General features: G+C 33.1%; 3 protein-coding genes and 4 non-coding genes across 7 annotated transcripts; 5 read left to right on the top strand and 2 right to left on the bottom strand.

The window, feature by feature from the left end:
- Positions 1–18,278: 18,278 nt before the first annotated feature.
- Positions 18,279–18,421, top strand: LOC112421520 (U6atac minor spliceosomal RNA). Its single transcript, XR_003011846.1, has one exon. It is a non-coding gene; the product is annotated as a U6atac minor spliceosomal RNA (small nuclear RNA).
- Positions 18,422–21,293: 2,872 nt separating this feature from the next.
- On the top strand, positions 21,294–29,088 carry LOC25492761 (protein DETOXIFICATION 46, chloroplastic). Its single transcript, XM_013600982.3, has 14 exons — positions 21,294–21,809; positions 21,891–21,985; positions 22,652–22,760; positions 22,880–22,935; positions 23,218–23,273; positions 23,735–23,873; positions 24,144–24,281; positions 24,375–24,443; positions 24,549–24,659; positions 24,911–25,039; positions 25,138–25,215; positions 27,050–27,121; positions 27,207–27,266; positions 27,350–29,088. Exons 1-14 carry the CDS (start codon positions 21,392–21,394, stop codon positions 27,449–27,451), a joined length of 1,632 nt encoding a protein of 543 aa, XP_013456436.3. The 5' UTR covers positions 21,294–21,391; the 3' UTR covers positions 27,452–29,088.
- On the top strand, positions 28,940–29,143 carry LOC112421433 (U2 spliceosomal RNA). The gene has a single exon (XR_003011765.1). It is a non-coding gene; the product is annotated as a U2 spliceosomal RNA (small nuclear RNA).
- Positions 29,144–35,905: 6,762 nt separating this feature from the next.
- Positions 35,906–42,076, top strand: LOC25492759 (protein DETOXIFICATION 46, chloroplastic). Its single transcript, XM_039833414.1, has 14 exons — positions 35,906–36,428; positions 36,510–36,604; positions 37,366–37,474; positions 37,600–37,655; positions 37,948–38,003; positions 38,505–38,643; positions 39,099–39,236; positions 39,322–39,390; positions 39,499–39,609; positions 39,859–39,987; positions 40,079–40,156; positions 41,222–41,293; positions 41,379–41,438; positions 41,522–42,076. The coding sequence occupies exons 1-14, from the start codon at positions 35,996–35,998 to the stop codon at positions 41,621–41,623; spliced, it is 1,647 nt and encodes a 548-aa protein (XP_039689348.1). The 5' UTR covers positions 35,906–35,995; the 3' UTR covers positions 41,624–42,076.
- A 934-nt stretch (positions 42,077–43,010) lies between these two features.
- LOC112421429 (U2 spliceosomal RNA) lies at positions 43,011–43,204 on the top strand. The gene has a single exon (XR_003011761.1). It is a non-coding gene; the product is annotated as a U2 spliceosomal RNA (small nuclear RNA).
- Positions 43,205–45,044: 1,840 nt separating this feature from the next.
- Positions 45,045–45,238, bottom strand: LOC112421437 (U2 spliceosomal RNA). Its single transcript, XR_003011769.1, has one exon. It is a non-coding gene; the product is annotated as a U2 spliceosomal RNA (small nuclear RNA).
- Positions 45,239–46,406: 1,168 nt separating this feature from the next.
- Positions 46,407–52,264, bottom strand: LOC11441555 (protein DETOXIFICATION 46, chloroplastic). Its single transcript, XM_003606983.4, has 14 exons — positions 51,677–52,264; positions 51,502–51,596; positions 50,440–50,548; positions 50,260–50,315; positions 49,922–49,977; positions 49,274–49,412; positions 48,866–49,003; positions 48,712–48,780; positions 48,494–48,604; positions 48,129–48,257; positions 47,887–47,964; positions 47,055–47,126; positions 46,910–46,969; positions 46,407–46,826 (listed from the first exon to the last, which is right to left on the bottom strand). The coding sequence occupies exons 1-14, from the start codon at positions 52,116–52,118 to the stop codon at positions 46,725–46,727; spliced, it is 1,656 nt and encodes a 551-aa protein (XP_003607031.1). The 5' UTR covers positions 52,119–52,264; the 3' UTR covers positions 46,407–46,724.
- Positions 52,265–72,089: the final 19,825 nt, after the last annotated feature.

Here is a 72,089-nt window from a genome sequence, read left to right as displayed (position 1 = left end):
CATGCCCTGGAATGTTTATCATTCAAATTTTTGGGGGCTTATGCCCCGGAATGCTTAGTCATTCAACACGTTGAAAATGGTACCACATGCATATTGTAGTTGTCGTTGTTGTTGGGTGAGTTGTTGTAGTTGTCGTTGTTGTTGTTGGGTGAGTTGTTGTAGTTGTTGTTGAGAGAGTTGTTGTCGTTGTTGTTGATTAAGTAGTAGTTGTTGTTGATGTTGAGTGAGTTGGTGTCGTCGTTGTTGAGTCTTGTTATTGTCGTTATTGTTGGTTGAATTAATAAGTGTTATTAAAGTTGAAGAAGTATGAACATTATTGTTGGATATATGTTGTTAATTATGTTATTTAATTAAGTTGATGACTTATATATCTATTATTATTGTTTGTGAATCTCACCCCTTCTGCTTGGAATTGTTGCCCTTCGTATGGGTAACTTGCAGGTATTGAAGCATATTAGAAGTGGTGGCTCAAGTGTCTTAGGGCTCTGATACGTAACGGGATGGGAAATTGTTGTCATGTTTTCATTCCTTATGTATCATTATGAACCTGTTGATGTTGAATTTAATCTTTAAAGATATTTTTATTGGGGCCATGTGCCAAGGATTTATTGGAAGTTGTTTAACGTTGAAAAATATTTTCCGCTGCGATGACTGTTATGATTTGACAGAACTATTATGAATAAATAGTATTTTATTCTATTTAAGAAATTTTGAAAAGCAGTGTAACACTCCGTTGTTGATTTAACTCTGATTTTATTTATTAATATAACTGTTGGGAAGTCGGGGTGTTACAAGAGGTCTGCTATGTTACCACTTGTAACATCTCATATTACTTTCAAGTTTGCTAACTGGCCCCACAAACAAACACGAGTCTTTTCAGCGTGTTTTTTCCTCAGTCACACGCTTTTTGGTAAACTTCCTAGAAGGTCACCCTTCCCAAAATTGCTTCAAGTCAAGCACGCTTAACTACGTAGTTCTTATGGAATGGGCTACCAAAAAAAGATGCATCTTGTTGATATAGGTAGTATCAAACAATTCTTATAAGCCTTCCTTCAATCGTGTAGTCCCATACCTGCACCGTCCAATATCCCTCTCATTCTGATGTGATTCGGTTTGCCTAAAAGCTACCAGGAGTCGCTCATTGTCATGCCTTGTGCACCGACGACCACTCCCCGTTCTCGTCAGCCTCGGGCGTTACATATAGCGTTCTTTATTTTTGTCCCAATTTTATTATTATTTTGGGTCAGACCCGACTCATTGTATTTGGGACGAGACGAAATACAAAACCAAGATGAGTCTTGTACACCCCTTAATACTATTTTCTATTTCTCTTATAATAAAGATGAGAATATTCTTCATTGTTTTCTTCTTTACTTGCATTATGATGTGGTTTAGTAGGGTTGTGGTTTCCTGAATCCAATTTCTCTGTGCTCAGGTTTAGATATAGATAAGGATAACATAACTAAGATAATTTACATAGTAGTGAATGATATTGGGATTCTTGTGTCTTTGATTATGTGAAATATTTGGTGTACAAGAAACAAGTCAATTTTTTACATGTCCATCCAGCCATGCCTTTGACGGTAACAACTATCTTTACCCATTTCATCTTGCCCCCAATTATTTCACATCGATTCCTTTGCTCCTAATATTCACATTGCAAGGATGATGAGTTGGCAACAGGGGATGAGGACACTGTGATCCTCAAAGCATGTTATGGTGGACTAATTTGAAAGAATGATGGTCGTTCTAAACTTGGCTTTTTTGAAAATGTAGGGATCTCGAATATCTTACCTGCCGAGATTCATGTCATCTTAATTGGGGTAACTTAAGTGGCGGAGCAAGAAAATAAAATTTGAATGTGACACCAAAATAAACTATAACACACACTGTCTTAATGAACATTAATTAAACATAAATTTTTTTGTCAAAAATTAAATTATATACCTTGAAAATTCAAAATAATTATTTACACATTTTGAATGACTTGAAAATGTGATATTAAAACGTACTGAGATATAGAAGAAGGTGGTCCATAAGATAATTTCATTTAAAATTCAATATTTTTTTTAGTAATTTCCCACCCAAGCCCTATAGGGGCTCCGCCACTAGGTAAAGTAGTGTCGGGAGGCGGGTTATATGAATTTTTTTTTTTTTTTTGAAGAAAGGTTATATGAATCTTAATTTTACTTTAACTCTCTTCATATCGTAAGGTTGGTGATGATAAATACTCTAGATCCCATTATTATGCAAAAAGACATCCAAAAAAATATCTTAGAGATTAAACTATTCAAAAATGATAATATTCATTCGACCTTACGTGTCGTATTTGCCAATCAATGGTATGGCCCACGCCAGGATCATAGGTTTTTTAATGCATCAATCAATAAGTTAGGCATATGAGTTATATTTTGCTGTCGACCAGAATAATTAATGTTGCTGTTTTGTTTTTCACCAAAAATAAACAAGGTTGCTTCCTTAGAAAAAATATAAACAAGGTTGCTATTTTCACTGTTTATGCGATTTCAATACAACCAATTTGTTTATACCAACTACACTGACCACGCGAGGCACGAGGGGCACGCTGACAGCGTTATCTCAAAAATTAAATAAGCATGGGGTAACATGATGTATGCCTATTCTATGTTCATACTAGTTATTTCTACTAGTGTGGAAATTTATAAATTAGTTTATACCAGTTTGAAAATTCTTGCAATACACATGGGAGTTATTAAATGTATAAATTATTTTAAGATTGATTAAATAATTTTGTGTATCATAGCTATGTAACAGCTGTATGAATTACAAAAAAAAAAGAAAAGAAAAAAGAGTGAGGTTTATATAGGATTAATTAAATGAAAACTCCAACCATAATTTTGCATTGAAAGAAACTCTATCTTCTCTTTAACATCTATTCTTATTCATTTATTGGCGGGGTATCTTCATACTAACAATTTAGAGTTTTTAGAAATAGCCTATTCTAAAATCCTCTCCTTTAAATATGTCTACATCATCATAATCATACTTATCATTTGTTCCAAAAAATTCTCCAAATTTTCAATACAAGCTTAATAATTATAATTATTATTAAAACCGTTTTTTATTAGTCATTAAATTGTACATAAAATATACAGTTGGTTACAATCAAATAATTATTAATATAATAATTGTTTCGATTAAAATTTATATGTTACATTAAAAATTTGTACGTTACAATCAAATGATTATTAATATAATTATTATTCGATTAACATTTATATGGTACATTAAAAATTTAATAGGTTACAAAATTAAAATAAATAACTTGAATAAATTATATTTTGAATTTTGGTCCGTTATTATATGACAGTAACCTACTAATTAAAAATTTAATTGTAGTAATTAGTTTTTAAGGTTATATAATTAATTTTTATCCGTTACAAAATTATATTACTTAATATTAATAAGATATTATTGAATTTTAAATGTTATGAAGTTAATTTTTTGTAGGTTATATGAAATATAATCTAATCGTTTAATGCACATTTTATAATATTAAATACGTTGATAATATTAATTTTAAAATGGTCAAATTAATAATTAATAGATATTAACCGTTATGGTACTATTTTTCTATATAAATAGTAGCACTTTTGGGTACGAGTACACAACAATCACAAAATATAGTTCTTCTTTTTCTGTTCTCTGGTTCTCTGATGTCTATATTCTAAGTAATTTTTTTAATTTTTTTCTATTGCAAAGAAAAACGTCTACGAAACACGACTTCATCTATAATGTTTCGCCAAAAAAATAACCGTGGACATTGGTTGTGAGGGTTGTTCGTGCTTGGTTTGTTCAAGACTACAAAAATAAAAAACTACCATTTTCTATGGAGTTGGTTCTAATGGATCGAACATTGATCTACAAGTTCAAGGAGCAGCTCTAAGAGGAAATGATGTTCACGATTTCCTCATTTGATTTTGCTTGCAACAGTGGTTTGTATAGACCATCACACAACGAATACAAAATGAATTTTACAATTAACACAAAAATCAAAATATCTAAATCTTCTTTGGTCCCTACAAACATGTACTCGTTTACACTGCATATGATGTTTTCAATGATTCTTACGACATGAAATGTAATTTGAATCATATTTTTATCATCAAACTAATTTCAAACCCCCATCCCTTTCTAACAAAATGAAATAAATTATATATTGATGTAGTTGGTGTCTTGACTGGGGTGGATTTTGTTTGTATGAAGACCTCAAATTAATTATATTAAAAACCCTTCAAGCACAAGATGTGCCAAATAAAGGAAAATACAAAGTTCAAGATGCATAGATACAAAAGAACCAAATCATGAGGTAGAATAACCAAGACAAGTAGAAAGATTATTCCACCAACATTTCAACTCAAAATACATACATGATTGTTTAGCATTTTGTATCCAGTAAACGAGAAATATAATTTATCTAACAACACCATAAACTGGTTCTTGTGACAAAAATGTAAGAATTTTTGTCTTTTCAAATAATCCAAATGCAAGTCAGCAAAATCAACTGAAAACTAAAACGAATTTTTTTTGGAACAATTGAGAACCACTAAAAAGAGTACCCTCACAATAATTAATTGGAAGAACACAATAATTCCAACAACTTTAGAATATTATGTCATATGCTACCAAAGAATTCACACTAAAAATAAAAAAGATAATTCTCCTCTTTTTCACATCTGCCAAAACATAAAAATAAGTCCATATTTTAAATACTCCATCAAGCTAAGTTGTCATTTATTAGAATTCAGATATTCAAGAGCCTCCACGAAAAGAGAGAGACATTTAGAGGAGTTGCTTTGTTCCTAATGAGATTTTTTAGAGCCATAGGTTCATCATGCTCCACTTGCAACTAGATGGTATATCCCTTTTTCAAGGTACCTTTCACCATAATCAACTTTAAAGAAACTTATAAAAAACGGTAGCCTTAAAAATAATGTTGTCTAACAAATAAAAACAATATATCCCCTGCACCTCATTCCAGTAAAAATTCTACGACATCGTCTCCACCCCCATCCAACCCTAACCTACGTATCTCCTTAAATGGCATAGAGTTATTTTGATATAACTCAAAAGTTCTTCTAAATATATCACACAAAGGACCACTCTACAACCACGAATCATTGCAAAAAAAGGAGTATTTTTCTCATTACTCTCCACTATCATCAAGTTGTCATCAAACCAATTTCTAATATCCATCTCCGCCCCTATTTTAACACCATGGAAGTAATTTTACCACGCATTCTCCTAATTGTCCCCACTCTTCATATGAACTTATCCAACCTATTCTAAGAAGATAAAACTCTAAAATGCAAACTCATTGATCCATATCAGCCTCCAAAACTATTCACGTAACAAAGATAAGTTAACATTCTGCATTATACGAACCCTCAAGCAACAACTATATCGACCAAGACACACCTTATCTCACTTAAACCAATTGACTTTACTAGCTTCCACAATCTCTCCACACTAAAAATAATAAGGATTCAATAAAATAATTTTTACTTAAGTAAGTCTTGAAGAATGAAAGAAATTAAACCAATTGTGGTGGATATTAAAGGAGAATACAAAGATACATTACAAGAACATTGAATTGAATTCGAATGGGTGAAATCGATTTGTTTTCATTTTTAATATATAATACATTATGATATTTAATTATTATTTTAATTATTTGTCAATTAATTTTTAAGAGATATCAGGTTGAACGTACTCTTTTTTCTACCTTCCGGTAAATTTAAAAAGGCGAATCTGACAATTTTGTTGCAAAAGTTAAGTTGTTCCTAGGTAAGTATTTATAACTGTCAACTTGATTATTTAATACCATTAAAACGTACATATTTATTCATTTACTTGAACCATTTTATTTGTTTCTTTAGAGATTGGAAAACGATGTTACAAAATTCTTTTCAATCAACTAAGATCAAATTCAACCGTTAAATTATGGAGACAAAAAGAACTAAAGAAAATGTATGCTTATTTTGATGAACGAGATTTTTTTTCTACAATCCTTTTAGTAAATACATTTTCTAATAAATGGTAAAACAATTACCTTTATTTTTAGTTGCCTGATCTATCCCACATTAGTATACCAGAAGAATTTTTTAATCTTACTCTTAGGATCACCATTGGAGTTGAAGAACTTGCATGAAATTGAGTGGGTTGACATAGATCTCCTACCTTTTTCTTCCCCATGTTTGATGGAGGTTTTAGTTTGTGGATTTAGGTTAGGAACATTAAGAAGGAGGAAGTGTTTGCTTGAAAAAAAAAAAGGGGAAACGATGAATTGGAAATCATAACTACATTAAACATAACGAAATTAGGTTAGATTGTTTTAATTTGTGACCCTTGATATCTAATTAAAAAAATGAAGAGAGGAGATTAAATAAAATCGTTTTCTCAAATTTTTCTCACTAGAGATAATTTGCTTCCGAGAGAAATACTCTCTCCAATATTTTTTTAGGGACTCTCTCAAATCTTAGATATAACAAATAAACAACTACATTTTATTATCTTAAATTAAAAAAAAGTATATAACTTTGACTCTATTTAATGTTATTTATCCTAATATACATTTTAATTCATGTAAGTTTTATTTTTAATATTTTTTTTATTCTCATGAAACAAGTTCCAATAGATGGTACTTTTCATAATTTTATATTTTTTTAAAAATATTCGAGAAAACTAATTGCATATAAGTAAATTTTTGAACTTAGATATTTTTTTTATAATTAAAATCCGAGAGAGTGATTAAATAAAAAAAGTAATAGCTTTCTTCAAAGTGGTAGATTTTTTATTATATTTTTATAAGACAAGAGCAAAAAGAATAATCTCAATTAAGTTGGTACCCTACTTTAATCGATTGCCAGTTGCTCATATATATTGTTAAAAAAAGGAAAAAATTATATAAAACCTGGGAGGACAAAAAATATGATCCAGTCAATCTAAGTCGATCCACCCTAACGGGTAATACATAAAAAAAAAAGATCAACAAAGTGGATTCAACCCTAATTAATTCTAACAAACGAATACCATTAACGATAGACGTTTTTGTGGGAAAATCGGGTCTATAATTTGGCGAATTGATCGATCTTCAACACAAAATCGGATCACGTGCTATCAACTCCCTGCAACAACGGCAACAAACATTAACGACTCTTTCAAGTCCACACAGTCTCATGTCAATCAACGATTAATGGGATACGAAACACATACATATTCTTGAGAATGGGGAGTAGATTCAACCGCCAACACGGTAATTAACAAATTCACATGCACTAACTGTTTACTGCTATGATCAACATCAAATTAACAGTCATTTCTGGCCCAACATAGAACCGCAACCACCTCCAAAGAAAGGGAGGAGACGGAGGATTCGAATGACCCATCATAACCAATCCACACGGCGGCGAAAAAGGTCTAAAACGGTGGTAAAATAGAGGATAAAGAACGGACTTTTTCGGATTTCAACCAAACCAACGCGGGATTCTGCCATTGAGAAGCCAACACACAGAACCAAACAAGATCGCCGGTGACAACCAACAATTAACGAATACCAACAACTAAGCAACCACCACCCGTAGCAGATGCGGTATTGGTTGAATCGGAAAGCAACGACACGAATTGTTGTGGGAACCAAAAAAAGGGTGGTGCGGGGGACGACGCCACTCATCGCACCATCTTTGCATGTTGGTACATCGTAAGATGGCGGAAGATTTCTAAAGAGAGGGCAGAGCCATAATGGTAGATTATAACAGATGTAATCATACCTCTTATTAATTAGATATATTTTTAAGAATATAGTAATTATTTATAGTATTTTTATATTTTAAGCATAGTTGTACTTTTTCTCACTATTTTAAGCAGAGTTGGCATGTCCCTGCCAACTCTGTCTCAATTTTAAATATGAAGATAAAGTACTACATAATATCAAAATTCTGAATGAAATCAAACTAAAAAAGTCAAATAATATCTAATAAACTTATTTATGTGTAAACCCTGTTAAAAAAATTTAAATAAAATGTATCTCGTGCTTGGCACGGGGGTGTTACACTAGTTTTAAACAATTTAAAGACTCTGTTCTAATTTCAAAATTGCACCCATGATAAAAAGAAGCACTAAAACTTAAAAGGGTTTTTCTATCATGTGCAAATTTGCATATGTTAAAAAGTTTAAAATAGAAATTTTGTATTGAAACTTGTACATTTAATATTAAATATAAAACTTTTGAATAAATAATTGTTGTTTTCCAAGAAAAAGTTACTACTATTAGTTGTTTTAACATGTGCAATGTTGCACACGTTAGACAAACCCTACTTAAAAAGAGACGGCATTTATTTAAATTGTATTTTACGCGGTCTTTTTTTATTTCTTTTGCAACTAGAAAAACTTGTAAACTTTTCTTTAACCAAATAGATATGCAACTAAGGTACTACAACCCCCCAAGAAATATATTAAGAAAGAATGTAACAAATACAAAGGAGGAGGGAGATTTGGCCAAAACCTCCTTGAAAGGATATTAACCTATCGGAAGTCCTAGTCAATTCTTAACAGAGTTTTCGAAAGTCAATAGAGGCAATTCATTCCAATAAACAAAAGATGTGAGAGATAACCCAATATTAGCTAAGTTGTCAACACATTGATTTTCCTCCCTAAAAACACGAGTGACAATGAAATTCAGTTTTATGATAAGGAGCTTGCAATTGAACCATCTGTTTCTTAAGTTCCAAGGTACTAGAGACGATGACTTGAAAGCCAAGATAACCATGGTTGAGTCAATATCCAGCCATAGATTCCCCCAAATTCTTTTCTGTAAGCTATTTCAATAGCTTTCATTGCTCCAGAGAGTTTTGCATAAAAATCAGAATCAACACTTAAGTTTTCTGCAAGACCAACAAGAAACTAAACCTCATTGTTTATGAAAACTCCATCACATGAAGATGCTCCAGAAACAAAAGCACCATATGTATTGCATTTCACCTAGTCAACTATTGGAGGGTGCCACATTACTTCTATAAGTAACATAAAACTTGTAAACAACATAAAAAAGAAGGTTAAACTGCACTTCTCGCCCCCCTATGTTTCAAAATGTTGCGATTTTGACCCCCTATTAAAAAAAATGGCAATTTTGGCCCATTTCATCCCAAAATTGCTGAGAAGACGCCACGTGTCCCAAAAAAGGGGCCATAATTGCAACTTTTTGTAAGGATAAGGGGTCAAAAAACATATTTCCCTTTTGTTAGGGGGTCAAAAGAGCATATTTCCCTAAACATATGGGTCACTTTTGCCATTTTTTATTAGGGGGTCAAAATCGCAACATTTTAAAATTTAGGAGGCGAAAAGTTGAGTTTTGCCATAAAAAAATCATTCTTGTAAATAACATAAAAGAGCCTTATTTTAGTCGATAACTCAAAATGCTATCAACTTGGGGTTGTTGAGATGTCTATACTTGCATACGATGTCTTTGTACTCTATTTTTAGTTTCGAAAAAGTTTTTGTAAAAAGCTGAAAATGGACAAGGAAATGAAAAAAAATTGGTATATCAAATATTAAAAACACATGAAAATACTTGATTTTTTTTTATTATTCTATCTTTTTTAAAAATTCGCTTTGGATCTAAAAAATCTATTTTAAACCCATGGTTTATTGTTGTGTTTTTTTTTTTTTTTTTTTTATAAAAAAAAAAAGTGGAACTTAAGGAAGTAGTCCAATGTTATTCATCTTAAACCTTAAACAAAACGCATAAAAAATGTATGGAAGGACAAACGACACAACACATGAGTTAGCAAATTGCAGATCATATAGCTGTGACGTCGACAAAGGTTACTTGAATCAACAAGGAGGCGTCTAATGCAACCCAAATGCTTGCTACAATGACCATGGGGACGGGAGAACCACGAAAGTGGGGGATTGCCGGATGTTCCACCCACCACCGCAACACCCATGGAGGACTTACGAGTTTTAGGAGGCGAAGGGGTTGATCCGTGACGGTGCTACGAAGTGGAAGTTGTGAACCTTACTAAGTACCGATTTGAACAAACGACCACTCACTAATTCTGAGGCCCTCTGCAGTTGGTCTCTTTACACAACCTAACCATCGGACCTATCGATTTGAGAGAAGCGATATTGGGGTCATATTTTGGCCCAAAATCAACCGCATCCTTTTTCTATTCTTTAATCCAAATAAGTGTTATTCACATAAACCTGAGTTGTGTTATGGTTTCATCATTTGAGTGCATCGTAGTTTGATTTTTCTCTCTTGGTGTGATGCAGTTTGGTTTTTGTTTTTCCATTTTATTGTGGTGTTTGTTCCATTCAAATTGAAATATCAACTTCAACTCATTACAACTTCAATTAGTAAGGACTTGGGTATCAACATTCTAGATCTGGAGGCATAATATTTCAACCACTTTAATTTTGTAACTGTTATGCTGCTGTCAAAACACTTCATAAGCTTGTACACCACATCAAATGTAGTGAACTTGTTTGTTTTCCCAAGCTTTGCACAAATGTCTGAAAGTCCTTTCAAATTTGCAAAATTGGAGTCACCTCAAACATTTTTAACATAATTCTGAAGTTGATGGCGTACCACCGCTTTCGCCACGTCCTTAAACTCTTTTGGGTAAAGCTCAAATTTGCAAAATTGGAGTCTCCTCAAACATTTCCAACGTAATTTTAAAGTTAACGACACACCACCATTTTCGGCATGTCCTTAAATTCCTTTAGATAAAGTTCAACCATCCTCAATAATTTGTCCTCATCAAAAGTTGCAAATGATGATGATGATGGACTCGAGCATGCAACACATTGTAAAAGTTAAGTATTCTCTTCATCAAACCTAGCTTTGAGCTCCTGCAATTGAAATCTACGGTACTAAACAAATAATCGTGCTTATAATGATGCAAATTAGGAACACTTGAATCTTGTCACATAGGTTTTTTCCATTGCAGAATATGTAGAACCCAATGGCTAACTTCATTTAATCTCGAGTCAGTTAATACTTAAGAACTGTGATTCAACTAATCCTGGGTCAATTAATACTTGAGAACCCTGCCATAAATTAATACCTTGTTCCTATACATTTTTAGTTCACCAATTAAATATTTGCGTTTTAGGAAATGTTGAAATTAATCATTAAACTTTTAATTTAAAGCACAATTAGTTTAGTTTGTTAAATTGTTTAAAAAACATCAAATTTAAAAAAATAAAATTCATGTGTGGTTTTATGTTGAAGTAATTTTATTTTATTATATTGTATTTGGCTTTGTCACTATACTATCTTTTTATTTAGTTGTTGTCTTTTTTATGGGGTAAATTATGTCAATGAATATAAACTAAATAACCACAAAGATTAGTCTTACTTAATTAAATGAACAAAGCCAACACAATAAATCATAATCAATTTTTGTATAAACGATAATTAACATTATACAACTTGAACATTTTTTTTTTGTTACAAATTGAACATTGTTTACAATATTATAAGAGAAAGGCTTGCTGCCTTCCTTAAAACTTTTATTTGTACCCAAAAAAAAAAAAAGATAAAGGCTTGCTGCTAAAAAATATACATGATTTTATTTTTTACTAACTATTCATTAATGAATTTATTTTATGATACTGAAATTGGCACAAAATCATGCAAATAAGGATGTCCAAATTACACATAATGTTTGATAGTATCAAATAGTTCCTGAGTTAGCCATTGTACCTTAAAACTACATAGAAAAAACAAATATATACAAATCATTAAAACTGCAACATAACAAATGATATAATAAGCTCTGATTTAAGTGTATTGTGATCAGAGTGAGCTTTAGAGTTACGGTGCTTCTCCGATCACTCTCCTATTTCGTTTCCACCTGCATTGTTTACTTCTACTGTTCGATTTCCAGGTACAGAAGATGACAATTTCGATTTGAACATTATATTGTTTTCTCTCCTAGGGTTTCTTCTGCCCTCTGTGAGAGACTGGCTGTCGATTAGATTGATTTCATTTTCAATCTTGATCGTTTTTGTTCTCTATTCATGATGGATATCTCCATGTGGCATGGCTGGCTAGGTTGCTATATCTAAACTCACCTTTTCCCTGTAGTTGTTGGCTGCACAAGAATTATGATTACATCACCGATTGATTAATTGCATGCTTATTCCATATATTAGCATTACCAATTCAGCCTTTGTGTTCTTTTCTCCATAAAAGCCATCTGTCTTAGTGATTGTGTGATTCACATTTCCTTCTTCATATTGCTTGGCCGCACATCAAATAAATTCCCTTGCGTGTTTTAACAGCCGCCGTTTTGATCTTGTGTGGATTCTCCAATTTTGGAATAAGGGGTTTTTAGGGCTGATAGATGAGTGTTATTAGTTGGAACTGCCGGGGATTAGGCAGCCCGAGCGCAGTTCCTGATTTGAAATATCTCGTTCGACACTTCAATCCAGACATACTCTTTTTAAGTGAGACATTGGTTCGCCGAAATAAAATTGAAGTTTTTCGATATTTGCTCGGTTTTGATTCTTGTTTTTCTGTTGATTGCACCAATAGAAGCGGTGGTCTTGCTTTATTCCGGCGCACTTCTTCTAATTGTCAACTTGCAAATTATTCCAACAATCACATTACCGTTGAAATTACCGACTCTGTTCATGGTCCTTGGAGACTCACCGGATACTACGGGTACCCTGAAGGGGGACGTAGGCGTCTTGCGTGGGATTTCCTTCGACAGTTATGTAATCAGTTTACAGGCCCTTGGTGCATCCTTGGTGATTTCAATGATATAATGGATGCTAGTGAAAAAAGAGGTAGAAATCTTCGTTCTAACCGGTTAATAAATGGTTTTAGGCAAGCGGTGCTGGATTCAGGTTTGGTCGATGTTCCGGTGGAGGGTTATCCATTTACTTGGTTCAAGAGTTTAGGTACACCTCGTGCGGTGGAAGAACGACTTGATAATAGTGCGTGGTGATAGATTTTTTAGCAAGTGCACTAAATACCATCGAAGTAGTAAAAATATCGTTACCACGAGGACTGTGTTAATCTCAATTTAGAAATAAAGTAAATATTTAGGATGTATAAATTATTTTAGTGCCTGAGGCAGTAGTTTTGGTTTGCATAAAATTAAATAAACAAAATATAAAGATAGTTTTGGAAAAGAATAAGAGAGATGAGATCAGGTCTTTCGAATCATCTATGTTCCCCTAATTGGTATACTGCACCTATTCTTATGAATGATTTTCTAGTTTCACGATAGTTAACAAAATAGTCCTAATCAATCCTTTGAGTTAAGACCCTCTTCTCAAACTACAGCCCCTGATTCCTTAGGTGGTCTAATAATCTTTGAAAGTTTTAAGAACGTTAGCCTAATATCACTAATAAAGGATTATCCATTCCTAGACTAACCATGATTATTAGAACAATTCAATTCTGTCTAAGTAGAAAGCTATGGTCAGTAGTCATTCATTCTCACTAAATCATGTTTATATTTGATCAGAATATAAAAAACATTAAGAACAATTGAATTGAATAAAAACTAGATTGTCATTCACAATAAATAGATTTTCACAACAACATGGTTCAATAAGGGTTACACAAGATCATCTCAGACCTAATCAAAGGAAATTAGCTAGACATGATTAAAATAATAAACAACATAGTAAAGAAAATAAATCGATAGAGTTCCGTCGTTGCCGCCGGCCTTGCTCCCAGTTACTTTTCAATCGCTACTGTTCTTTCTTATTCTTTTTCCATATCATGTGCTCGTATTTCTTTTTCTCCCTGTAGCATGAATGAGCGGCTCCTTTTCTTTTTCCAAACTTGAATTTGTTGTGCCAAAGTGTGTTCCTCATGGTGTGTGCAGCTGCCACTTATATAGCATATGTAACCTAAGATTTTTCCAGCAAGTCACGTTCTTTTCAATCTTCAGGTCATTCAATATACTTTAGTCAAAAGCCCACTTGTTTTCTTAATGCTAGAGCCACCTCCATGTATTATGTGTGGTCTGCTTTCATCTTTTTATCCAATGTGTATCAACTCAAAAATATATATGCCACTGTGATATGCTTCTTGGACTCACTTTTCCTCTTTTGTTTAATTCACACCACAAAAAGTAAACCTTCTAAATTAGGGTTCCTAAAATCGTGTCACGAAATAGCCATCGTGACACGTTTTAACCAATGTCGAATGAATATTTCTTGAAAGCTCCAAATTGTGACACATTTTTCAGTAATTGTAACACGGTCCCCTTTTTAAGTTTCTTCGGTTTTTCTTGCTTTTCTTGTTGCTTAAGCTTGCCTGTGAACTCAAAAATATCATAAAAAAGACTCTAAAAATAGCGAATGACTGACTGTCATCACGTGGTTTCACCTTTTTCCCGCGGACACTTTAGAAAATCTTGCAGCTCCATCTTCCGATCATTATCCTATTCTTTTGAATAGAAGCCCGTTACAGTGCCCTCATGTCCATAAACGTAGTTTTCGTTACGAGAATGCGTGGTATTCGGAACCAGGTTTCAAGGAACTAGTGACTAATGCTTGGCAGGAACACAATGCACATTCTGTGATGCCTAAGTTGTCCCATTGTGCGGCTGATATGGTGAGTTGGAGCAGGGAACATTGTAATAAGATTAAGTCAGATATCGAAGAGTGTCGACGACAAATTCAAAATGTCCAAAACAATAGTATAGGGTACAACCAAGAAGAGGTGGTGCGGCTGAGAAAGAAAATGAGCAGATTGTTATCTCAAGAAGATGCTTATTGGCGGCAATGCGCTAAGACTCATTGGTATCGAGATGGCGACTGAAACACGAAATTATTTCATGCATCTGCCACTGCTAGAAAGAAGGTGAACCGGATTTTATCACTTGAGGACAATGCAGGTAACAATGTATCTAATAGTGCTGGTATGTGTGAAATTGCAAAAAAAATATTTTTTGGATTTATTTCAAAAGAATAATAACCATGCAGCCCCTGTCATAGAAGTTATCCGGCAGTCCGTGTCGGATGAGGATAATGTGACTCTTACAGCACCGTTCACCAAGGAAGAATTTCGCGAGACAATGTTTTCTATGCATCCGGATAAATGTTCCGGGCCGGATGGTTATAGTCCGGGATTTTATCAACAATTTTGGAACTTGTGTAGTGATGAGATTTTCAAAGAATGTTGTATTTGGCTAGACACAGGATCATTTCCACCAGACCTGAATATGACAAATATTGCTTTAATCCCAAAAGGTAATTCCCAGGCTTCTATGAAGGATTGGCGCCCCATTGCCCTTTGCAATGTATTATACAAACTCATTTCCAAGGTACTTGCTAACAGACTCAAAATAATTCTTCACAAGTGCATCTCTGACAACCAGTCAGCTTTCGTTCCTAATAATAGATCCATTTTGGATAATGCGATGGTTGCTATTGAAGTTATCCATTTTATGAAGACAAAAACCAGAGGTAATGATAAGTTTGTTGCTCTTAAACTTGATATTAGCAAGGCTTATGATAGAATGGATTGGGATTATCTGAAGGCGGTAATGGAAAAAATGGGATTTAGCCATAAATGGATTCAATGGATGGTAATGTGTGTCCAGTCTGTTGATTATAGTGTTCTTGTGAATGGGGAACATGTTGGACCTGTTATTCCGGGGCGTGGCTTGCGACAAGGGGACCCTCTTTCCCCATATTTTTATTATTTGTGAAGAAGGTCTTTCTTCTTTAATTCGAAATGCCGGGGAAAATGATACTATTTTTGGCACTAGTATTTGTCGTGGGGCTCCGACTGTGTCTCATTTGTTGTTTTCCGACGACTGTTTTTTGTTCTTTAAAGCGGAAGAAAATTAGATGCAAGTTATGAAAATCATCTTAAATAATTATAAAGCGGCGTCCGTTCAAGCAATTAGTTTGCCAAAATCAGAAATTTTCTACAGCAAGAATGTGTTTGATGCTCTCTAAAATAGTATTACCAATATTCTTGCGGTGCGGGCTGTTTTGGGTACAGGTAAGTACCTAGGGATGTCGTCCATGATAGGAAGAGATAAAACATCTACATTTTCTTTCATTAAAGACCGTGTGTGGCAAAGGATTAACTCTTGGAGTAGTAAGTGCCTTTCGAAGGCGGGACGGAAGGTTATTAAGTCTGTTCTTCAAGCTATACCATCTTATGTTATGAGTCTTTTCTAGACACCAGATACGCTCATTACATCTATCGAGAGGATGATAAACTCGTTTTGGTGGGGGCATGGCAGAACCGCACATAGAGGTATAAATTGGTTAAGTTGGGAGAAACTGTCCATGCATAAAACTCACAGGGGAATGGGTTTCAAGGATCTCTCAGCTTTCAATCTTGCGATGTTAGGTAAGCAAGCGTGGAAATTTCTTTCGGAGCCTCAATCCCTCGTTTCTCGTATTTTTAAAGCCCGATATTTTCCGACTAGATCCTTTCTCAATGCCAACATAGGTCACAATCCGAGCTATGTTTGGCGGAGTATTTTACGTGCCCGCTTTATTGTGCGTGGTGGAGCAAGATGGAGCATTGGTTTTGGTGCAAATATTCCTATTCTTGATGCACCGTGGCTGGCCAATGGCGAGTCTATAGATGGTAATATAGCTGAAGGCTTTTATGTTCGTGATTTCAATGTTCAAAGCTTATTATCGGATCATGGCAAGAGTTGGAACGTGCCTCTAGTCCAACAAATTTTTAGTGCTGACATAGCTGAAGCAGTTTTGCATACGCCTCTGTATGATCAAGTTATTCATGACTGTCTTATTTGGAAATCGGAAAGAAACGGTTGTTATCCGATGCGGAGTGCATATCGATTATGTGTCGAAGAGCTAATTGATGTTTCTCACCTGCGTTGTCTAGGTAATTGGCAGAATATTTGGTGTTTAAAGGTTCAGCCGAAGGTTAAAAATATGTTATGGCGTATGTGTCGGGGATGCTTACCGACTAGAGTACGTTTGCAAGATAAAGGGGTCTCGTGTATGACAAATTGTGAGAGTTGCGGTGCTGATCATGAGGACTTGTATCATTTACTGTTTGAATGTCCTTTTGCTATTCAAGTTTGGAATTCAGCTGGAATGTGGTATGATGTTGAACATGCTGCTATGCAATCAAATTCAGCTGCTAATACCATTTTCTATTTGTTATAGAATCTACCTACGAATATTAAACAACTACTTGCTGCTATTTTCTAGAGTTTATGGAAGCATAGGAACCTAAAAATTTGGGATAGTGTTGATGAAAATAGTGCCCAGGTTGTTGACAGGGCTCGAAACATGATTGAAGATTGGCAAGAGGTCAATCTGCCGTGTACTGGTCCAGTTCAGCAAGCACGTGCGTAGCTGCAGGAGCCTACTACATCACTACAGACCCACAGACAGCACCATAATAGACCAACAGGTGCTATTCAGCCGTCGTGGATACCACCGAGCAGTGGGAGGTTCAAATGCAATGTAGATGCAACCTTTTCGGAACAGGTCAAGAGGACAGGTATCGGCGTGTGTATTCGGGATAATTCCGGAACCTTTGTGCTAGCTAAAGTGTTGCAATTTGATCAAGTTTACCCCATAGCAGCAGGCGAAGCGTTGGGTTTGTATCATGCTCTTCAATGGATGCAAGATATGCACATTGATAACATATATTTTGAGCTTGATTCAAAAATCACTCGAGATGTTTTCCATTCTTGCGCGGTAGATGTTACATAATTTGGCCATATAATTGATGCGTGCCGAGACATTTTTTCCACCTCCTTTACAAACTTCCGGGTCGAGTTCATTAGGCGACAAGCGAATGCGGTGGTTCATGCTTTGGCTAGAGAAACCACATCCTTAGCTAATCCCATTATTTATTATGATATCCCGCAATATATTGAAACTAAACCAACTTTCTCTCTTAAAGGATAAAATTGTAAAAACAATAGTAAATTACAAACATATTTTAATATAAATATCCACTATCTTAATTCTTATTATTTTTTCAAAAGGGCCCTATAATTAAGGAGAAAAGTAGTATATCTTTTAATGTAAAATTGACCAAACCCACTTTTCTAGAAGAAGAAAAAAAACACGCAAAGAATATTTAGTACACCCAAATATATATAAGTATGGAAGACACCACAATGTGTTGGACTTGTATCCAACTATAAATATAAACTATTAGAATATAATAACAGCAGTGTTCGAACCCCGATATCTCCACTTATGTATGTGAGTTTATAATGACTTTGTCATTTCATTTATCTAAAAAAAAAAAAATAGCAGTCTTCGTGAAAAGGAGAGATAGTTGGCATCTCCCGTGAGAGGGGAACAGCCTTCGGGCTTTCCTGTTACACACCTCGGGGAGAATATAATAATAGCAAACCGTTCGCCTCCTTCAAACTGGTCTAAGATGGACCGATCTTTTCACACATCCAAGTTATATGAAACCAGACATGTATGTTTGTGTAATAATCTAAGAAATATTTCATAAAATCGATGTGGCGTGATGGAGAATTTTTGAGTAATTAGGAAAATAATGACCAATACACAATAATTTACTTTACTGTCTTAGAGATGACCGTCTGCAAGAGGGAGACAAATTGTATTTTTGTTTTATTAAAAATAAACAATGTTCATCCAGTCAAATTGGTGGATAAATTGTGATAGGGGGATAAATTGTATTATGTTATGCATTACTTTTTTTTTATTTTTTATACCTGTGATTGTTTTTTCATTGAGTTTTATTTGTAAGGCCTTTAACGAGATTATATTCATTCAATTTTTCCCCCTTCGATGTGATTTTTTCATCTAATTTTTTTCAGTAAGATGTTAATGAGACATTGTTTAGTCAAAACCTTATGTTTGATGTTTTCATGATAATTGATTGAGGCTTAGGGACGAAATTTCCCTTTGTTGTTAATTAGGCCATAATATGGATAATACTATTCACGTAGATGTCAGGGTTGTAAAAACAATAGTGAGAATTCTAGTTATAGACATGAACATATCAAATTTACTATCTGATAAAACTTTTTTAGTTAGCGATAGTAATAGTTATTTCATATATGATTGGAATAATATCATTAATAGTTGTATTGAAGGTTATATGCTTTCTGAAATCAGTATTGATAGTTCCATTATACATAATATCATTGAGAATAATAACGAGAATAATCCGTAGGAGGAGGATAAAAATGAAAAATTCCACAAGTAAATATGGTTTTAGTCTCTGCAAATATGCCTCGTTTTGGTTTTAGTCCCTGTAAAAAAAAAATTGTTTCTGGTCCTTGCAAAATTTTTTGTTTTTGAAAATAGTCTCTGACCCCACTTTTGTGATGATTTGCATACGTGACACATTATAACTAAACCAATTTTGTAGTTTTTGGTCCCTTCAAAATATTTTGTTTTTAAAAAAGGAGGGACTATTTTCAAAAACAAAAAATTTTGCAGGGACCAAAAACTTTTTTTTTTTAACAGGGACTAAAACCAAAACGAGGCATATTTGCAGGGACTAAAACTATATTTTAGCCATTATTTTTTTAGGAGTGGGTCAAACTTTTGTTAGGGCCACCACTCTGAACTTTCTTTAAAACTACTACTTCATTGTTCGTCATTCCCCCTCCAAATTTCCGATGTAGGCTCTGGGGATGGTGGCGTGACGAGGCCACTCCTCCTCGCTACCTTTTCACCCCTTTGGGGTTGTCTCGCTCCAATCCATCGGTAAGCTCTCATCATCTAACACTGTTTGTCGATGGTCGTTGTTCGTTTGGGTGGTGCTAGTTGGGTTGGTTTTGGATTGTTTTTTGGGCGGTGGTTGGTGGACTTTTGGGTGGTGGGTTGTTTTCTTCATTGTTCATGGTCTCAGGTCTCTGGTTTCTTCACGGATCTATTGATATATGTAGATTTCTTGGCTTTTAGTCTGCAGCCACCGCGTCGGTGGTCATGCGGTTGGTTGCGAAGGCTAAGCTGCCATAACCTTATTGTTATGGGTGGTTATGGTTCATGGGTTTGCTCTATACCCAAGTTCAAATTTTTGGTTATGGTTTTCTGTTTCGGAGAAGGTCACCAGTTAAAACACCGTGTTCGACGGTGTGTGGTTCCTCAAATATTGGTTGCTATTACAAAGGTCCATGTTCCAGGGTTTGTTGACTCAGTTTGGGGTCGTGACGTTGCGTTCAAATGGATGGTTTTGCCCTGAAAAGGCATTGATTTTTTTTGCATGGAGCAGATGGATCTTGGATCGCTTCAGTGTTGGCAGACGATTCATGCGCCAAGAGAAACCCTTGACTGTCTACCTGTTTGATGTTGTGATGTTTGGCTCGAAAGAGACGTAATGCTTATTGTTATTGCAAGAAGTTGTTGGTTCTTGGATTCGTCCCGTGTTGACGGTTGGTCCATACACCGCACTTTAGACATTCACTAGTGTTGTTTTTATTTTTTTCGTATCACCTGGTTGAACTGACTTACACTTTGTGTGGATTTATTGGGTTAGGTTTTTGTCCCCAATTTTTATTTGTATTCATTGTTTCATTCTTTTAAAAATATACATGAACACCTGACAATATGTCATTGTGCTCTTGATTTATAAAAAGAAATGTTTTTATGATAACAACTTATATTGTTTTTTCTTAGCGTTTTAACCAATATGATAAGAAAAATGATAACGAGTGCAATAAGTACACAATTTAAGAAAATGAATATTGTATTATTCTTTTGAAAAATGTGTATGCAACTTTTTTTAAATTTTTAAAAAATGTTATTTTAAATAAAAGTTTCTAATTTTTGCATGAGCCTTTCGATGAAATCAAGAAATTAAAAGCATAAAATTAATAATTAAATATGAAATGTATATTACTAATTTGAAAATCCACTTCAATGAAGTTGGATTACTTGTGTAGTGATCTTGGCTTCTGCAAAGACTATCAAACCTAATATCTTTATATTCAATATTTTTACTCCCTCCATTTTAAAGGTTAAAATAGCGATCTTCTTTGATCAGATGCTCTATTCATATAATACCCTTTCCGGTCAAGAATCTAAATCAAATACATAAATTATTTAATGTATCTAAAAAGTAAATTGTCTCTTGTAAATAGGACTGGAGGGAGTAGTATATAATATATTATTAGATTTGTCTCGATGAATATTTTTAAAATATTTAATTTTTATAATTTTTGTCAATTATAATTAAAGATATTAAATATAATCAGTTAAATAATATCAGAGAAGGAGTATGAATTTTTTTTAATTAAAAAAAGAAACTCCCCACATTTAGTTATCATTCCCGCGGATTTCAATGTTACAGACCACTCGTTTTCTTTCTCTTTCCTTTTCTGTCATCTTCCCATTTTTTTTTCTTTCTGTTTTCTTTTCTTTCACTTCGAAGAAAACAAAAATGGCACAAAAACTTTCACTGCATTTCAATCATAATCTTCACACTTCACTACACTTGAATCGCCACTTACATCTTCATCTCCTCCCACCTTCCCTTCTAAGGAAGAACACTACTATCCATTTAACAAACCAATGCATTATTACATCCTCGAGCCAGAACCGTCGCTTCGAGTTTCTAACAGCTTGCTCAGTTCAAAATTACGATGCTATAGATGAATCTGAAGAAAAAGTTCAAATCAGCGAGGTTTCTTCTAAAGAAGAAGTGAAGGAACTGGTTGAGCAGAGTATATGGATTCAGATGAAGGAAATTGTATTGTTTACTGGACCTGCTATTGGTCTTTGGTTATGTGGACCGTTGATGAGTCTCATTGATACAGCTGTTGTTGGTCAAGGAAGTTCAATTGAACTTGCTGCTTTAGGTATTTATATGATTTTATCACATTGACTGTTTAATTCTTGAAATTCCGCAATAATGTGAATTTCGTTTTCTACATGAGCAGGTCCTGCTACTGTTTTTTGTGATTATTTGGGTTACTCTTTTATGTTTCTGTCGATTGCCACTTCGAATATGGTTGCTACTGCCCTTGCTAAGCAGGTTTGTTTTTTTAGGCCCCTTTTTAATTGGAAAGAAAATATTGATGAATATGCATTTGTGAACGGGTAGCTTGTATTCAAATGTGAGTGGTTAGTCTCACACTAGTTGAGAATGGGCTAAACTAATGATATAGAAGAGAGATGATTCATATGGGTAATGCTCTAAGGTTTTTGGTGGAAATGTGGTGTTTCAGTCTTTTGTTGTTCCTGATTATTAACTTGTTGTTGCTCCCTGTGTTTCGGGGGCTCTCCAACAAGTGGTACCAGAGCCAAGTTAACTTGATGGGAGAGTAGATCTTTATATTAAGTTTTTCTTATAGTGGAGTCATTGGTTAGTAATGGAAGTGAAAGTAGACATTGGATATACCAATCATCTCACTTATATTTTGTTCAGCATCTACTTTTTCATTCAATATGAGACTTTGAATTCACACTTAACACACGAACAGACCTATATACACCCAACAATGACAGAAGCGGAGGATAATATCTGAAGCAATGTATGAGTAGGAGGGTGCACGTACTCTTACTATGAAATTGTGTATACACACAGAAGACCAGTAAACTATTTTGGTGTTATTTGTTATGTATCACATCCATGACTTTATGCGCACAGAACTTTTAGGATTTATTGCACTGCCTTTGATTAGTTTATTTGTTTGTGTAGGATAGGGAGGAAGTGCAGCATCACATATCTGTCTTGCTTTTTATTGGGTTAGCATGTGGCTTGGCGATGCTTTTTTTCACAAGGTTATTTGGTGCAACAACGCTCGCAGGTATTGAAACCAGTTGTGGCCCTTTTTTGGGACAAGACAATAGTAATTCACTAATGCATAAATGGTAATAGAGCCTACCCCATGACAGATGAATTGTTCTATTTTTTTACCTTTTTCAGCTTTTACTGGACCAAAGAATGTACATCTAGTACCTGCAGCTAATAGTTATGTCCAGGTTTTTTTTCTGATTACTATCCTTCAATTTTAAGATTGTAATTAATGTTTTTCAAAATTCAAGAAATCATACAACAATTTATGGCGAGAAATGAGTAACTTCAACTTTCATTTCTTGTAATTGTAAATAAAGGTTTGTATGGCAATGCCTCTTTAAATAAAGTATACAACCTTTCAAATAGGATTCTGCTTTTGTTTCTTCATTATTTACATACCGAGATTGATCAAAGGAAGGTATCATCCTCTGCTTAATTTAGTAACACTGGATTTCTTTTGGTATTAGATTCGAGGGTTGGCATGGCCTTGTTTACTTGTTGGGTCGATCGCCCAAAGTGCAAGGTGCAAACATACTATTTATTTCTCTCGTGTTTCTTTCTAAAACAAGTTGTTGCAATTTACGAAACTTTGTTAAATCTGAGCGTCTGTTCTCCATATTCTATTTTAGTGATAAAGTTTGTCTTAATAGTTGCTTAGAAACTTTTGGCTAAAATTCTGCTTACTATGAATGACTATTTCAGATAGCAAGGCTCCTTTTGTCCCTCAATTGTAATACCATTTTCTCTATGTTGATGATTTCTCATTTGCTTCTTATATTTAAATGAAAATGTGAATTATCCTCTCTCTGTTCTTAATGCCTAAATCATTCTTTGAACTGTTTGAGCAAAGTGTTTTTTACCCTGAGAATAGTTTAAGTATTTAGTAAACTGTTACTTTTTATGATTTTCAAATTAATAAATATTAGTATAATTATTGGGTTATCATTTAATTCATATTATTGGTATCCACATTTTTTCATGCAGTCTTGGTATGAAAGATTCTTGGGGACCCTTGAAGGCTTTGGCCGCTGCCAGTATTATAAATGGAATTGGTGATATAATTCTGTGCAGATACTTAGGCTATGGGATTGCTGGGGCTGCATGGGCTACATTGGCATCCCAAGTATGCCGAACAAACTCATATGCATTATGTTGTCGATAATGAATTAGGGTTGTAGGCACATAACTATGTAAATATTATATTTTGTATTAAGCTTATTAATTAGGCCGTTGAATTAAAGTTTCTATATATTCAGATTAGTGTTTGTACTTTTCACATAAATTTAATAATACTTCAGAATATTTTTCCACACATCATAATTAATTAATGGTATCGTATATGGGTTTGCCTATTTTCAATGCACTAAAATAATCAACGTGCACTGATTTTCAGGTCGTTGCTGCGTATATGATGAGCCAAGCTCTAAATGAGAAGGGATACAATGCATTTGCCTTCACCATTCCTTCAGGGAAGGAATTTCTGTCAATATTAAGTCTTGCTGCTCCTGTATTTGTGACATTGATGTTAAAGGTTGAATCAAGTATTTTGCTATGTTTGTAGCTCTTTATCTCGAGTAGTGTAACCTTTAAATATTACTGAAAATTCTGATGTTTGATGGTTTAGGTGGCTTTCTACTCTCTACTTATATATTTTGCTACATCAATGGGTACAAATAAAATGGCTGCTCATCAAGTTAGTTTTACTCCTGTCTTGTATTTTGTAACTCTATTCCTTCGCTGTCTATCACATTTTCTGAACACCAAACTCAAACATATTTTAATTCAACTCTTATTTTAGGTCATGCTTCAGATCTACATGTTATGCACAATATGTGGTGAACCTCTCTCCCAAACTGCTCAATCATTTATGCCTGAGTTGATGTATGGAGTAAATCGGAGTTTGGTAAAGGTTAGCCTTACTCATTCACTGATTTCAAAAGATCTCTCCCCCAACCTTATACACAGGAGGATCATTTTAGAGCTCGTTTTTGTGCTCAGTTGAATTTCATTTTATATAGGAAGATCATCTTTCTTTTTGGTTTGAAGGGTAGTTATAAGCAATGATACTATGTTCTCCTTACTAATTCATATTGTAGTAGATTCTCTCTATGCATTGTTATATATATTCAAAAGCTCCCTGAGTTTATAGTATCTTGACAGGCTCGGTCGCTTCTAAGGTCTCTTCTAACTATTGGAGCTGTACTTGGCTTGCTTTTTGGGATTGTTGGAACATCTGTTCCTTGGTTATTCCCCTACATTTTTACACCTGATCAGATGGTCATCCAGGAAGTCAGTTCTTGAATTTTTAAACTTTCGCTCAGAAATTTTCAGTCTCCTTTGGAATTAAGGCTTCTGTTAGTGGTTAATTTGTTTTTGTGATTATGCAGATGCATAAGATACTGATTCCATACTTTTTAGCGCTAGTGGTCACACCTGCAACTGTTGGCCTGGAGGGAACATTGCTGGTATGGTCATGTTAGATTGAAATATTAGAAATTTTAGTATTTTATTGTTCTTATGTTGCTAGTCTTATTTAGTTGGATCTACTCATTCTACTAGACCATTACTTGGCCTAAGATTTTTAGCATAAAAATGAGTATCAAAGACCAAGCCTCTTGAAAAGCCTAATATGTTTCACATAGGTTCCATAGTAATTTTATATCTTTAAACAAGTTTCATTATGAAATAGCCTTTGCACTTGAGGCGCTAAAAAAGGTATAAACCTACTTATTTAGGTAGAATGGGGTACGATAAGCACCTAACTCTTAACTATTTGGTAGCTCTGCATCATGTCCAAGATCCAGTTCTCCTAAAAGATCAAGTTGTTATCAAGAGAGGTTTTACATTGATAACTCCCAGGGGAGTATTAGCTTTCTGTCTTACAAATATAGATCTCACATTATACAATGTCATTAATATTATTCGACTTCCATTCCCTTTAAATTCAATAGGTCGGTTCACTCGTGCGCTATTTTTAAGATTGTATTAAACTTGCTCTATATAATGTACTTAATAACTAAACTCATGATCCCGTACTCCCCCAACAAGTGGGTATCAGATCTTGTTTCAGCTTGGCGGGGGAGCGTGAGGGGGATCATGATATTGAACCATTGTATCAAAAGTCTTTCTAGCGGTGTCAGGGGTGGACCTAGCCTCACAAAATTAGCGAGGCACAATTTTTTTCAGGTCTGCATCAATGGCGGAGCCATGAGTAATTTTTTGAGGGGGCAATTTCTTAGTGTATATATATTATTTATCACAATAATTATTCATGAAAAAATTGTAGATATAGTGGTACATACTATTAGATTTTACGTCAGGTACTCCAGTTCAACACTTGCGTGCATTTTTTATTGTATTTTTAGTTAAAATAATATAGAGAAATGATATTTGTACAACCAATTTGTGACAACTTCTGTACAACTTTCTCTCTCATACTCACATGATGGTCTTATCCTCTCTCTTCCTTTTTCTCTCTCCATTGTTTTTGACCAATAAGAAGAGAGAAAAACAAGGTTGTCACTAAAGTTGTCATGGAATGGATGTACAAATATCATTGCTCAATAATATAGTTGAAAAGTTAAAATGGCTGAAAACAAGAATTCAAACCAAGTTCCCCACCTGAATAGGGCGCACCTTTACCAATGGAATACTCCATACACATATGATTAATTTACAAGATTGATTTATATAATATAACATTTAGGTAAAAATTAAAAACAATATATAATTGGGCCTGGACTGGTGTGGCACTTGCCACACCGGGCCTAGTCCAGGTCCGCCCCTGAGCGGTGTAGTTAGGAGGCGTATTTCGTTAGGGTTAACTAACAACGGTGCAAGTATAGGATGTGAAACTCACACTTGAGGGTCATATTGTTGGGTTCAAGTGTGAGTGGTTAGTCTCATATCGACTATGAACGGGATAAATGTTGGATATATAAGAAAGATGACCCATATAACTAATTAATGCCTTAAAATTTTGGGTGGAGATGTGGTGTCCCAATCTCATGTTAATCCTAGATCATTGGCCTGTTATTTTTCGTCACTCAACGGTCATGACAATTTATTTATTTATTTATCCAGGTTGCATGTTGCTTCTTGTTAATTGTCTATATAAGAAAGATGACCCATATAACTAATTAATGCCTTAAAATTTTGGGTGGAGATGTGGTGTCCCAATCTCATGTTAATCCTAGATCATTGGCCTGTTATTTGTCGTCACTCAACAGTCATGACAATTTATTTATTTATCCAGGTTGCATGTTGCTTCTTGTTAATTGTCTATATTTGCTTATGCAGGCTGGACGGGATCTTAGATTTATAAGCTTGTCAATGACTGGATGCTTTTGTTTGAATGGTCTAGTATTATTGGTAACAACTTTTCGTTGGTTTGCTGTTGTACATAGTAATATTGCTAGACTAATTTTTCTGTAACATCCAATTTACCTCGATGCAGATCCTATCTAGCAGATATGGTCTGCAAGGCTGTTGGTTTTCCCTTGCTGGATTTCAATGGGTAAGACTCGGACCTAGAATTCATAGAAAGTGCTAGTACTTTTTCGTGAACATATTCTGACAGGGACATATTGTGTTTATTAGGTTCGGTTTTCATCGGCCCTTCTGCGCCTTCTATCTCCCAATGGCATTTTATACTCGGAAGATATAAGCCAGTATGAGCTGCAAAAGTTGAAGACTGCATAGTTTAGGAGTTCCATTTTTAGTTCATGGTACATTATACAAATAGAAGCATGTTGTCTGTTGCTTGCAATTCTTGTTAAGTATGTTACATAATAGATATCCATCTTAATGTCGATACAATTCAGTGCTCGGAAACTACAGGTGCTGAGTTGTATCGGAAACTAAGCGGGGAAATGGGGGATGTGGGAAAATTGAATCCACCGCCTTGAACATATATCTTCTTTGTGATCAAGTGTGGTGCCACTAGGGTATAGTTATTTGGTAAACCTTTCTACTTTTATGGTGGCTTTGCCATTTAGAAATACTTTTATGGTGGCTTTGCCATTTAGAAATAGAGGAGAGTAAATATGTTCTCGTTCTTGGAATTTGGGTTCAAAAATGACTTGTATGGTAGGAATGTGGTGCATGTACAAACTAATTTTCAGATCATATCTAATATAATATAAACTCATTCCATAAAAATATAATTAATGTCATTCCATTCTATTCCCATCTACAATCGAAGATTTTCAGAGGGTCGCATCTCACTGATCAAGTTTCCTATCAAGCATCATGATTAGTTTATTTAAAGATTTTAACTACCCAAGTTGAGAGAGGGGATCTTCCACTTTTCAGCAGAATCCATTGTGAAACTGAAAGCCAAGGACAATCAAGAGCCTAACACATCCGCAATCTCTTCATTCCAGTTGTTAATGACTGTAGTTTAGAAATCTATAACTCATGCACGTCAGCTACCATGTGAATAGAGAATGAGTTGCAAGATGACCATAGACAACTGATCAAGAATGGTACCTCTTCTGCCTAAGGAATGATTTGGGAACTTAATTCACGTATTGAGTGGAGAAAAGATGGCAGGGGACTTGTGCAAGAGAAGGAATACGGGAATGGCAGAGGAGGAGCATCACCTGGTTGTTGCAAGCCATTATAACAAAGTGATACTATGGTCCTGATTTTTCTGATACGCTCCGCTATAGCGGCAGGCACGGCCGCTTTTGACAACAGAAATTTCAGTATCAGTACATCCACCAAATGGATCAATTCTGTGACCTGTATGCTGTGATGATGGATAGTTTGCTGAGGCTGAGTTCCATTGTGTTAAAGCCTGGCTAATTTTTGAGTAGCTTGTAAATGTTACTATTCCATTTATTTTCTTTTGCTGCTTCCTCTTTCTCTTCCCAGCTCCCAAAGTGAAGCTTCTTCACACAATCTTTGCAATACAATCACTGGCACCTCCTTATGACTGCTATGCTTGTCCTATCACCTTGGACTAATTCAAGATATTCAATCTTCGACTTTTCTTTTTGATGTGTCAGATTAATAGGAGAGGTGGCAGTGACACACAGGGAGAGAAATTGTTTCATTTTGTGTTTTTGTTTGTACTTTGTTGCCAACTGAGTATTGTTTGTGCACTGACAAGTCCCACATCGGTCAGAAGTATGACAAGCAGGCAAGGCTTTGTTATAAATTTGGAATTTGTTCATTGTTAGAAGCATACCTTTCTCGGCCTTTTGGCTAAGATCAAGTGTAGTATCTGTTCTTATCAGTTTAATATCTGATATGTGGACCAATGGTCCACACGATATTAAATTACTTTTTTTAGGGAGAGAGTCTGCCTAGTAGCTTGCTGCTTGGGCTCTCAAGTGTCGCCTTTGCGTTGCACTATTTTTGAAATTTTCAAAGGTTGAGCTGCCACTTTAAAAAGTTACACTCTAAATTGACAAAAATTCCCCTATATTCTACTCTTTTTTAAATTTCCAACCATTACCTTTTTTAATTTCTCTTAATATTCAACCCCCTTTCTTCATTTCATTTGTCTCCATCCCCATTTCATTTTTTCTCTTCCTCTAATTTTTTTTAATTTGATATCATTTTCCCTCATCTAATTTTTGTGATCTATCGTTTTTTCAAATTTCATACGTATCATTTTTTGATGTGGCAGGAACATAAACACCTATTTAAAATAATTTTTTTTTACAAAAAAGGTTGGAAATTATTATAATTACAGCAAACACAAATTCTACTTACCTACCTCAATCTAAAAGAAAATTAAGCAACTGATTTGATCCTCTTGATGCGTTTAAAATTATTTTATTTTATTTTATGAATGCTCGTTTTAGGCGTTTGGTTGATGGATTTAATGAACTTTGTAGTAGATGTATTATATGTATATGGATTTGGTAGATTGAATTGCCACCCCTAAATATTTTATTGAAATCAACACTATTAATCGTTTCCTTAATAACTAGTATGAAATGGAGGGAGTAAGATTAGTGAAAACCTCGTGTTTGATGATCTCAAGATAACAACCTATTATCATAAGAAAAATGCTAACGAGTGCAATAGAAATCTGATGCAAGAAAATAAGTATTGTATTATTCTTTTAAAAAAGGATAATGTTAGATTTCACGACAACCGATCTCGCAAGAAAATCACGATACACTAAAGTCTATTTGTAGAGGGGTCCTCTTTTTACCATACCACCCATGCTTTCAATCAAATGTAGAATTCAAGGGCTATAACGCGTTCGTGAATGGCTCGCCAATTTGTTGTCGCTACAAATAGCATTGCCTTTTGAAAAATGTGTATTCATCTTTTTAAAAAAATTTAAAAATGTTATTTTCAACAGAATGTTTTTAATTTTAGCATCACCCTTTCCATTAAATCAAGAAATTAGAAGCGTACGATTAATAATTAAAGGATCTTGTTAACGAGTATTCCGGAACATTTTTAAACATTCTAAACAATAATTTTTTTAAAAAGATTTCAATTTCGATTTTCAATGTATTGATTACACACTTTTTTTTTCTTCATAAATATTTACTATTTATGGTTCTTAAAGAGTGTCTAGGGCACTAGGTAACATTTCTATAATTAAATATGAGATGTATATGACTAATTAAATTACTAATATTCTGTTAAGAAATAAAGTAAATGCACAAGATCAAAGAAGAAGAGAAAGGAGAAGATGAAAGCACTTTGTATTATTCTCTTCACAAGTATGTCTTTGCAATATAATATGAGTCCTATTTATAGTACACAAGATGAGTAAGTTAGTGTTCAAAGCTATTAAGGTTCACTGACTATTCACTTACTAATGAGAGTTATAGGAAGGTGGAAAGTGGGAGTTATAGCAAGGTGGAAGACTTAAGGATGAACATCCACTAAGTCATTATTTCATAACACTCCCCCTTGGATGTCCATCAGGATATGTCTCGTTAAAACCTTACAAGAGAAAAATCCAATGGAAAAAAAATTCTAGCGAAGGAAAAAGAGTACAACATCCTTTTGTGTCATAATTTGCCTCGTTAAAAACCTTACCAGGAAAACCCAATGGAATAAAACCATGGTTAGAGGAAAAAGAGTTCAGAACACATATTTGTCTCCCCCTCATAAAGACAACGAAGAAGTCCAAATAATCTTTTATACTGCTCAAAATCTTTACTTGGCGGTGATTCTGTAGAAAGATATTATCTATCTCCATACTCTTCTCCAAATTTGCGGCTCTTGAGATATCTTCATATTGAGTTGTTGAAAGAATATCCTTTTAAAATTAGAAAACTATAAGTTTCTTGTATGTATAAAATCATAATCCTTAATAAAGAGCATTCTCCACTTCCTTGATGTGGTGTTGGCATTTTCAAACAATTGGGTGATATTTTTCTTTCTCTAAGGTACAAATTGTATGCTTGACTTTGCTGCAATATATGACAAAACTAAAACACCACAATATATATAATAAGCAAAATATATTGGTGTCCTCACTTGACCAATTCAAGTTGTTCATAATTTTCTTGAGGACATGATCCTTACTCACATCAAGCGACATCACAATCATTCTAGTACATAATCAATTAGATTTGTCCATATAACCATTTATATAACAACAAATTTTAGAATCTCTTCATGATTTCTAATAATATTTTATATCATTATCATAAAATCGATTATAACGAATTCATTTCCAAATCCTAAAAATAGATAAATGATGTCATATTTTCAATAATTTTGATAGTGTGTATTATGCAAATGAAATCCTTCAGGGAGTTTCATATATCACTATCAAGTGAGTCATATAAATAAATTGTAACACATCTTTCATATAATTTGAGTCTTTCATGTGCTACTGAACTTAATCAAGCATGAAAAAGTTCTTGAATTCACTTCAGGTAAATTTATCTTTAAAGAAAATATGCATCTTAAAAATAAATGGTAGATATTTACCTATTCACTTCAGGTGAACATATCAAACTCTACGCATATGTATTTTACCATTCAAATTCTCTTTTCGCGGTAAAAATCATACATATCTAATTAACTTCACATCTTCGAGTGTGCGGACTACAGGTCCAAAAGATTCAGCTTTACAAAGTGAGTTTGATTTTACTGGAATTGTCTCTTTCCATCTGCAGATATTTTATCTTTAATAGACTTGAATTCATGATCCTCATTATCACTTGTCACATATAGCGCTATATTATTTCCAAAAATATGTCGATGTTGACTTTATTTCGGTTCCATCTCATTCCATTGAGATTTTCATTCATGACATAATATTTCATAAGTTTCACGTACCTGATTAGTTCTTATGGAACTGAAAAAACAATTATGTTAGAAAACTCTTTTAGAGTTTCTATATCCTTGTTTGGGTTATCTTTCCTTTAAGCTCCTTTTCTTATTCAAGGATTTTTATATTTGAAACCGATTGATCTATCATGCTTCATGCACGATTGAGACTCATTTGCATATTAGATTATCCGACAAGGACATCTATTTCATTTGAAGCATTAACAGCTGGTATTTGATTTATTTAACTTTGCAAATGAGTTATATCTTGAGGATCAACATGAGACAATAATATTCTTTCAAATAATTTATTTGAACTTCAAGTTCACATCTCAGCTACTTTATTATCTCCCCCTAATATTGGGAAAACTAATCCATTAATTGATAATCAATCTACTGGACTGTAAATAAGTTGGCTCAGCATAAATTTTCCCAATATTCTTTCAATATTTATCTTTAGTGCATTATATTGGAGCAATTGTGATATACACAACACATCCAAAATCCACTTGGATGAGAAATATTAGGTTGTTAACCTAAAACCAACGATAGATTAAGGGGGGACTTATATATAGTAATTTGCTGGCTTGATGCAGATCAATATCTCAACAAGATTATTGATTTCTAAAATAGAGTTTATAAGACATGATCTCATAACCAAACTAGAGCTTATAAGGTATGATATGATAAGTATCAATTATACAATTAACTTTAGACGTCTAAAGAATGGATCTTCAAGTCCATTTTTATGAGCATATGCTATTGTTCAATATCAATTGACAAATGATACTTATCAAATACAAGTTCAGAAAATAAACTCTTGGTCAAATTTGTTGACATAGTAATCTCACAAACTTCTGGTTGTGGATGTATATTTAAATTGTCAACTTTAAATGGGAACTAGTAATACACAATAGTTACTAGATTGAAAAATCTTCTGGCTCTTCAATATGTATCCATTTTTTTCCAACTAGTTTTTGCATCATAATAGATCCGGGATAACCCAACCGGTCTTGCCAACGATTTGTAAACTTCTGGTTTACAATAATATATGATTAATTTGTTCTAAATTCATTTGAAATTTGAAACATGATTTGTAAACTTCTGGTTTACAATAGTATGTGTTTCATTTGTTCTTGTCTATTTGAAGCAATAATGAACAAAATATATTATTGAAAATTGAAGCTATATAATAAATAAGGAAATGCACCAGTTAACCAGGTTAGCAGTGCACCGGTTAGCAGGACCCATATTTCAGTGCACCGGTTAGCAGGACCCATATTATAAACCTTTATTTATCTTTTGCATTACCAACAAATAAGACTTTATAAATCATACACATTTCTCCTGTGAGTAGTTAGGTAACACAAACTATCAATAGAATATATTTTTAAATCAAAGTTTGACATCTCCAAAGTTTATATTATATGTAAGATCAAAATCAAATAAATTTATTTCAAAAGAAAATGTACATATCTAACATATATTAATCTTGAAGGATTTAGAAGTAAATAAGAGAATGTAACTCATATAAGATGTTTTCAAGAATTATGTAGAAAAGAGTTTGTGTTTACTTACCTTGTAATTCAGACCTTCTAGAAGTCTTATGCAATAAGAAAGAAGAAAATCATAACCAAACTTTGATCATAGAATAACGAAACAATATTGCACTTTTCAATCCATATAATAGGGACATGATCGTATCAAAAAAATCTTTGATCAAACACTAATTTCCCAAACTATATAAGTCCATACTAATGGTATTTTATGATCTTGACATGTATTGTATCAATAGTAGACTCTACTAAATCAATTACCATAACCAGTTACAAAATTGGTTATATGAAACAAATAGTATGGACCATTCACTTCTGGGAATGACGTTCAATGTGAGCTTTCACCATTTTGATCAAGAGCCACTCTTTGTTCAATTACAAATGTGACTAATCTTTCAAAAATATTCTTGAAGATACTCACTTATTTTGCTATTTCAGGAGCACTTCGAATGTCATAGAAATATACATATTGTCTCATATTTTCTCTTTTATTTTTATAGATCAAATAGATCTTATAAATATCAAATTTTAAATGTGTTGTTCTTCAGAAACTCAAACACAAGCCTCTATCAACAATGACAAAGGAAATCACAATAGTTTTATTATGCAATCTTTCACGAATGCTTGATATTAAGTTATTAGTTCTTCTAAAACTATATCTCAAATCTTCATAAACAACGGGAAAAAAATATCATTCTTTGAGCAATCCTTCACGAATGATTTAATATTAAATTTTAGTTCTTCAAGAACTATATCTCAAGTCTTCGGACACATCAAGAAAATTCCTTCTATGAACGATCCTTCAGGGATCCTTAAAAAAAAAAAATTAATCCTTCAAGAACTATACACAGATAAATAGATCTTATTTTGAACCATAAATCTATCTACACCTAGGAAGATGATAATTTTTTTTTTTTTGCTATCCTTTGAGGATGCTTGATATTAAATATTTAGCTCTTCAAGAATTATATATATCTAAAACCTTCATAAACAATGATAAAAATTTGATTGTTTGCGATCCTTCAGGGACAAATCATTTGATCTTCATATATATTTAGTTCTTCAGAAATTATATTACATATGATCTTCCTAATAATAAAGAAAAAAGTAGTTCTTCGAGAACTATATCATTAAATAAATAAAAATATGATAATTATAGTTAAATCAAAACCATCAATCAATAAGTAGCTATACAACAAACAATATTATAGTACAAAATTTCCACATACTAAACCAATATTATAGAGGTTTGAAGGATTCAATCAAACTGTTTAGCATGAGAATAGTATGAACGAAGAATGAAAATTTTCTTACATTGTATCAATATGGATCAAGAAAAATATCATCCACTAAAACCAAATATCATTTGATGAGCAACCTCAACAAAGAATCATAAAAGGAAGTAACCAGAATACCTTATAAATTTTAATTAATCTTAAAATTAATCAAAAGTAATCTTAAGCAGCTGACAAGGACATGAAAGTAGAGATTATAAAAATGTAAGGATCTAAACAATCAGAAGTTTATAGCACTAATAATTTATGAAATTATTCTTAAGTGAACTATAAATTTATGTGCATCAAATTAGCAATACGTTCTAAAATTCTATATTATAATCCTAAATGACCGTTTCCTTGGATATACAAGATTAGCATGAGAAAAATATAAATTTTAAGATAGCACCATACATTCTTATGTTTCTCAGAAGAACTATAAATTTTATGTTTGTAAGCTTAACGTAATATATATCCTTAATATTTAATGTAAGTAGAAGCTTGATACTTTAGATTAATTTCTATGAATGTGTCTCTTTGAATATAAGTATGTGTTTTCTGCGGTTACCAATTACTACTACTGTTAACACATACAAGCATACAAAATCAATATACACATACACGGCTGGATAAAAACAGTGACACAATAAGCAATACCAAAATAATAGAGAATCAATTTTACGTTAAATTGTTAGAGCTTCATGCTGATAACGTGTTAAGAAATAAAGTAAATGCACAAGATCAAAGAAGAAGAGGAAAGAGAAGATGAAAGTACTTTGTATTATTATTCTCTTCACAAGTATATCTTTGCAATATAATATGAGCCCTATTTATAGTACACGGGATGAATAAGTTAGTGATCAAGGCAATTAAGGTCCACTAACTATTCACTTACTAATGAGATTTATAGGAAGGTGGAAAGTGGGAGTTATAGCAAGGTGGAAGAGACTTAAGAATGAACATCCACTAGGTCATTATTTCATAACATATTCATTGTTTTTATGATATTTTTTAATTAAAAAAAAACTCCCGACATTTGGTTATCTTTCCCGCGGATTCCACGTTACAGACCACTCGTTTTCTTTCTCTTTCTATTTCTGGCATCTTCCCATATTTTTCTCTGATTCTTTTCTTTCTCTTCGAAGAAAACAAAAATGGCACAAAAACTTTCACTACACTTCAATCACACTCTTCACACATCACTACACTTGAATCGCCACTTACATCTTCATCTCCTCCCACCTTCCCTTCTAAGGAAGAACACTACTATCCATCCAACAAGCCAGTGCATTATTACATCCTCGAGCCAGAACCGTCGCTTCGAGTTTCTAACAGCTTGCTCAGTTCAAAATTATGATGTCGCAGATGAGTCTGAAGAAAAAGATCAAATCAGCGAGGTTTCTTCTAAGGAACAAGCACAAGAAGAAGAAGTGAAGGAACTGGTTGAGCAGAGTATATGGATTCAGATGAAGGAAATTGTTTTATTTACTGGACCTGCAATTGGTCTTTGGTTATGCGGACCGTTGATGAGTCTCATTGATACTGCTGTTGTTGGTCAAGGAAGTTCGATTGAACTTGCTGCTTTAGGTATTTTTATGATTTTATGACATTCACTGTTTAATTGTTGAAATTGCCCAATAATTTGAATTTTGTTTTCTTCATGAGCAGGTCCTGCTACTGTTTTTTGTGATTATTTGGGCTACTCTTTTATGTTTCTGTCGATTGCTACTTCGAATATGGTTGCTACTGCCCTTGCTAAACAGGTTTGTTTTTTATTCGCATATAGAAAATTTTGATGAATGTGTTTGTGAATGGGTATCTTGTATTCAAATGTGAGTGGTTAGTCTCACACCGGTTGAGGATGAGCCAAACTAATGATATAGAATAAAGATAATTCATATGGCTAATGATCTTAGGTTTTGGGTGGAAATGTAGTGTTTTGGTCTTTGTAGTTCATGATTGGTTACCTTATTGTTGCTCCCTATGTTTTGGGGACTCTCTAACAAGCGGTATCAGAGCGGGAGTAGATCTTTATATAAAAAATCTTTCTAGTAATGGAGTCGTTGGTTAGTAATGGCGGTGAGAGTACGGTGATGTGAGAGACTTACAATTGTTGGGAAGATTGTTAGAATTCATGTGAGTGGTTAGCCTTATATTGACTAGGAAATGATCAAATGACAATTATATAAAAAAATGTGAGTGTGACCTTGGTGGCACTTCCATGAGCCTAAAACAATGGGGCGGACCATCGCATTGGACTAAGAGCAACCACACAAGTGGGACTTTGAACTCACACTTGACACATCAACAAACCTGTATACACCCAACAATGACAAAAGCAGAGGCCAATATTTAAAGCAATGCATGATTAGGTGCATGTATTCTTACAATGAAATTCTGTATACACGCAGAAGACCAGTAAATTTTTTGGCATTATTGTTATGTATTCACATCCATGACTTTATGCACACATAACTTTTAGGATTTATTGCACCGCCTTTGCTTAGTTAATATGTCTGTGTAGGATAGGGAGGAAGTGCAGCATCACATATCTGTCTTGCTTTTTATCGGGTTAGCATGTGGCTCGGCGATGCTTTTTTTCACAAGGTTATTAGGCGCAGCAACGCTAGCAGGTATTGAAAATGAGAGCTCTGTCCAGTTGTGTCCCTTTTTTGGGATAATAGTAATTCACTAATGCATAAATGGTAATAGAGCCTACCCCATGACTGATGAATTGTTCAATTTATGCCTTTTGCAGCTTTTACTGGACCGAAGAATGTACATTTAGTACCTGCAGCTAATACTTATGTCCAGGTTTTTTTCTTTCTTTCTGATTACTATCCTTCAATCTAAATTAAGATTATAATTAATGTTTTCAAAAATTCAAGAAATCATAAAATAATTATGGCGAGAAATGAGTAATTTCATTGTTCATTTATTGTTATAGTAAATAAAGGTTTGTATGCCAATGCTTCTTTAAATAAAGTAGACAACCTTTCAGATAGGATTCTGCTTTTGTTTCTTAATTATTTACATATTGAAATTGATCAAAGGAAGGTATCATCCTCCGCTTGATTTAGTAATACTGAATTTCTTATGGTGTTAGATTCGAGGGTTGGCATGGCCTTGTTTACTTATTGGATCGATTGCTCAAAGTGCAAGGTGCAAACATACTATCTATTTCTCGTGTTTCTTTCTAAAATGAGTTGTTGCAATTTGCAAAACTTTATGTCAAATATGAGAATCTGTTTTTCATATTCTTTTTTTGTTTATGTTCAATTTGGTGATAAAGTTTGTCTTAATAGTTGCTTGAAACTTTTGGCTAAAATTCCCCTCTCCATGAATAACTTTTCTCAGATAGCAAGGTTCCTTTTGTCACTCAATAGTATACTGCTTGCTCTGCGTTGATGATTTCTCATTTGCATCTTATATTTAAATGAAAATGTGAATTATCCTCTCTCTGCTCTTAATGCCTAAATTGTTCTTTAAACTGTTTGAGCAAATTTTTTTACCCTGAGAATAGTTATATGTGCTTCCAGAGCATATACGTGGTGAACTCCCTGAGGAGTAAACTGTGGCTTTTTATGATTTAAAATTTAATAATATTATACTATTGGGTTGTCATTTAATTCATATTCTTGGTATCGACATTCTTTCACGCAGTCTTGGTATGAAAGATTCTTGGGGACCCTTGAAGGCTTTGGCTGCTGCCAGTATTATAAATGGAATTGGTGATATAATTCTGTGCAGATATTTAAACTATGGGATTGCTGGGGCTGCATGGGCTACATTGGCATCCCAAGTATGCCGAACAAACTTATATGCATTACGTTGTAAACAAGTAATTAGGGTTGTAGGCACATACTATGTAAATATTGGCCATTACTTTTCCCACCCTATGAGTTTCTTGCGTGCCCTATCTAGATTCTAAAATCCGAAATGTTTTAACGTGTTTTGAAGGTTTTTATGGGGTGTATATGCCCGTTCGGATTCTATAGTCCAAACTGCACAGGGCGCGCGAGAAATCAATAGGGTGGGAAAAGAAGGAGTCGCAAATATTAGCTTTTTTGTATTAAGCTTACTAATTAGGCCATGAGTTAAAGCTTCTATATTCAGATTAGTGTTTGTACTGTTCTGTTCACATGAATTTAATAATACTTCAAAAGATTTTTCACACATCATAATTAATCAATGGTATCATATATGGTTTTGCCTATTTTCAATGTACTAAAATAATCAACGTGCACTGCTTTTCAGGTCGTTGCTGCGTATATGATGAGCAAAGCTCTAAATGAGAAGGGATACAATGCATTTTCCTTCACCATTCCTTCAGGGAAGGAATTTCTGTCAATATTTAGTCTTGCTGCTCCTGTATTTGTGACATTGATGTTAAAGGTTGAATCAAGTATTTTGCTATATTTCTAGCTCTTTATCTCGAGTAGAATAACCTTTAAATATAACTGAAAGTTCTGATGTGTAGGTGGCTTTCTACTCTCTAATTATATATTTTGCTACATCAATGGGTACAAATAAAATAGCTGCTCATCAAGTTAGTTTTACTCCTGTCTTGTATTTTGTAACTCTATTCCTTTGGTGTCTATCTGCATATTTTCTGAACACCAAACTCAAACATATTTTAACTCAACTCTTATTTTAGGTCATGCTTCAGATCTACATGTTATGCGCAATATGTGGTGAACCTCTCTCCCAAACCGCTCAATCATTTATGCCTGAGTTGATGTATGGAGTAAATCGGAGTTTGGCAAAGGTTAGTGGTACTCATTCACTGATTTCAAAAGATCTCTCCTTCAACCTCATATATATATAGTATCGTTTTAGAGCTCGTTTTTGTACTCAGTTGATTTTCATTTTATATAGGAGGATCATCTTTCTTTTTGGTTTGAAGGGTAGTTTTAAGCAATGATAACATGTTCTCCTTGCTAATTCATATTGTAGATTCTCTCCATACATTGTTATGTATATTCAAAACTTCCCTGAGTTTATAGTATCTTGACAGGCTCGGTCGCTTCTAAGGTCTCTTCTAACTATTGGAGCTGTATTCGGGTTGCTTTTGGGGATTGTTGTAACATATGTTACTTGGTTATTCCCCTACATTTTTACACCTGATCAGATGGTCATCCAGGAGGTTAGTTCTTGAATTTTTAAACTTTAGCTCATGAGAGATCTTTGGAATTAAGGCTTCTTTTAGTGGTTAACTTGTTTTTGTGATTATCCAGATGCATAGGATTCTGATACCATACTTTTTAGCACTACTGGTCACACCTGCAACAGTTGGCCTGGAGGGAACATTGCTGGTATGCTCATGTTAGATTGGAATATTAGGAATTTTATTATTTTAGTGTTCTTATGTGGGTAGTCTTATTCAGTTGGATCTTTACTCCTACTAGACCTGACCTGGATTTTTAGCATAAAAATGAATATCAAAGACCAAGCTCCTTGAAAATCCTAATCTGTTTCACATAGGTTCCATAGTGATTTTATATCTTTTAACACGTTTCATTATGAAATAGCCTTTGCGATTGAGGTGCTAAAAAAGGAGTAAGCCTACTTATTTAGGTAGAATGGGTATGATAAGCACCTAACCCTTAACTATTTAGTAGCTCTGCATCATTTCCAAGATCAATTCTCCTAAAAGATAAAGTTGTTAACAAGACATGTTTGCATCGATACTCGGAGGGAGTGTTAGATTTCTGTTTTGCAGATACACGCGCGCGCGCACACAGACACATGATGTTATTAATATTTAATGTTATCTGATTTCCATTATTTCCTGTAAATTCAACAGTTCGGTTCAATTTGTCTATAATGAATGGAAAAAAATATGGATGTACTAACCACTTTTACAAACATAATCCTCTAGGATGTTTAAAAACTTCCTTACATGGAAGTACTAACCGCTTCTAACATGTATGTACTTTCATGATCCTGGACTCCCCCACCAAGTGTGTATCATATCTTGTTTCAGCTTGGTAGGGGAGCATCATAATATTGGATCGTTGTACCAATAGTCTTTCTAGCGGTGCAATTAGGGCGTGTGTTCTGTTAGTTGTAACGACAATGTAAGTCTAGGATGTGAGACTCACACTTGAGGGATATATTTTTGGGTTCAAGTGTGCGTGGTTAGTCTCATATCGACTATTAAAAGGATTAAATGTTGTATATATTAGAAAAATGACCCATATACATAATGCCTTAAGGTTTTGGATGGAGATGTGGTGTCCTGATCTCTTGTTGGTCCGGGACATTGGGCCTGTTATTGCTCTCGTTACTCCCCGGACTCCCCAACATTCATGACAATTTAATTTATTTATTCATGTTGCATGTTGCTTCTTGTTAATTGCGTATATTTGCTTATGCAGGCTGGGCGGGATCTAAGATTTATAAGTTTGTCAATGACTGGATGCTTTTGTTTGAATGGTCTAGTATTATTGGTAACAACTTTTCCTTGGTTTGCTGGTGTACATAGTAATATTGCTTCACCAATTTTTCTGTAACACCCAATTTACCTCGATGCAGATCCTATCTAGCAGATATGGTTTGCTAGGCTGTTGGTTTTCCCTTGCTGGATTTCAATGGGTAAGACTCGGACCTAGAATTCATAGAAAGTGCTAGTACTTTTTCGTGAACATATTCTGACAGGGACATATTGTGTTTATTAGGTTCGGTTTTCATCGGCCCTTCTGCGCCTTCTATCTCCCAATGGCATTTTATACTCGGAAGATAAAAGCCAGTCTGAGCTGCAAAAATTGAAGACTGCATAGTTTTGGAGCTCCATTTTTAGTTCATGGTACATTATACAAATAGAAGCATGTTGTCTGTTGCCTTCAATTCTTGTTAAGTGTGTTACAAAATAGGTATCCATCTGAATGTTGATACAATTCAGTGCTCGGAAACTACAGGTGCTGTGTTGTATCGGAAACTGAGCGAGGAAATCGGGGATGTGGGGAAATTGAATCCACCTCCTGGAACATATATCTTCTCTGTGATCAAGTGTGGTGCCACTGGGGTATAGTTATTTGGTAAACCTTTCTACTTTTATGGTGGCTTTGATATTTAGAAATAGAGGAGAGTAAATATGTTCTCATTCTTGGAATTTGGGTTCAAAATGACTTGTAAGGTAGGAATGTGGTGCATGTATAAACTCATTTTCAGATCATATCTCATATAATATAAACTCATTCCATAAGAATATAATTAATGTCTTTCAATTCCCATTCACAATCGATGATTTTCAGAGGGTCGCATCCCACTGATCAGATTTCTTATTAAACATCATGATTAGTTTATTTAAAGATTTTAACTACCCAAGTTGAGAAAGAGGATCTTCCACTTTTCGGCAGAATATGTCGTGAAACTGAAAGCCAAGGCCAATCAAGAGCCTAACACATCTGTAATCTCTTCATTCCAATTTTTAAAGAATGTTTAGAGATCTATAACTCGTGCACGTCAGCTCCCATGTGAATAGAGAATGAGTTGCAGGATGACTATAGACAACTGATCAAGAATGGTACCTCCTCTGCCTATGGAATGTTTTGGGAATTTAATTCACGTATCAAGTGGAGAAATGATGGTAGGGGACTTGTTCGAGAATGAATGCCGGAATGGCAGTGGATAAGCTTCACCTGGTTGTTGCAAACCATGATAACAACTTGATACAATGGTCCATGAAGAGTGGTTTCGGTCTCAATACATCTACCAAATGGATCAATTCTGCGACCTGTATGCTGTGATGATGGGTTGTTCACTGAGGCTGAGTTCCATTGTGGCTAATTTTGGAGTAGCTTCTAAATGTTGTTCCATTTTTTTTTTTTTTTACTGCTTCCTCTTTCACTTCCCAGCTCCCAAAGTGAAGCTTCTTCACACAATCTTTGCAATACAATCACTGGCACCTCCTTATGACTGCTATGCTTGTCCTATCACCTTGGACTAATTCAAGATATTCAATCTTCGACTTTTCTTTTTGATGTGTCAGATTAATAGGAGAGGTGGCAGTGACACACGGAGAGAAATTGTTTCATTTTGTGTTTTTGTTTGTATTTTGTTGCCAACTGAGTATTGTTTGTGCACTGACAAGTCCCACATCGGTCAGAAGTATGACAAGCAGGCAAGGCTTTGTTATAAATTTGGAATTTGTTCATTGTTAGAAGCATACCTTTCTCGGCCTTTTGGCTAAGATCAAGTGTAGTATCTGTTCTTATCAGTTTAATATCTGATATGTGGACCAATGGTCCACACGATATTAAATTACTTTTTAAAGGGAGAGAGTCTGCCTAGTAGCTTGCTGCTTGGGCTCTCAAGTGTCGCCTTTGCGTTGCACTATTGCATGGGCTGGCGCATCCCACCAATTCAGTTCAATGTTTTTTTTGCTTTTTTGCATTTTTTTAAAAATTCCAAAGGTTGAGCCTTTCCTTAATAATTAATATTTAGATTTTTCTAATTTCACCACTTTTTTTTCAAGTTACACTTTAAATTGACAAAAGTACCCTTACTTTTTTATTTTATTTTTTAAATTTTTAACCATTATCTTTTTTTAATCTCTTAGGGTTAAATATGGTTTTAGAGTCCTTACATTTTGCGCCCCTTTGAAAAAGTGGCTGTTAATGTGTCCCAATTTTATTAAAATGCAATGACTATTTTTCAAAGTCACGCATAATCTAACATGACTAGTTTTGATAGATAACTGAGATAAAATGTGAGGATTTTAAAAACATTTAATAAAGTCTAGGGACTATTCTTCAAAGAGGCGCAAAATATAAAAACTAAAAACATTTAACCCTTTCTCTTAATATTCATCTCCTGTTTCTTCATCTCCCTTTAGTTAGATCCGTATTTCAATCCCCATTCATTTTTTTCTCTTCCTCTAATTTTTTAATTTTAATCATTTTAACTAATCTAATTTTTGTGATCCATTGTTCTACAAATTTCATACGGATCATTTTTTGATGTGGCAGGAACATAAACACCTATTTAAAATAGGTTTCACAGACATGAACTTGAACTTTAATAGGTTTCACGGACATGGAGTTGAACTTAATTCACGTATTTCAATTCCCATATATGTGTGGTTAAGCGTGTACTTAATTTATGTACTTCATGCAAACAATGCAACGCAAAAAGAGTCAAAGCTCAAAGATTGAACTCTAATACTATCTTAATAACGTACCATCTTAGTATTGTTGCAGAGATGACAGAAAATCCTCATTTCCATTGAATACAAAATCTGATTCTACAAAAGTGTTGAAATGAATGCAGAAAATATACGTTTATTCCTATGTAACTTGATCTAACTAAAGCTAACAAACCAACTGGTTAGTTAAATAAACTACTAAGTAGCTAAATTAAGTGATGAATCTGAAGTTTCCTCAGGTAAATTGCAACGATAATTGAAAACCCTGTAATGATGGCTTTATATTGAATGAAGTGTAAGTAGTTTGTGTTTGGAACGGTCGAATTATTAATGTTGGAGGTTGTTTAAATATACCTTTTTTTAGGGGGAAAATATACCACCCATATATATACTATGTGCAATAAAATAATAATAATAATAATAATAACAACAATAACAACTTGCTCTGCAACATGATAAGAATTTTTTGCATTTCAACAAGCATTTAAAACGAGCATTCATAAAATAAAATAAAAACATTTTAAACCATCAAGAGGACCAAATCAGTTGCTTAATTTTCTTTTTGATTGAGATAGGCACTTCTATTGAATTTGTTTTCACTGTAATTATAATAATTTCCAACTTTTTTTGTTAAAAAAAATATTCTATGCATGAAGTACATAAATTAAGTTCACGCTTAACCACACATGAGAATTGAAATACGTTCAACTCCATGTCCGTGAAACCTATTTGAAATGATACGTATGAAATCTGGAAAACAATGATAACAAAAATTAGATTAAAGGAAAATGATATCCAATTAAAAAATTAGAGGAAGAGAAAAATGGGGATTGAGACAAAGAAAGAGGAGATGAATATTAAGAGAAATTTAAAAAAGGTAATGGTTAAAAATTTAAAAAAGGAATGTAAGGTATTTTTGTCAATTTAAAGTGTAACTTAAAATTAAAGTGGTGAAAATAGAAAAATCTTAATAAAAATCTAAATATTAAGGTAAGGCTCAACCTTTAAAATTAAAAAATAGCAAAAAAGAAAAGAAAAAAAATTGAACTAAATCAGTGTAAAGCACCACCTAATACTATAGTGCAACACAAAAACAACACTTGAGAAACCTACCTAGCAACAAGCTACTAGGCAGACTCCCTCCCAAAAAAAAATGATTTAATATCATGTAAATCATTGATCCACATATTAGATACTAAACTAATAACAGATGCTACACTTGATCTTAGCCAAGAGGCCGAGAAAATGTATGCTACTAGTGTCGAACAAATTCCAAATTTATAACAAAGCTTTGCCTGCTTGTCATATTTCTGACCGATGTGGGACATGGCATGGCAGTGCACAAACAGTACTCAGTTGGCAACAAAGTACAAACATCGCTACCACCTCTACTATTAATTTGACACATCAAAAAGAAAAGTCGAAGGTTGAATATCTTGAATTAGTCCAAGGTGATGGAACAAGCATAGCAGTCATAAAGAGGTGCCAATGATTGTATTGCAAAGATTGTGTGAAGAAGCTTCACTTTGGGAGCTGGGAAGAGAAAGAGGAAGCAGCAAAAGATATTGAGATGCTGGCTAAACAAGATGTTAAGGTCAGAAAGTTGATGACTGAACTTCGGGTGGTGCCTGTATTGGTATTGATGGCTTCGTCGGTTGTGGCTATCTGGCGGCCAGTAGGAGTGAGAGCTTTGGTTCAGCTAGAAAATGGAAGGTACACGAAAGTTTTCATATTTCGTATGTTCCTTGTTCATTTTGTACAAGTCACATTGCAGTACAATAACATGCATAGTTTCTTATAAGCTTTGACTTTAATCTGAATTTGAGTCCTTAATTCTTTAGTGTTACTGGTTTATTATATAAAAGTATCTCAATAGTTCGTTCATAAATTCATGCAAATGCAGATCCATAAAGTTAATGATGGAATTGGTTATCGCCAAGATATGCTTATACCTCAATCATTTTAACCAATTACCTAACTATTATAGTTAATAAAATTATGATCATGTCAAAGAAATTGAAGTCCAATCAATTTCTCTTAACAGTATAAATTTTAAGGAAGCCTCTATTCGCTGCTTAAGAACTCTGCTTGATTTTTCTCAGCATTAAAGTTGAGTGACATGTTAGTAGAATTCACATGTTAGCTGACATATATGAGTTATATAGATCTCTAAACTAGAGGCAATAACAATTGAAATGAAGAAATAACAATCGGTCTCTAGCTGGCACACTGCTTGATTATCGTTGTGTTATACCCTTGGCTTTCAGCTTTGCTATAAATTCTTGGCTTTCAACATCAGTAGTTTTTTTTTTTTACTTGTAGAATTAATTTTTAAATAATTGTAGAAATGAAGAAATAACTTTTGCTACAAAATACATCCAAGAAATGTTAGAATTAGAAAAAATATAGTCCAAGAATTAACTTTTGTAACAATTTTTAAACTAAAAAAATCTATTACTACAATGGTGATATGTTCACTGTTCAGGGTGGTGGGTTCAATTCCCCATATCACATCCCATATTTCCCTACTTGGCTTCCAATACAAGTCAGGACCAGTAACTTCTCTGCCCTGAATTGTGTCTACATTGAATAAATGTATTTGTAAATGCAGGTGGTAGTAATTTGAAATGAATGCCTATTTTGTAACACATTCTAATAGATTTGCAAACAACAGACAACATGCTTCTATTTGTGTATTTTTTTCCCTGAACTAATATTAAAATGGAGCTCCAAAACTATACAGTCTTCAACTTTTGCTCCTCATACCAGCCTACATCTTCTGAGTATAAAATGCCACTGGGAGATAGAAGGCGCAGAAGGGCCGTTAAAAACCGAGCCTAATAGACACAATATTTCCCTGTTAGAATATGTTTATGAAATAATACTAGCACTGTATATGAATTCTAGGTCCGAGTCTTACCCATTGAAATCCAACAAGGGAAAACCAACAGCCTTGCAGACCATATCTACTACATAAGATCTGTCATCAGGTAAATTGCGTGTTACATAAAAATTGGTCAAGCAATATTATTATGTAGACCAGCAGACCAAGCAAAAGTTGTTACCAATAGTACAAGAGCACTTGAACAAAAGCATCCACTTGTTGACAAACTTACAAATCTTAGATCCCGTCCAGCCTGCCAAAACAAATATGCACAACTAACAACCTTAAAATAGCACTTGTTATATATGCATTCACTAAGCAAGCTAGATAAATAAATTAATTTGTCATGATGTCACAAACTAGTTACCATTATGGTCAAAATAGTATGGTTTACTGGAGAAAGTTTTTGTTAGACCTCTTATGAAGTATTATGAATTTATGAGAGGAAAATAAACAGAAACTGACACTCGCAATTTCTGGGTAGTTATTAATTTTTCAATAGCATATATTATAAGCAGTTACTTTGTAGTTCGTGTGTATTTTCTGTCTGTACAAGGAATAAATAAGGATAGACAAGACATAGTCTGGGATCCTAGAATATTTTAGTGGTTATTTGGAAAGGGAGTGGTCCAAGTCTCTCGAATCCTTGGTAGGAACCATGTTTTTGTCCGTCTGTTCTGTTTAACGTTTCATTTATGTTCAAGTCTGTGATAATTGTATGTTCCATCTATGATTGGGAACCTTTCTCCAGAAATTGTTCAATAATAAATAGTTGTTATTCATTAATTTATTGTGTAAGTACCAGTTTCTATCAGTTTAATGCAACTGCAAATAATAGAAGCACATGGGATTTATTTAACGAAGTCCTTAAACATGAAACTTGGTCTTTGACACTCGTTTGTATGCTAAAGATATAGGTCAGGTGCTGGTACAGTACAACAAGTACAGATACAACTGAATAAGAAAGCTCCTTAAATAATAAATCCAAATATTCTAATCTAACATGAGCATACCAGCAATGTTCCCTCCAGGCCGATAGTTGCAGGTGTCACCACTAGTGCTAAAAAGTACGGAATCAGGATCCTATGCATCTGCATAATCACACAAACAAGTTAACCACTACTAACATAAGCCTTAATTTCAAACCTGTTTATTTCATAAAAACCTCTGTATTTCCATTGGTTATCCTGCCCCAACAATGTAGACAAGGGCGATAGCGGAAATTTCTGAAGTTTAAAAAAAATAAAAAACTGACCTCCTGGATGACCATCTGATCAGGTGTAAACGTGTAGGGGAATAACCAAGGAACAAATGTTCCAACTATCCCAAAAAGCAGCCCAAGTATAGCTCCAATAGTTAAAAGAGACCTTAGAAGCGACCTAGCCTGTCAATATACAATATAAATTCAGGGAACTTTTGAATATACATAACAATGTATGGAGAACATTGTAAGGAGAACATTGGCTCATTGTTTAAAGCTACCCCTCAAACCAAAAAGAAAGATGATCCACCTACATAATGTGAAATTCAACTGAGCACAAGAGAGAGCTCTAAAACCGATACTGTGTATATGAGGTTGGAGGAGAGATCTTTTGAAATCAGTGAATGAGTAACACCAACCTTTACCAAACTCCGATTTACTCCGTACATCAACTCAGGCATAAATGATTGAGCAGTTTGGGAGATAGGTTCACCACATACTGTGCACAACGTAAAGATCTGAACCATGACCTAACATAAGAGTTGAGTTATCAACGATCATGAGTTTGGTGTTCAGAAAATGTGCAGATAGACAGCAAAGGAATGGTTGCAAAATACAAGGCAAAAGTAAAACTAACTTGATGAGCAGCCGTTGTATGTGTACCCATTGATGTAGCAAAATATACAAGTAGAGCATAGAAAGCCATCTAAACATCAAAACTTCCCGTTACATTTAAAGGTTAAACTACTCAAGAAAAAGAGCCACAAATATAACAAAATATTTTATTCAACCTTTAACACCAATGAGACAAATACAGGAGCTGCAAGACTAAATATTGACAGAAATTCCTTCCCCGAAGGAATGGAGAAGGAAAATGCCTTGTATCCCTTCTTGATTAGAGTTTGGCTCATCATATATGAAGCAACAACCTGAAAACAAGAAGATGGTGTAAAAGACTAAAAGCGGTGCAAATTCATTATTTCAGTAAATTGAAAATAGGACAAACGATATATGATAGCATTAACTAATTATGATGTGTGGAAAAATATTATGAAAGATTTTTCTATTGTGTGAGTACAACTAAAAACACTAATCTAATTTATGAGCGTAATACAAAATGCTAATTTTTACATAATATGTGCCTACAACAATAATTACTTATTACAGCAACATGATGTATGTGAGTTTGTTTAGCATACTTGTGATGCCAATGTAGCCCAAGCAGCCCCAGCAATCCCATAGCCTAAATATCTGCACAGAATGATGTCACCAATTCCATTTATAATACTAGCAACAGCCAAAGCCTTCAGGGGTCCCCAAGAGTCTTTCATACCAAGACTGCGTGATAAAATGTGGATAACAAGAATATGAATTAAATGAGAACCCAATATTTATGATGTTACTAATTTAAAATCATAAAAAGCAACAGTCTTCAGTCTACTTCACATAAGCTATTTTCAAGGTAGTTAATAAACATGTCAGTTTAAATAAAAATTTAGGCATTAAGAGCAGAGAGAACATTTTCAATTAAATATAAGAGGAAAATGAGATATCATAACACGCCGAAATTTTAGCCAGATGTGTAAAACAGTATATAAGATTTGACATAAATTTTGCAAATTTCAAATTTTATTAAGTAACACGGTTGAGAGTCCTATATTGGATGAGATATGACCAAGATATATTTATTAGTGGGGGCAATCCTCACCTTACAAGCCGGTTGGGCCAAACTCATCCTTACAAAATTGGCTTGTAAGACAAGGACCTCCCCTACTTATAAACATATGTTCAGGCCATACTCATCCAAGGTGGAACTCTTAACACGCAAGAAAATAGTATATTTGCACCTTGCACTCTGAGCAACCAATCCAACAAGTAAAGAAGGCCATGCCAATCCTCGAATCTAACACCAAAAGAAATTAATTCAGTGTGACTAAATCAAGTAGAGGTCGATAGCTTCCCTTGATCAATTTCAATGAAGAAACGGAAGCAGAATCTTATTTGAAAGGTTGTATTCTTTATTAAAAGAAATGTTGCCATACAAACCTTTATATTTACTATTAAAAGAAATGAAAAATGAGACTGCTCATTTCTCGCCATAAATTGTTTCATGATTTCTAGAATTTTAAAAACATTAATTACAATCTTAATTTGAATTGAAGGATAGTAATCAGAAGAAAAATACCTGGACATAAGTATTAGCTGCAGGTACTAAATGTACATTTGCCGGTCCAGTAAAAGCTGCAAAAGGCATAAATTGAACAATTCATCAGTCATGGGTAGGCTCTTTTACCATTTATGCCTTAGTGAATTACTGTTATCCCATAAAAGGGACACAACTGGGCAGAGCTCTTATTTTCAATACCTGCGAGCGTTGTTGCACCAAATAACATTGTGAACAGTAGCATCACCAAGCCACATACTAATCCAATGAAAAGCAAGACAGATATGTGATGCTGCACTTCCTCCCTATCCTACACAAACATATTTACTCATGAAAAGCAGGGAAGTAAATCCTAAAAGTTCTGTGTGCATATAAAGACATGAATGTGATACATAACAATAACAATAATATCCAAAAGTTTGATGGTTTTCCGTCTTATTTTATTGTATGAATGCATGCAGATGCACCTGATCATACATTTCTCTTATATATTATCCTCCGCTTTTGTCATTGTTGAGTGTACATAGATCACATCTCTTATATCTCTTATATAATCTTCATTTACTAGTTATCTATGAGTCTTGCACATCATTATACTTGCATCATCAATACCATCCAACAAAGCACGCCACCTTACTCCACTACCAGAAAGACTTTTGATGCAAGAACCCATCTCATTCTCCCATCAAGTTAACACGGCCGAAATACCACTTGTTGGAGAGTCCGTAAAGAATAGGGAGCAACAGCAAAAGACTAAAACACCACATTTCCACACCTTAGAACATTAGACATATGAGTCGCCTCTCTTCTATATCATTAATTTAGCTCATTATCAGCCAATGTGGGACTAAACACTCAAAGTTGAATGCCAACTATCAGTTTACAAATAGATATTCATCAATATTTTCTATCCAATAAGAAAAGAGGAATAAAAAAAACCGTCATCCCGTAAGAAAAAGAAAATAAAAACACTACAATTTCAATCCATTAACTTATCTGTTATCGGTTATATCCATTATCCGCTATCCTAATTTTTTTTACCAAATATAATCTTAATAATCAAGATCAACAAAAGACTCAAACTTGAACATCTCCATTCTCCATCAAAACCAATATTTAGCATATGAATCATATCTCTTGTATATCATTGATTTACCTCATTCACAACCAATGTAAAACTAACCACTCACGCAATCATAAGTTCACAAATGCATATACATCAATATTTTGTATCCCATAAGAAAAGGAGAGTAAAGAACTAACCTGTTTAGCAAGTGCAGTAGCAACCATATTCGAAGTAGCAATCGACAAAAACATAAACAAGTAGCCCAAATAATCGCAAAAAACAGTAGCAGGACCTGCTCATGTAGAAAACAAAATTCACATTATTGCGGAATTTCAAAATTAAACAGTGAATGTGATAAAATCATAAAAATACCTAAAGCAGCAAGTTCAATTGAACTTCCTTGACCAACAACAGCGGTATCAATGAGACTCATCAACGGTCCACATAACCAAAGACCAATAGCAGGTCCAGTAAACAATACAATTTCCTTCATCTGAATCCATATACTTTGCTCAACCAGTAGTTCCTTCACTTCTTCTTCTTCTTTAGAAGAAACCTGGCTGATTTGTTCTTGGTGTTCGGATTCGTTTGCGACTTCTTGATTTTGAAGTACGCGAGGTGTTAGGAACCCGAAGCGACGGTTCCGGCTCGAGGATGAAATAATGCGTTGGTTTGTGGAATGGATAGCAGTGGTGGTGTTGTTGAGAAGGGAATGAAGAGGTAAGTGGCGGTTTGAATGGGAAATGAGGTTGCGTTTGCGGTTAACGAGGTGGAGAGTGTGATGATTGAAATGCAGTGAGAGTTGGTGTGCCATTTTTGAAGTGAAAGAAAAGAAAGAATGGTTTTTTTGTGTTTCTATTGCTGCAATAAGTGTGGGAAGAAGATGATGACGAAAAGTGAAAGAAAACGAGTGGTTGTAACGTTGAAATCCGCGGGAATGATAACTAGATCTCCGGAGTTTTTTTTATTTTTTTTGTAAGGGTTGGTGAGAGACTTTTGTTTTGCATTTAATGTCAAATTATTCTTTTTTACGCATGTGTATAAATTAAAAAATCCTTTCAAAAAAAAATATAAATTCAAAATATTAAATATTTGTAAATTAAATGAATGAACGGATGTATTATAAACAAGTGTTATGCTAATATGTACTCTTATGGGTCCACAAGTCATAGTTCCGTCTATAACAATAATGAAATTGTTATGAAAGACATCATGATTGACATTCAAACTTCAACACATCTATTTGTATGTGTGAGTTTATATGAATTTATTATTGTGTGTATCTACAAAAAAAAATACATACTTCAAGAACATATATTAAAGATTCTAAAAGGAGCAATTTTGTATTATTTTTTAACAATAAGAGCAATTTTGTATTGATATAAAGACGTTTTTGATGTTCTAAAAAAAAAACATTTTTGATTTTGAAATATTGAATACAAGACTTTTAAAACACCAATACTATTTTTTGTTTTGAGGTAAAAACATTGTTACTTAAGTTCCTTGCATGGGTTCTTAAAGGAAAATACTAGTGAACCAAGTTGATGTATGAGGGTTTTTTTAATATTATTATTTCAATCCAATTTTAATAATTTTTGTTTTATTTTCTATTTTGGTTTTTTAGTTCATTAGAGTTTCCTTAGTACTTAAATACTTCAGTTGTAGGAAGAGACACAATTTTTTTATGGGTTAATTACATTTTTGGTCCTTGCATTTTGAATAATTCACGAAATTGGTCCTACCTCTTTTAAATCGAACAAAATTGTCCCTAAACTATATGTTTTTTTGCAGTTTTAGTCATATCTTCCTATTTCCACCTATGCTCAACCATGAAATAAACAAGGAATAAATCATGTGGGTACAAGAAATCTACTTTGTTCAGCACACAAACCAAGAAAAATCCTAATTTCTAAGACATGTTTCAGGTATGTAACATGTCTCGGAAATTAGGTTAGTGTGCTGAATAAAGTAGATTTCTTGTACCCACATGTTTTATTCTTTGTTTATTTTATGGTTGAGCATAGTTGGTTGAACTAAAACTGTCATTTCTGTGCGTTTCTGGAGTTGGAAATAGGGAGATAGGACTAAAACTGTAAAAAAACATATAGTTTAAGGACGATTTTGTTCGATTTAAAAAAGATATGACCATTTTCGTGAGTTTGTTAAAATGGTAGGACCAAAAGTGTAATTAAGCCTTTTTTATTCAATAAAATTTCACATAGTTTTCTCAATTTTTGTTGCATTTTGTAACCCCATACAAACTTATACTTTTCTTTGTTTAGGATTAACTCTTGTTCATCTATGCTTTCGACAGCTTCCCAAGTCATCCAATATATCCTTTCATCTCGGATGATTAATAAGATTGATGGTAAATCCCCTAAAACAAGACTGATGGTCCAATCCCCTAAAAAAGATTGATGGTTCAATTGATGTCCACGTCCATATCCAGTTCAATTTTATTTTGAATTCTGCTCTTCTCCCTGCACTTTTCGCTCACGCCCTGCAGTCATGACGAAAATATCTCTACATTAATTAAGTAACGTAAGTATTAAACTCTGTGTTACTTCTGCTCTTTCTTTCTTAAAAAGAGTATGAATTGTTATTCTAAATTCGAAACCTTTGATTTCACCGATTTTTTTTTTTAATTTAGAATAATTAAAATAACAATTCAACTTAGAATAATTATTGCACCGATTGGAGATTCATTCCTTTCTTTCATCCTTATAATAATTGCTTCTGGTTTGAGACAAATTAGTGGGATTTCTTCAGCAACCTTTCTTTCTTTCATCCTTATAATAATTGCTTCTGGTTTGCTTTATTTTAGAGCGTGACAAACCTTTTGAAACTTTGAGACAAATCCCAAAAGCAATTAAACCAGCTACAAAATAATCACATCTTTTTAGTCAAAAATAAAGCAAACACATCTCAAAACGAACCCCTTTCGTTCTCCCCCAAGCAAATTATTTCTTCTTAAAATTCATGCTCTATCGGTTGATGTGTTCTTGTTCAAAAAAAGATGGTTGCTGTGTTGAAATATTGAGCGTGACTTAAGTCACGTTGGTTAATACATATGCGTAAGTTAAGTCACGCAGCGTGACTTAACTTGTGCAATGGTATTTTCGTCATGGTTGCAGGATGCGAGCGAAAAGTGCAGGGTGAAGAGCAAAATTCTTTTATTTTAATGGTTCAATTCAATTTTTACCGATTTCTTTTGGGAAGAGTTTGTATGGTATTATTTTAACACACAAGTTGTTGATATCAAATTCCGATATCACAGTCGATGGTTACAACAATTTAAATATGGAAAAAGACTCGTATTTTTTAAGAGGTAAAAAAGACTAAATATGATAACAATGATTTAGTTACGCAAAGTTTTACAACTCGAGAGTTTGCCTCAACTTGTTTTGCTTAAGTAAATTTGACTCGAGAACTCGTACGAGTTTACCTTAAATTAAAATTATATAAAATTTATCATTTGCATGATATATATAAGCTTTTGTCAAATATATATATAGGGGAATGTTATAACACACCTTCTCATTTTCATGAAGGTGTGTGTTAGCATTATACACTCATTTACTTTTTACAAAAAAAAGTCAATTTTCTCTTTCTTCAATGATGATATAATACATGTTTAAAATCATTTCCCACTCATCTAAAAATCATTATTTTCTCTCTCTTCCTACAACCAATAACCCGTGTTTGTCAAAAAGAGAACATTTTTTCATTGGATCTTTTACTTCTTTTTTTTTAGAGGTGCAATAATATATTTCACAGAAATATATTGCTAGTTTGATCTTTTACTTTTTTTTTTTAGACTCTTTGACTTTTAATAACCAATTTGATGTCCATTAATTAACATCAACATTTCCCATAATCATAATAATGTGCAATAATATATTAAGCCAAACAAGACCTCTCAAGAAGAGAAAGATTGGGCGAACAGGAACAAAACACAGGCCATGTACTGGTACAAAATATACTAGTAATTATACAGTTTGATCATAATAATCCTACAAAATATACTGCTAGTTTGATCTTACAGATTGTAGCCACAAAATATACTAATTACACAGTTTGATCAAAACAGCTTTGGCCACTTCACCCCTCTAATTCACTATTTCAATGCTGTCACAAAATTCACTAATTACACAGTTTGATCAAAACTATTTGGCTGCTTCATCTGTCAAATTCACTATTTCAAGATGACTACTTCCAACCCTTCATGATCCTATCAAAGCACCATAAAAATACAGTCAACATTAGTTTAATATATTAGTCATGAGTAGAACAAGACACACCAATTAAAACTTACTTATTAGTAGATTGAGAAGGCAATGTTGGAATATTTTATTATTTATTATATTCCAATATCATTATGTGGGCAAATATTGTAACAATAATTATATTAGCTATTTATCAATTGTGAGTCTTAATTGATTAGTGATCAAATTAAGTGATAAGGATATTAGATTTCTAATTGGATAATTAATTAAATATTTAATTAGTTGATATGGACTCAATGAGTGGATGTCTGGATGGTCCATTAACGGAATAATGGAAACCCTAATGGCCATCCAATATAAAAGAGACTATGGTCCCCAATATACCGTACACGGCAATACTCTCTCTTCTCCCCATCTGAAGAGAACTTCTTGTTTCATATCTGAAGGGATTTTAAGAGGGGTTTTTCAAAATTTTAATCCTCTGCGGAAGAAATCCCATTGAAACCGATCTTGATTAAATCATTAATCACAAATCAAACAGAAACTTAAACACTTTAAGATTCATGTGTTTACCTCTTGAAGAGCAGAACCTTTGTAGCATAAATCTTTCTGATCACGAGCAAAGCAAAGCAGCGATGCCTCTACTCAGTCCACACGAACAGAACTTCTCCGATGACCGGTGCTAGCCAATTCCAACGAAGATTCAGAGAGAACAAGGTTTAGAGAGCGGCGGCTAGGGTTTCACAACTTTTGTGAATTAGGTTAAGCACTCACAAAAAGTTAGTAATGTTTCAACACAAGGGTTCTATTTATAGAATCACTTGTGTGGACAACAAGACAACACTTAAATACACCGTACCTTACGGTGGACCGCGTTTTCTCTATTTTTTCCTAAATTAAATAATAAAGTCATATTTAATTATTTAACTAATAATAAGTCTCACTTATTATTTTATAAATAAGTCTTACTTATTTATTTCTCTCATCTATCTGTCCTTTGTGTGTGACCCTATAGGTTCCCGTAACATTGGCAATAATATTAAATCACATATTTAATATTATAAACAGTGAGCGGTATCTAGCAACACATCACTGCTACCCAAGTGACGAGAATGTTATGTGATCTGACGAAACCTTTCTGTGATAATGATCATGTGTATAATTACCCTTTTGCCCTCATGTCTATATTGAACACAAGGCATAGACTGTGTCATCCTTGTCTAGTTCAATATTGGGCCCGTAGACATTTCTCCTGTTATGTAGGAGGGGCAAATTCCATCTAGGTCACTCATGTTCCTCAGCATGATTCATGGAGTACCCATCAACCAACTTTATAGTCATCCTGTTACGGACAACGTTTGAATGGTGACAAAGCACTCGACTCCAACATCTAGGGTACATAGTGGTTTCAGGTCGAAGGGTGGAATACACCACTATCACTATGAGAATATCTTATGACACTTTTCATAACTTTTACTATGTAGTATTCTCATGGCGGATCAATCCAATATAAATATTACTGCTAATATTTATATCTATGTGAAGACTTGATAACTCTTTATCCATGATCTGTGAGATGTGATCATCAGTCTACCTACATAATAGTCTCTATGCTTTAATGATATCCCACTTCTCAATAAATCTTGACTACGGATACTTTGAGAATAGTTTCCTTATGTTTAATGGGGTCTCACAATTAAGTTATACTTAATGTTCCATTAAACGGACTAACTATTCTAGGGACTTTATTATTTTGAAACAAAACAAAATCAATAAAGAAATGCCTTGTTATTATATATTCACAATATATATTTATATCAATATCATGATACAAAGCCAAACCCAATCAATATAGATTGGCTATTAGGGCTTATTCCAACAATCTCCCACTAGCACTAAAAGCCAATCAAATATTAACTCAATATCTATTGGTCAAGTGTTAGCATCAAGCACACTCTTGACAAGATACAATACTAGCAGATAAGGAACTCTTTCCTATGTTGGTAGGTTATACTTCTTTCAATTTCCACTATCGATCTTCTATCGAAAATGGAAGTGTCAAAGTATATATTTGGATCATTGGTGAGATCAAGTTTTCATTGCTCGCAAGATTTAAACCAATTTTACCTCATACGAGATCAATGGAATCCGCAACGCAAGAAACACATGTTTTCACTGAGTTATGAGCTAAACAATCCAAATCATATATATTTGACATCTGTAATAGAAACAACAACTATTTGAAGCTTGTACTTTTATAAATTTCATAGTTGATATCCTAGCATAACATTTATTCCAAATTACAATCTGGATATACTGTACACCGATATGAAAGTCAACATTATTGTAACTCATTTACAATGTTTCTTTCATCTGTGTTCAAGAAACAATTTATAGTCCTTTAAGACATCCAAGGATATTCTTGAACGTATTATAGTGTTGAACACAATAATCAATTTTGGTACATATTGGAAATAATTTTCTAACCATGTCTTACATGTGTAGATAAATTATTTTGGTGACTAGTATGTCATCCACATACTCCACCAAACTAATTTCAATGCTCCCACTAATCTCCTTATGTGCACAAGATTTCTTTATTAATCAAAGTTTTCATAAAACTTCGTTAATAAAATAAACAATTTAACTTTGAGAAGATTTCTCTAATAAATAAATTTTGTAATACATTTACCTTTCTAGTATCCTTTGGATTAACGGAACCCTACATATATGTCAAATACATATATAAGGTCATTCTAATTAAAGAATGCAACATCGTTATCCATCTCCTAGAATTCGTATTATACAACAAAGACAATTGGGATCTTTAGATTTAAGCATTACGATGATGTAATAGTTTCGTCATGATTTGCATCATGAGTTGCATGAAACTTTCTACAATCAATCACATCTTAAAGGTATTCATAATACCATCCATGTCAGTTTTCTACAAGAAAACTCACATTCATCTTATGAGTCATACTCATTTGGATGATATAACCAATATCCATATATGGTTTGTGTACATGGATTCTTTATAAGATCTCATGGCATCTAGCCACTTCTCAAAATCAGGCCATTGCGACCTTCTAGTAAGTCATGTACTCATCTTCCATGAGCATCATATCACCTTGTTGAGTCATGACAAAATCATGTTTCTCATCCTAGTGTTATGACATATCAGACTCATCTAGATCATGTGCTACTCGAACTAGCGAATTACCAACAACCCTTTGTTGAATCAATTCATGTTCCATTCTTAGAGAAACATGTATTTTGTGGTACTTGACTTAATTCAAGTTCTACATCACTCCCACTAGCTCTTGCAAAGCTATACTCCTTGAAAAGGAATACTCTAGTTCTAGCGACAAACAACTTTTGTCAAGGAAGAAGATGTAGAAATAGTATCCTCTAGTTTCCTAATGGAACCTCCACAAGTATACATTCATTTAATTTGAAGTTTAGTTTATCTAGTAAACCATATAACCTCAAATTATCATAAAGTCAAAAATAGGTACTCTTACCTCCATATCTAATATGGTGCATTTATGATTACTCAATCAGAACTTGTTGTGCGTGAAGAATAACTGTAATTTAATTAATTTCAAGAGTCTTTGAGTTATAATCAAACTATTTTAGATCGAGTCATGTCAAAAATGAAACGATATAAATAATCATTATACTCATTAATCAAGCATTTACCATCACGACTTACTCGTATAGTCTTTATACTTTTCAAACTTATTCCTTTTACTTCATTGTTGAAATCTTTGAACAATTTCAAAGTTTTTCATGAATCGTGTCAAATACACTTTTCTTATCTACTAAATGATTTAGTAATGTCAGATGAAGTAATAGAAACAATATCTAGCAAATATGTTTAGTTCTCCGTATACATCTCATATGTATATAAACTCAAATAAATTACGTGTCCTTTCACCTTTGTTGGTGACCGGTATACTAATCTATTTTGAAAGGTGGGACTCACATCCTTCAAATGATATAAAATCAAATGAGTCTAATATTCCATATCTATGGATTTTAGAAATGTGATTCACACTTGTTTGTACTAAACAGGGATGCCAATGATATACAAAAGGTTCTAATCTCATTTGATCCTTTTCTCATAAGTTATATACTAGCTTATCAAGATCATGGAACTCAATTCCATTACTTGATTAGCACACTTGTATAGAAAACATTATTTGGATAATAGAACAACATTTATCTTTTTATTCAACTATACAATCATTCTCTTGTCAATACAAGATTTATGATTTAATGCTTCTATTTTATATGGAATTTAATAACAATTATTTTGTTCCATATTAAGTTTAATTTAAGTCCAAGCATTAGCTCCTATGTCAATGAAACAATTTGTCTCATTCTAGACGTAAGTGGACTTCGCTTATAGTTAATGTCCCGCTTCTTTAAAACTCTCTATATTTCAACAAATATGAGATTAACCATCAAGTATCATATACTTATGATGCAGAAGTATAAATTTAACTTTCTATAACTATATGGCCAAATAAGAAGTCTTACTTCTATTTTGACTCTTTCATAATATTAACAGTTTTTCTCATTCTTAAGAACAATTCTTAATTTTGTACCAATTCAGAAACTCCTTTCTGAAGATTTTGTTCTTCATAAGAACATTTATAATAACAGTATAATAAAAATGTGTATGCCGAAGAAATTCTAAATACAGAAAATAAATAAAAAATGTATCATGATTAAAAAAACATAATTAATTAGGTCTTTAATTAAATATGCTCCCACTATTTTATTCAAAACAAATGACCTTCAACATTTGAATCGGAAAATCTCATTGGAAGATTTTCTAGTGGGTTGAAATTCATATTTCACCTTGCTTTAAGTCAACGGGGGCTGTACTCAAAACTCAGTTATTTAGGTAGGAACTCCTTCCAATTGTATCTCATACAACTTTCAAATCATTTGAGTGAATAACTCCTTACTCTAATCTATCATATAGATGTTCCCAAACATTTCTTCTAAATTTATTTTAATCATATTAAAATAATTTAGTTAAGTTGGACCCAAAGAATAACAGTCGAGTAAATGGAACTACCGCACCGCAACTTACCAGTATAGAAAGTGCACCTCGCGGAGGCGAAACCTACACATTTCGATATTAGTCTTGAAGGGTGTCATCCTTTGGAAAGCAATTAACTTAATATTCTTTTGAAGTAAATATATATTTTAATCTTATTAAAATAATCTCGTTAAGTTAGATCCAAAATAACAGTCGGTAAATGGAATTACCGCACCACAACTTACTAGTATAGAAAGTGCACCTCGCGGAGGCGAAATCTACACATTTTGATATTAGTCTTGAAGTGTGTTATACTTTGGAAAATAATTTACTTCATATTCTATTTGAAGGATTTTTAATTAAGTTGATCTCACTGACATGTGTATCTTATACACACATCTAATATTATACATGACATTCATGTTCATAGATAGCAAGTATATATAAAATATTTAAAATATACATGCACTAATCTAAACACACATTTCATGCATCACATACATAAAATAATAAACTAGGTAGTATGATTATGACCTCCTAACGCGTAAGAATTAAATAAACTACTTTATTACAATTCTTTGACCCACGAGCAAGCTTCAAAAGTTTCTCCATCGAAATCATCTTTTGGCGTTGTCTTCTCTTCAACTTGAACATTTACATTATTTAACACTTAAATAAAATAAATAAAAGCAAATCACGACACACAGGTCGTATTTAAATAAATCACGACACGCAGGCCGTATTTAAATAAAATAAACCACGACACGCAGGCCGTATTTAAATAAATGAACAAACGCCGAAAACTAAGGTCATAACCATATACCATGAAATAAATAATAATAACTATTTATAATTATTTAAAACAATTTTAGAATCAATCAAGATTTGGAAACAATATTTTGACCGCGATATATTTCATATAAAATTGATTCGTATATATCTCCTTTTGAAACTATTTTCAAAGTCAATCGGGTCATAACCAAATAAAATTGAAATATGCAAATTTTAGGACCAAATCTAAAAGATCATACCTGATTTTGAAACTTTTTCAAAATCATGATACTTTTAAATTATAAATAAATTATATTAATATCATGCAAATCTTTTAAATTAATTCAAAAGATCAAATCTGATATTGAAACTATTTCAAATCATGATCTTCGAAATTCAATATCACATTGGGATCGTTTATTACCTTTTTCAAACAACTTTTGAAAAACAATCAAAAGGTAGAATTTTTATTTACTTAATTATAGTAACATTGACCCTCAATAATTATTATAATTAAATATGCATTATTTGGGTGACCAATTTGTTTCCAAAACAAATTATGGTGCCAAAATTAATCAAATATTTTATTACTAAATTCAAAATCATATATGATATTGAAACTCTTTCAAAATCATCATATTTTAAATTTACTACATTTCTCCAATTGAATAAATTAATTAAACATAAATAGTTTCTAGGATTGTTTGTTTAGCATGAACAACCGGATCTTTGATGCTTCACCAGATTCGGATATCGAAGCTCAATCTCACGAATTGTTCAAAGTCACAACAATCTTCTTGAAAACAATTGATCAACCATAATAATACAACGCTTGTATAGTTAGGTACCCTAATACGACAATCAAACATCAATAGTTTTAACAATTGTTTGTTCAGTATGGACAACCGGATCTTTGATGCTTCACCAGAATCGGATATTCGGATATCGAAGCTCAATCTCACGAATTGACTACAAAGTCACAATCAATTTCATAAAACCTATTGAACGATTGACATCATCAATATATCACATATAATGATGTTGTATTAGAATCATATATCACATATATGATATTGATCAATTAATTTTAATTAATTCCTATTATTTAAACAATGAAATATTATCACTTAATATTATCACCATTATTATCAATTTGCATTCTAAAACTTTTTCTTTTGTTTCCAGTAACATAGTGACCTTCACGTGAAATTCCATGGTCTTAACAAGGGTACATATGAAAGATTAAAATAGAACAAAAACTGAATCATATTCAAAAGGTAAAAGCCACACATATCAGACGTATATCAAATATACACAAATATAATTGATCCTGAGCACAAATTAAAGCGCACGGCACATAGGATCCAAATTAAAACGAAATCATAAACAAATCAAAATTGCTTGTGTGCATACCGATTGAATCACATCCAAAAGGAAAAAGCATATGAGGCAAACAACGACAAATTTGAATTTAATGATTTAATCGAAACCAAGTGCTCTGATACCACTGAAGGGATTTTAAGAGGGGTTTTTCAAAATTTTAATCCTCTGCGGAAGAAATCCCATTGAAACCGATCTTGATTAAATCATTAATCACAAATCAAACAGAAACTTAAACACTTTAAGATTCATGTGTTTACCTCTTGAAGAGCAGAACCTTTGTAGCATAAATCTTTCTGATCACGAGCAAAGCAAAGCAGCGATGCCTCTACTCAGTCCACACGAACAGAACTTCTCCGATGACCGGTGCTAGCCAATTCCAACGAAGATTCAGAGAGAACAAGGTTTAGAGAGCGGCGGCTAGGGTTTCACAACTTTTGTGAATTAGGTTAAGCTGTGGACCGCGTTTTCTCTATTTTTTCCTAAATTAAATAATAAAGTCATATTTAATTATTTAACTAATAATAAGTCTCACTTATTATTTTATAAATAAGTCTCACTTATTATTTTATAAATAAGTCTTACTTATTTATTTCTCTCATCTATCTGTCCTTTGTGTGTGACCCTATAGGTTCCCGTAACATTGGCAATAATATTAAATCACATATTTAATATTATAAACAGTGAGCGGTATCTAGCAACACATCACTGCTACCCAAGTGACGAGAATGTCATGTGATCTGACGAAACCTTTCTGTGATAATGATCATGTGTATAATTACCCTTTTGCCCTCATGTCTATATTGAACACAAGGCATAGACTGTGTCATCCTTGTCTAGTTCAATATTGGGCCCGTAGACATTTCTCCTGTTATGTAGGAGGGGCAAATTCCATCTAGGTCACTCATGTCCCTCAGCATGATTCATGGAGTACCCATCAACCAACTTTATAGTCATCCTGTTACGGACAACGTTTGAATGGTGACAAAGCACTCGACTCCAACATCTAGGGTACATAGTGGTTTCAGGTCGAAGGGTGGAATACACCACTATCACTATGAGAATATCTTATGACACTTTTCATAACTTTTACTATGTAGTATTCTCATGGCGGATCAATCCAATATAAATATTACTGCTAATATTTATATCTATGTGAAGACTTGATAACTCTTTATCCATGATCTGTGAGATGTGATCATCAGTCTACCTACATAATAGTCTCTATGCTTTAATGATATCCCACTTCTCAATAAATCTTGACTACGGATACTTTGAGAATAGTTTCCTTATGTTTAATGGGGTCTCACAATTAAGTTATATTTAATGTTCCATTAAACGGACTAACTATTCTAGGGACTTTATTATTTTGAAACAAAACAAAATCAATAAAGAAATGCCTTGTTATTATATATTCACAATATATATTTATATCAATATCATGATACAAAGCCAAACCCAATCAATATAGATTGGCTATTAGGGCTTATTCCAACAATATCACCTCCTCTCTCCTTATCGTTGTTGTTGTTGTTGAGAGGGCTACCATAAAAGCTTTATCCAGGTATTCCTAATACTAATTCTTGATATCCTTGATAAATCAAACATGTCGTAGATCCGTTCATACTTATGTTCAATGTTTTGTTTGCTTCCGCTATTGATTCATAATCGTTGAACATGTTTTATGAAATTTGTTTTTATTAAGACCTAAATTTCCAACAAGTAGTATCAGAGCGGTCTTCATGTTTGATTTGTTAGGATTAATGTTTCTTCCCGAATGATATGAACCCTAAATTAAATGAACGAATTTGGGATCTGAGTTTCACGGCATAATTTGATAAATTTTTTACGACTTATGTTTTATAGAAATAGGCATCGAGTTTTGTCTTGTTTTCTTTTGTTCGTATTATGTAATTATTTCAAATATATGGATATGGCCTTTTGTGTGGTTTGTATGTTAATTTTGCATCATAGTCGCACGGAAGGTTTTCACCGTTGCACATATTTTTTTTATTCTTTTATCAGCATTAATATTATAAATCAAAAGGGTCCATGCTTGCCTTGGTTCTCAAGTTTGACAAATTAAGAGTGACCATAACAAATCTTGTTTTATGAGTATGCCCTGCGTAAATACACCAATTTTTGGATGATTAAGTTATATATATTGATTTTAATTTAATCAATGCTTTATGTGTGCCTATATATATGATCTGATCCATATTGCACGTTTGTGATTCCTTAGGCATCGGTCATACTCATATTTGTTTTCAATTTTAGTTTAAGAATATTGTCAGTGTTTGATTAATTTTATGAATCCCAACTTTTATGGATCATAATGTGCTTTGGTTATCATGTTAATTGATTTCATGTGAATTAAGATAACTCATAGAAAATTTGATTTGTGCCGAACATATTATTTTGATCAAATGCGTATTACTGCCAAAGGGAACCACTACTATTCGGCCAATAGATTCATTCACAATCTTTATTGATTCGAGTTTATTTCCTAGCTTTTCTAGTTTTTTTTTGTGGAAAATTGCAACCTGTTATGTTCTTGCAACTTTGGTCTTATTTAATCTGCATCTAAAGAATTATTGGTGCTTTTACTTCCATATTTGAAGGCTTTTATAAATAAGGTTAGTAAGGAAATATGAATACAAAATGGTTTATTTTTGCAGTTCATTAGGTCATTGGTTTCGTTTTGAGATTAAAATTGATTCACAATTTCTTTTGTACATAAAGTTTATTTTGAGAAGTAGGCAAATAAAGAGTTGAAATATATTTGTGATATATATGTTGTCTTTTCATAAGGAATATCAAAATATTATGAAAGAATTGTAGTACATGATTTAAAGATTTGATTCTTCTAAACTTTGGAAAAATGGAGTCTAGAGCTGTTTGTTTTTTTTTTTTAAGCATATAAAGATTTGTTTTCTTTATGTTGAAAATAGTTGGTTCTAGAATTATTTGTTCCTTTATTTATAGAATCATTAAGTGTATATGTGAATCACTTGTAGCATCAATATTTTTGGCATATAAGATTCAATTTTCTTTTTACTTAAAATTGAATATTTTGCTTATAGCATGATTATGATGTTAGAGTTTATTGTTATTAAGTTTCTACAATAATGTTTTGTCTTATCATGCATTTTGAATATATTTAATGATATGTTTGTTGTTGCCTTTATGCGATATATGTAAATGTATTGTCATACACACATTGATGTGACTTGTGACTTGCATCTTCTTTCAAATTCGTGAGTTTTTCTTCACACTTAAGTATTGTCATATACACATTGGTGTGATTTGTGACTTTTATTTTTTTTCAAGTGAATTTGTCTTCACACTTAAGGGTTGTCGAGTGACCTTATGGTTACTTAGCAACATAATGGACTAATTCAGCTTAGATTATGTCGGCAGTGTCTTGTAAATTTAAGACCATTCCCATTTAATTTGCTGTGAAATGTCTAGTAATTGCGGTTGTTTTGGTTGAAACAACATGTTGCCAAAGTAACCTCTGTTGTGTAGATTTAATTCAATTGAACTTACAAAAGACGTAGTATGGAATTATTCATGCGAGTTGTCGTCGTCCCTAAGGAAGGCACAACTTGGCCGAATAGTTGCATGCGTGTGATATTAAATGTGTGGTGATTATAAAGTAATTTTCCATGTGAATAATATGATACCACAACAAAAATGGTCTTCCTAGCACAAGTTGTGCTAAAGAAGAAACACCAAAATACAAACAGAATTCGTCACAATATTTACAAGGCAAAAACCAACCACCAAGCAGCAAAGAAAGAAATAAAGACAATTACCTTATTTGACAGGACTTATCACCTCATTTAATATATATTAAGATTATCTAGTAACTGCGGTTGAGTCGGTTGAAACAATAATGTTGCCCAAGTAACCTCTGTTGCGTAGATTCGACTTAATTGAAGTTACAAAAGATAGTGTGTAATCATTTATGCGAGTTGTCGTCGGCCCCAAGGAAGGCACACCTTGGCCGGATAGTTACATACCTGTGATGGTAAATTTGTGGTGATTATAACGTAATTATCCATGTGGATAATATGATGCCCAAAGGTGACTATTATTTGACAGGACTTATCACCAATGTTTGATCATTACATTGAGAGTACCGCTTGCAGTTAATTCTTAGCAATCCAAAGATTGTGTTTTAATGGTGCGCTTGGTATCTTGTTAAGGTCTTTTATTTACAAATAAAGAAGCACGTTTCTTTAATATTTTACTGACATGTGTGTTGATGTTGTGTTAGTGTAAACTTATTTAATTATTTAAGAGTTTACATTCACATATATTACGATAAACATATGGCAATTATAAGAATTTATTCTTTGTCAAAGTAAATTGTCATTGTTTGATCATTGTTGTAAACTACCACTAGCAATTGATATTAATGTTTGAAGACTTGATATTGATGGTACACTAGGTATTTTGGTAAGTACTTTTGCTTCTCTTATTCTCTTTAAACTAATATAGTTTATGTATCTGTTAATTTGAGTTAAATTTTAACTCTTAAAAGTTCTCTTAGGAATTAAAGAATAATATTAATATTGTTCTTGGATCTAGACCTTAGATAAGGGTGGTGAAACTCACATTCTCTCACAAATTTAGTACCTAATGTGAGAATCAAGTTTGACTAGTGAGTATACACCAAATTTCATAGGTCACGTGTGATCATTAAGCTAAAATATCGTATATATTAGAGGTGTTGGTTAAGATGACAAATTTCTTTTGTCATATTTCATTTGCTTAAACTAAGGGGCTTTTGAAGCAATACAGAGAAAGACAAGCTCTCATTGGAGAGTGAGTATTCTATTAAGATTATTAGGCAAAGAAATTATTAGGAGCACATTATATAAATATTTAATCTTGTTGAGACACTATAATTTTGACTATCAGGTGACTTGTTCAAAAAAAATAAAATCAGCATTTAGTATTCTATTTGCACAATTAAGTTTATAACTGTTACAGTTATAAATGATCTTTTGAAGGATCAATTCATAAAGTGTGCAAATAAAGGAAAGTTGAAGCAAGAGAAAATAAAATAGTACTCATTCGGAAAATACCTCAAAAGATAAGGGCAAATAAAGAAAGGTAGTCTTGACTGACTTATGTCCAATGATGTTGAAAGATATATCAATTTAGAATGGACAAAGTTGATAAGATTATTTTATTCATTTTTTGAACTATTTTAGATTATCATTACTAGCTTATTTTTTATTTTATTTTATTTTTTTATATCTAAAAGACAATTTGATGAATCATTATTTGAATCAATTTTTGTTTTAATTTCTCTTTGAATAAACCGAGATATTTTGAGTTTTATTTTTCAAATGATGATTCAATGTGTCTTTTAAGTTCAATTATTAGAGTCAATTTTGTTATGACTTGTGACATTCTATATAGTTTAAGGTTTTGAATACTATAAGTTTTTCGTCCCACAAATTAGGAAATATTTGAGACATAAATTGTTAAGTTTTCTTTAGGATATTGAGTTTGGGGGAGAGATATGGTAATAGAACAAAATTGAATGAGGAAGAATTAGTTCTAAACTAATTCATATAGTTACTATTATTATAGTATATTTGGATCCTCATGAGGACATTATTGTGCTTCCTCTCAATCAAGTTAAGAAATTATTTCATATAGATCAAACTCAACACCCTCAAGAACTAGGGATTCTAGTGTCATCAAGAATTGACTGAAAAGAGAAATTCTATTTAGCTTAAATGAAAGACTCTATTAGGACAGTCATGATACTAGTTTGATTGTTATAATTTTGGAACTGCATAAGATGGATTTCAATATAGTGTTTCTTAATGATGACATTAATGATGCAATATGGTGCAACTGAATCAAACTTTGGATCAATTGATATAAAGTAGATGGTTTAAAAAGGCATGAAATCCACTTATAAGTTAAGAAATTTGTCTTTTTAGTATTACCACAAATTCTCATGAAGCAATTGTCTCATTTAGTTTTGAGATAATATTATGGAGAGTTGTGGATTTAGTAAGCTCAGTGGGAGAAAATTTATATTTCAAGTTTAATGTGTCAATTATATTTTATTTAGTCAACGATGATATATGTTTGTCATGTGAAACCAAGAAATCTATAATAAATGTTAGTGATGAAAGATCTTGGGGACGCCTATTTTGTATTAGACATTTCAATACTTAGAGATTCTTCTCAAGGTATTATTTAAAGGGATTTGCTAGAACACACCTACTAGTTTTTATGTGGGAGTGTTGTAGCAAGTTATAACTAAAAAGTTAATAAATACACCTTAAGGTGTATGTTGCTATAACACACCTTCTAAAAAAACAAGTGGGTGTGTTCTAGCAAATCATATAGGCATTTGCTAGAATACACCCACTTATTTTTTAGAATGTGTGTTTTAGCAAATTATAACTAAAAAGTAGTTAAATACACCTTAAGGTGTAGCTTGCTAAAACACTCCCACATAAAAACTAGTGGGTGTGTTCTAGCAAATCCATTATTTAAATATCACAAAAGAGTTATATCAATAAGTTGAAAATAAATTGACATTAAAGTTAATAAATTATGGGTGACTTCAATCACCGAGAGAGACTTTTCAGTCTCGAATATTGCCCATTAGAAAATTTATGAATTCATAAATTTAAGTAATTTCCTACACTTTGCCTATAGGATTTTTATTTATGTATGATTTTATTATACGCATTTGGAAATAGCGTATATAATAAGATTGTTTGATAGATACTTGAGCAATTCCAATTTTGAATTGTTGAAAAGGCAACCATAAGGATTATTAAAGAGAACAAGAGAGCTTATGCTCACATCAGAAATCTGACAATTTCGAGATCATTAGTGTGTCAGACTATGACTTTTGGATGTAAGTAGATAATACACATTCTAACTCAAGAAATTCTAACTCAAGAAATGACCTTAAGTATTTATGTCACTTGGTTGCATATAGTAAAAGGTAATGAAAGACCACTTGAGATATATATAGTGACATAATTTAGTCATATAGTTATTCAACAACATTAATAAAGTTTATTGTCTTAGACATTATTGTTTTTGAATGATAGAACAAGTAGAGACAAACTTTATGCTAACTGATCCGATATTCAAAGACATGACACATAAGGTCTTTCATATGGTTGTTGTTATTAAGAATGTCTTGAATTAGTGGGAGTCTCTTTTACTTTATGTTCTACACTTTTGTTTTAGTAATGATACAGACTTTATGTTATGATTTTCTGCAGAAATAAAGTTCATGAGGTTATGTTTATTATAACCATTTATGTATCATTTTTGTACAAATATTGAATTTGCAAACTTCAGTTTGATCTCACCAAAGTTTTTGTTGGATCAGTTGGAAATAGACATGATTTAGAGATCACATTACATGAAATTTCTATGCCACTCATCCATGTCGACCTATGTCATCAAGTGCATTGATATGGTGGTCGTCGGGGTTCCGTCACGTTATACGCCAGTGACGACAGCCGCGGTGGTCCCATTATTAATGTGTGAGGTGTACCAGATTGTAAAGTTGAAATCTAAAGATAAATAGCATTCAGTTGCGCGCCTAAAGAACTCTAATATAATTATTAAGATATGTAGCCCAAGTGGGAGATTGTTGGAATATTTTATTATTTATTATATTCCAATATCATTATGTGGGCAAATATCGTAACAATAATTATATTAGCTATTTATCAATTGTGAGCCTTAATTAATTAGTGATCAAATTAAGTAATAAGACTATTAGATTTCTAATTGGATAATTAATTAAATATTTAATTAGTTGATATGGACTCAATGAGTGGATGTCCGGATGGCTCATTAACGGAATAATGGGAAACCCTAATGGCCATCAAATATAAAAGAGGCTATGGTCCCCAATATACCGTACACGGCAATACTCTCTCTTCTCCCCATCTGAAGAGAACTTGAGGCATAAAGGTACCGGTTGAGGAAGAACCAAATCAGTCGCCGCTAACCGTTGATGAAGTTGATGTTTGTTTCATATCACCTCCTCTCTCCTTATCATTGTTGTTGTTGAGAGGGCTGCCATAAAAGCTTTATCTAGGTATAACATGTCGTAGATCCGTTCATACTTATGTTCAATGTTTTATTTGCTTCCGCTATTGATTCATAATCGTTGAACATGTTTTATGAAATCTGTTTTTATTAAGACCTAAATTTCCAACAGCAATACTTCCATTTTTCTCTTTTTGTTTGGACAGTTTCGTGAGTCATGATTAGTTCCACCACAATCTAGAACATGACAACGACGAGGCTTCTTGGCGGCTTCAGGCTTCAACCCCTCCTTTTGGTCTTGATCCTTTTGGCCGACCTTTTGTTTTTAGAACAACAGGATTTTCAACGTCGCAGTCGTCATTGTTGGAAACATCCGCTTCCAAATCAATCACATGTTCTTGAGTTTCAGGCATGCCTTTTATCTTTATGATGATATTTTCTAACTCTCTTGTAGCAACCTGTTCTCGTTCACTTGTCTTTAATGATTCGACTTCCAAACATCGAATTAGAGACTGAAATTTGGCAGAGGATACATCATTGCAGTTAATCACATGACTAGATTTTGGGATCAATGAACTTTCTCGTCTCCATCGAAAAGGAAGATATTTTGATGGAAGAACCAAATAATTTTTCAACATTAGCTTTTACTGAGGCAAGATATTTTTCAACAAAATAATTTAAAAGAAAAGAAAAAAAACAATGAGTGCAAGATATTCACTATCATTAAGAAAATAATATTTACCTGAAATTAACTTTTACTGAGGCAAAATGGAGGAAAATGAGAGCAAGACTTGAGTATGTTGGTTTGAACAAAGTGAATGAGCTATTTTGGAGGAAGCTGAGCAGTCTGAAATTCTTTGGTTGGAAACTGGTAGATAGCGGGAAAGGGTAAAGGTAAAGGGTATCAGATCAGATTATTTTTAATAACTAAAATTGAAAATTACAAACATATCCTTATGTCTTCACTTGCTAAAAAGCAGAAAATTGGCTTTTTTGTAAAAAGTAAATGGGTGTATAATGCTAACACACACCTTCATGAAAATGAGAAGGTGTGTTATAGCATTCCCCATATATATAATAGTGTAAATAGGTCAAAAGTGCAAAATATGACTTAATTACAAAGATAAAATATATCAAACTACCATAATAAAACATTATGCTCAACTTAGCATCAAAATATAAAAACTAACGCACAAAATCATAATCTTCTTAAGTCTCTAAGTCATTCAAAAAAGCAAGTTTCTAAAGTTTTTAATAAAACTATCCAAAAAATAAACAATTTAATTTCTTC

The sequence above is a fragment of the Medicago truncatula genome, chromosome 4 (assembly GCF_003473485.1).
Source record: "Medicago truncatula cultivar Jemalong A17 chromosome 4, MtrunA17r5.0-ANR, whole genome shotgun sequence".
NCBI lineage: Eukaryota > Viridiplantae > Streptophyta > Magnoliopsida > Fabales > Fabaceae > Medicago > Medicago truncatula.
The sequence above is the reverse complement of the archived record's forward strand: the minus strand, read 5'-3'. Positions and strand labels throughout refer to the sequence as shown.

Bases quoted from the DNA above. Each gene is read 5' to 3' on its own strand.
- LOC25492759 (XM_039833414.1), top strand. From the start codon at position 35,996: ATGGCACAAAAACTTTCACTACACTTCAATCACACTCTTCACACATCA. The intron at 39,391-39,498 runs GTTAGTTTTACT...CTCTTATTTTAG, and splicing joins ATAAAATAGCTGCTCATCAA to GTCATGCTTCAGATCTACAT. The intron at 39,988-40,078 runs GTTAGTTCTTGA...GTGATTATCCAG, and splicing joins ATCAGATGGTCATCCAGGAG to ATGCATAGGATTCTGATACC.
- LOC11441555 (XM_003606983.4), bottom strand. From the start codon at position 52,118: ATGGCACACCAACTCTCACTGCATTTCAATCATCACACTCTCCACCTC. The intron at 50,316-50,439 runs GTATTGAAAATA...TGCCTTTTGCAG, and splicing joins TGGTGCAACAACGCTCGCAG to CTTTTACTGGACCGGCAAAT. The intron at 47,965-48,128 runs GTCAGTTTTTTA...GTGATTATGCAG, and splicing joins ATCAGATGGTCATCCAGGAG to ATGCATAGGATCCTGATTCC.
- LOC25492761 (XM_013600982.3), top strand. From the start codon at position 21,392: ATGGCACAAAAACTTTCACTGCATTTCAATCATAATCTTCACACTTCA. The intron at 22,936-23,217 runs GTTTTTTTTCTG...TTTTGGTATTAG, and splicing joins CAGCTAATAGTTATGTCCAG to ATTCGAGGGTTGGCATGGCC. The intron at 24,660-24,910 runs GTTAGCCTTACT...GTATCTTGACAG, and splicing joins TAAATCGGAGTTTGGTAAAG to GCTCGGTCGCTTCTAAGGTC.